The sequence below is a fragment of the Cryptomeria japonica genome, chromosome 5 (assembly GCF_030272615.1).
Source record: "Cryptomeria japonica chromosome 5, Sugi_1.0, whole genome shotgun sequence".
NCBI classification, from domain to species: Eukaryota; Viridiplantae; Streptophyta; class Pinopsida; order Cupressales; family Cupressaceae; genus Cryptomeria; species Cryptomeria japonica.
In genome coordinates, this window is record NC_081409.1 from 106002427 (window position 1) to 106074515 (window position 72089).

At 34.2% G+C, this 72089-nt stretch overlaps 1 protein-coding gene and 1 non-coding gene across 3 annotated transcripts; one reads left to right on the top strand and one right to left on the bottom strand.

Moving 5' to 3' along the window:
• Window positions 1-15120: 15120 nt before the first annotated feature.
• TRNAN-GUU (transfer RNA asparagine (anticodon GUU)) lies at window positions 15121-15194 on the bottom strand. Its single transcript has one exon. It is a non-coding gene; the product is annotated as a tRNA-Asn (tRNA).
• A 13748-nt stretch (window positions 15195-28942) lies between these two features.
• On the top strand, window positions 28943-39913 carry LOC131067369 (BTB/POZ domain-containing protein At1g30440). Of its 2 annotated transcripts, none has more exons than XM_058002339.1 (4): window positions 28943-29606; window positions 31570-31639; window positions 32054-33259; window positions 38717-39913. In XM_058002339.1, the coding sequence occupies exons 1-4, from the start codon at window positions 29548-29550 to the stop codon at window positions 39290-39292; spliced, it is 1911 nt and encodes a 636-aa protein (XP_057858322.1). In that variant the 5' UTR covers window positions 28943-29547; the 3' UTR covers window positions 39293-39913. The 2 variants fall into 2 exon arrangements, with proteins under 2 accessions (XP_057858322.1, XP_059077258.1); XM_059221275.1 differs by lacking the exon at window positions 28943-29606 and adding an exon at window positions 30293-30314.
• Window positions 39914-72089: the final 32176 nt, after the last annotated feature.

The window sequence follows — 72089 nt, forward strand, 5'->3', positions numbered from 1 at the left end:
GAAGATACCTAAGGAAACCTAGGAGGAGAGAACTTGCATATTCTACAATAAGGGTGTGGTGGAGATGGAATGACACTTTGTTATGGAATGTGCGGCCTATGAGAACACTTTAAAGGTTGACAACATGCACCATATTTTTGATGAAGATAAGATTGATCAAATTGCTAGCTTCCTAGTCAAGATCCATAACAGAAGATCCAACATGGAAAGGAGTATGAAGATGATTTATCATTTTTTATTCCTTGGTCCCTTGTTCAGTCTCGTGGAAGTCATATAATTCATTCATTCACATTGACTTTGGGCCAGAAGACGTCTCTATCATCCTTGTGCTAAATGTATTCAAGCTCTATTTAGCCTCCATAGCTATGTCCAATTTGGTTTAAAGTGGGTGAGGATATTTTAAAATACTTCATAGGCCTCCTAACTATAAAATTAGATTGATTACTTCAACCAATAGGACTATATTATTCAAGTTCTAATTCAGATCATACCTCCCCAATTCTGAGACTTTTGGCCCTTTAATCTTAAAAGACTTAAGTTAGGAGACAAGTCTTCCAGTATCTTTGGGATACCACTTGGCTTTGTTGGCCCCTCAATCTAGCTTGCCATTGTCATGCCCTCATCTTTTCGTCTCTTTACCTTGCCTTGGAAGACATTTTTTCAATTGTTCTTGGGTATTAGGTTTGAGGTGTTTAATATAAGTCAACAACTAATTTGTAATTTCTTCATTGTATAGCAATCAAAGATAAAAATCTTGTAAATTCTTGACATTCAACTTTAGCAATTATTTCATCTAAAGAGGTTGGTTTAGTTGTCATTTTCTCCATAATACTTGAAGGAACTATATATTTTTTTGATACATATGATGAAATTATTTCTCGACATGTCATATGATTTGATTAATTACATTCTTAATAATGGCATAAAATTTCTTGCTCATATTCATGATATATTTTATTAGGATTGTGAATCTATCACAATATTAAATTTCTGGGTGACAAAATTAACTAGCAAGTACTCCATTTGCATAATAAGTGCATCCATCTTGATATTAAATGGTTGATAAAAATAAGATAATAAGAACATTGACACAACACAAAATTTTAATTGCTTCAATATTGCAAGGTCTGACCTACAATAAAATGGTAAGTCTTGTATGAATTTTTGGTTGTGTCTTGTCTTGTACATATGTTTGTGTCTTTGAAGTGTCAATCCCATTTTGGTTCCTTGTCTTTTTGGTTTTCTCAAATATCTAAATTCTTGTTGCACTACAAGAGACACACATCCCCAACTAGAGCCAATGTTGACACCTCAAATATTTTATGTGTCTTGGCCTTTTTGTATCGTTCTCTATAATTTTATTTACCTTTCCCCTATTGGTGCTTCATTAATCTATTTAAGGAATCTTATATTTAACCCCTTGAATATGTTTTGCCATCCTCCATGTCTTGGTCAAGTTTTCCCTATTACAAAATTTCTAAAAATTTGACCAAGTTTTTCATGGTCCGTCAGGCTTCTCATGTCCTATTTTCTCTCCATTCTATAGGCAAACAATATGGTGCATGCTTTATTGGCATCCGGTCATCACAAGCCTAAGATGAGTCATTGCTTTCATGTGGAGCTTAGTCTTCATGTGCCTAGGTTTCTTTTCCACCATTAATGCTCAACCACCTCCTAAACGACCAAACTTAAAATCCAAAGTTTCATTTGTATCTATCAAAGGAGAGGGAAATGCATAATAGATGAGAGAGCAGTTGTAGAACCAAGAGAGAAAGAACTACTCACAAGAAGCCTTCTGATGTTGTAACAATCTAGGCATATCCCAAATGCGTAATAGACTTTTATAACCATTGTAGTATGATTGATTAATGGCATAATCAAACTTAGTTGAATGTCTCTATGAATTTGTAGTTGTATTTTTTTTTATGTAAATTGTTGAATTTATCAACTAAATATTTTTAAAATCCATGTAATGATTTTGTATAGTAGCTTTCCAACACAATAAGTAAGTCTAGTTGAATATTCAAGGATTACTAAGTAGATCCACTTAATATTCTACAACTAATTATTGTTTATTGTTTTCCTAAATGTGTATGTAGAGCGTAGCTTGCTTGTATGGTAAAAAAATAGTCTTACCTGATTTCTTGATTAAGGTATCACCTTGATTTCAACTATTACATAGATAGTAGAGATTTACACCGAGTTGGAGAAATTGGCTTGGAAATGAAGGTAGCTGGGTATTTCTAGATTCAAGGTAACTTAATGTTGTGGAAGAGAAGGAAAAAGAACTATTTATTTGCAACCATAATGAAAAGTTATCACTTGCATTTGGTTTGTTAAACATGATCCCTAGAACAACTACTAGAGTTGTTAAGAACCTTCAAGTATGATTGTTACATTTTAACACACAAACAATTTTTTTGTGGAGATTTCTAGTGATGCTAAGTTTGGTTTTGATGTTCATGTCGGTCCTTTGACCCTCCAATTAGAGACATGATGATTATAACACAAAAAAGTATATGGGTGTTATTGATAACATTGACAAGGTATTTCACAAAAGGTGTGCAGTGTGATAGTTGTGGAATGAAATCTATGTGTATTTCATGATGCAAAATGTGATTAAAGATAACTATGATCTATGCCATTCCCATTTCTATGAAGGTGGTAATGAATATGAGCACACAAGAATTGATCATACGTCATGTACAAAATTTTATGTTATTCAAAATAATGTTTTATTCATGAAAATGAAGGACACACAATAAATACAGCTGGATTAATTGTCCTTGAGGGCCATTTTTTTAGAACATATGATTGATAGAATGGAAGAAGATATAGTACCCACTACAATCAAATTGATAAATTATTTCTTATTCCAAAAAATAAAAGTTTTCAAATTGCCTATCTGTAGTAGTGACTTATGTCACTTATTGTAACTAAAGTTAGAAAATGGATATTATTTCTAGAAAAAAAAGTGATGTAAATCTTAACTAAATGAGATTATCCCATTTCAAGAAGATAGTTAAGAGGTAGTTAGAATGTGGCTATAGGGCATTTATCGAAGGAGGCCTATAAATATAGGCTATTCTGTATTGTAAGGGAGACTCTTACATAGGGGGAAACTTTGGAGAAATTTTTCAAGAGACTTTTGGTGAATTTTGTATTTACACTTTGTATAGAAAGGGTTTCTGAGATTGTATAATCTCATAAAAATAATAAAAAATATGTTTGGTTTGTATGTCTTAGATGTGTTTTTGAATTATTATTGTTGATTCTTCGTATGTCAAATTGGTAACCCTTTTTGTCTTTTTGAAGATCATTTGTTATCTATTGAAATGCTTATTAATCATACTGTTGATGTAATGAGCATAGTCATACCTTGGTATCTTGGTTTGAATGTGTTATGGTAACTTTTTTCTTCATATGGTGAAATTTGTTTTCCTTCTTTCATCATTATTGCATATCAAAAAACATTTTATGAAATCCCTTTTTATTTTTATTAGTTGTGAAATCTCAATTGGTATTCATATGTTTACCATTGGGGTTTTTGTTATTCATTTTTTTAGTTTTTCATGTTCACCTTTCTATACTTTCAAGTTAAAAGTACACAAAAAACCCCAAACCCCCATCATACAAGGGAGATGCCCCTCTCAAACGTAGAGGAAGATTGAAATCTCATAGCAATCTCCCCAATTGGAAATTTTTTCATTGCTTGTTAGGTGAGTCACTTTGAAATTTACAATGACAAATTTGTTTACCAACAAGAGAAATATGTGAAGTATGAAATTAGATGCATGGTTGTATAGCTAGCAATTATGCTTTGACACATGGAAGATGAATTGGCGTAGCTTGATGTTTTAAAAGTATTCATGGAGAGTTTGTAAGTGTATTGCAGGTAATACTTCATTGTTGAATACTACATAAATGTGGATGCTTTTGGACGCTAATTTTTTTTTGTCATTGAGGGTTTTCCTAGGGTATATATTGTGTCTTGATTAAATAAAGTAGTAAAACAAGGGTGATGGCCCTTTTTACAATAAATTGTAGGCGAAAAAAGAAAGGCAACAAAACAAAGTCGAACAGGCCAAAAACAACAAACTAGAAGTTCATTGTAGAAGCCTGCCAAACCAGCAACAACTTGAAACCCAACTCAAGAGTGGGGAGACTCACCCTAAAACATAGGGGTTTAGGGGGGGGGGGGGATCACCCCTTATGCATACAAAAAAAAAAACAATCCAATTAATACTACTATTAGGGAAATCAAAAGAAGAATCAAGCGGGGAGGTCCTCACAAGATACCTGACCGCAACAACAGCAGGCTGCTGCAAAACAACATCTAGAGCAAAATCACCAGTAGCAAAGCGATGTTGCAGAATAGGAGAAGGAAGAGTAGGAGCCTCAGGGACAAAGGAGGCCACATTAGTAGTAGCAAGTGGATCAACGTAAGCTTCAACAACAGTAAGAGGCACAACCTCATCCTAAGAGGATTCATCAGAATCAACAACATTGACAGTCAAGTGATCAACAATATTGTCTTTTCACCAAGTAGCAACACCTCTGTGGTGAGAGAGAGAACAACTCGAAGCTAAGTGACCCATTGAGAAACATATTCGACAGTGAAAGGGGAGGCCCTCATAATCCAATGATTGAGTCCATGACCTATCTCCCTCCATAAGAACCACATCCCTAGGGAGAGATGTAGAGATGTCAATATCAATCAAAATGCGAGCAAAGGTAGAATGAACCATGGAAGACATGGAATCATCAACCTTCAAAAAATGGCCAATAGAGTTACCAATGACCTTATAACAAGAGTGCTCCTAGAAGTGAAGAGGAAGATTAGGATGGTGAACCTATACCAGATGCACATTAAGTGGTTCAGTAAGGGGGTTGAAGGAGCTTGTCCGAGGTTTGATAGAGAGAGAGAGAGAGAGTGAACACCCCAAGTCCACAACTTGCTGAGTACCAAATCATGATCATGAGAAGACGCAAAGGAAGCAATGAAAAAACCTTTAGCACAAGGGAAAATTTCAATGCTACGAGTAACTAAGGGCTTCCAGGAATCACTCACCTAGCTATGGAGGTCCAGGAGAGAAGGCCAAAACCTAGAAAATCTGCAAACTAACACACAACGTTGGTAGAAATCCACATTTTCCACAACCTCTTGGCCACAAACCACCACAAGGGAAGAGTTTGCACAAGGCATAGGGCGAATCCCCTCTAGGGGATGAGAAACAAATTTGGTCACGCGAGCAAACCTTCACGCACCAGCAAAAGGAGGAGGTTTGGGAGGGACCTTAGCACCCACAATAGGATCACCATCGAGGGTCGAGGCAACAGCACTAGAAGAAGCAACAACACCTGCACCAACTGCATCACTACCAACACAAGGAAGTGCACCCATGGGAGGGGGGGGGCTTGATCCTCCCACAATAGCCAACATGGCAGCAAAAGACTCAACAACGACAATAGGCATAGTGCATTGAGCAACATCCTTGTTAGAAGCAGCAGTAGGAGCATTCAAACATGTTCGAGTGAGAGAGTTGTTAAGAGCGAAAGAGCGAGCCATTCAAACTTTTACAGTCCCCTTATAGGATATATCTTGTGTCATCTTGGTGGTATTTTTGCCTATTCTTTTTTATGGTGGTTCTTGAATATATGTCTACATGTTTTACTCTCGTGAGGTTATGTGAAAATATTTTTATTACTAGAATTCTTTTTCCTTTCACTAAGTTGATGTATGAAAAGTTACATCAATACTTTGTAAAGTGAGTTGACGAAAGATATACTACCCATTCTTCTCAACATCTATTGTCGATTTATATACACGTACATTAACCTTTAAGATGCTTCATAAAAATTTAAAACTCTTCTCTACTATAATACCAACACAAGTATATATCATCTATATTTTGACCTTAATAAATTATATATAAATTAATTATAATTTTTTTATATTTATTTGATAAAATCAAAAGAATGAAATTTTCCTCATGCGTGAAAAATTAAACCATACATTATATTACTTTTCAAGTATAATCTATCTTTATAATTTAAAAACCAAATACATTCCCCTTCACTATGGAAATGCTAGCTTTTATGGGGTCACATTCTTTTCATCACTAACCCCGTTAAGTTTAATTATATTCTTCATTATAGTAAATATATTTAAAACAACAAAGAGACAATAATATTCTTTGTTCTTCCTTTTTCATATATGAGCACTTCCATCAGACATAAAAAGTGCTTTAAGTCAAGTCACTTATAATTTGTTATATATTAATATGATATAATCATTATTTTAAGAGAAAAACAACATTTATCATTATTCAGTTTTCCACACTTACATTTGAAAATTCAAATTATTATTTTGGTTGTATTGACAGTCAAGTGATCAAAAGTATTGTCTTTCCACCAAGTAGCAACACCTCTGTGGCGAGAGAGAGAACAATTCAAAGCTAAGTGACCCATTGAGAAGCATATTCGACAGTGAAAGGGGAGGCCCTCATAATCCAATGATTGAGTCCATGACCTATCTCCCACCATAAGAACCACATCCCTAGGGAGAGACGTAGAGATGCCAATATCAATCAAAATGCGAGCAAAGGTAGAATGAACCATGAAAGATGTGGAATCATCAACCTTCAAAAAATGGCCAATAGAGTTACCAATGGCCTCATAACAAGAGTGCTCCTAGAAGTGAAGAGGAAGATTAGTATGGCGAACCCATACCAGATGCACATTAAGTGGTTCAATAAGGGGGTTGAAGGAGGTTGTCCGGGGTTTGATAGAGAGAGAGAGAGAGAACACCCCAAACCCACAACTTGGCCAGTACCAAATCATGATCATGAGAAGATGCAAAGGAAGCAATGAACAAACCTTTAGCACAAGGGAAAATTTTAATGCTACGAGTAACTAAGGGCTTCGAGGAATCACTCACCCAACTATGGAGGTCTAGGAGAGAAGGCCAAAACCTAGAAAATCTGCAAACTAACACACAACGTTGGTAGAAATCCACATTTTCCACAACCTCTTGGCCATAAACCATGACAAGGGAGGATTTGGCACAAGGCAGAGGGTGAATCCCCTTGGGGGGATGGGAAACAAATTTGGTCATGCGAGCAAAGCTTCATGCACCAACAAAATGAGGAGGTTTGGGAGGGACCTTAGCACCCACAATAGGATCACCATCGAGAGTCGAGGCAACAACACTAGAAGGAGAAACAACACCTGCACCAACTGCATCATTACCAACATGAGGAAGTGCACCCATGGGAGGGGGGGCTTGATCCTCCCACAACAACCAACATGGCAGCAAGAGACTCAACAACGACAACAAGCATAGTGCACTGAGCAACATCCTTGTTAGAAGCAACAGTAGGAGCATTCAAACATGTTCGGGTGAGAGAGTTGTTAGGAGCGACAGAGCGAGCCATTCGAACTTTTACAGTCCCCTTATAGGGTATATCTTGTCTCATTCTGGTGGTATTTTTGCCTATTCTTTTTTATGGTGTTTTTTGAATATATATCTACTGTTTTACTCTCGTGAGGTTATGTGCAAATATTTTTATTACTAGAATTCTTTTTCCTTTCACTAAGTTGATGTATGAAAAGCTACATCAATACTTTGTAAAGTGAGTTGACGAAAGATATACTACCCATTCTTCTCAACATCTATTGTCAATTTATATACACATACATTAAACTTTGAGATGCTTCACAAAATTTTAAAACTCTTCTCTATTAGTTACCAACACAAGTATATATCATCTATATTTTGACCTTAATAAATTCTATATAAATTAATTATAATTTTTTTATATTTATTTAATAAAGTCAAAAGAAACAACTTGTCCCCATCCGTGAAAAATTAAACAATACATTATATTACTTTTAAAACCAAATACATTCCCATTCCCCTTCACTTTAGAAATGCTAGTTTTTTATGGGGTCACATTATTTTCATCACTAGCCACGTTAACTTTAATTATATTCTTCATTATAGTAAATATATTTAAAACAGCAAAGAGACAATAATCTTCTTTGTTCTTCCTTTTTCATATATGAGCACTTCCATGACATAAAAAGTGCTTTAAGTCAAGTCACTTATAATTTGTTATATATTAATATGATTTTATCATTATTCTAAGAGAACAAAAAAACATTTATCATAATTCTTTTTTCCACACTTACATTTGAAAATTCAAATTATTAATTTGGTTGTATTCCACAATCCCAAAACATGTGGGGGACTCCATTATGATGGCATTGACTCTCAGGGTAATGATCAATAACCCTTTTAAAACATGGACAACTCCAAATTATGTAAAAAATATTCTATTTAATTTTAATTTATTTTTAAAATAATATAATAAAAGTGTTAATATAAAGTATTAAAATATAATAAAATAAATATTCTAATGACTGAGTTTTGTTCAATTTAATTTGATCATTTATCGTATTGATGATAATGACAATTTAACAATAAATATTGATATATTTGTATTATTTGTGAAAAAATAAATAAAATAATAAAAATATTTATAAAAATAAATAGAATGAATCATTATAAATTATTCTCTATCACAATTTTTTTTTTAAATGAAATTGTTTGTAAAATGCATCTTTTCTTTTATAAAGGATGGCAAAAAAAGTGGATTGATATAATAATATAAAATGACTTCATAATAAAATAATAATGAATTGTATTCTTATGTCAACTACATATCTATGAACATAAAATTCACTAATGAGCTAAAAAATGAAGAATCCCTACAATTTATGAATGTATTGTAAACAAGATAAAGTGACGATTCACCTCCTTGATAAAGATCTCACATATATATGTATCTATGTGTTTGATTACATCATTATTTATCACTTATATAAGAGAAGTATTCTTTATATATTCACCACTATAGTTTTTTTTGGAGAGCTTGTTATCACCATATCAACTTGAAAACAAGTAAATGTCTATATGATGAAGTAGATTGCATAAACATTCATAAATATTGAGAATGAGTAGAGTTAGAACAACTTAAATCCATACCTCAAAGAAAAAATGGTGGCATCATACAATTGACAAAAGAGTGACTATATCCAAAGTTAAGCAATTGGGTTTACTACATTGAGTAGTTATGCAGTTGTTTTTATATTGACAAAATAAGATGAATTTTCTAATATAAATAATAAAAATTATTAGTCAAACATTAATTATGATAACAATCAGAACTAAAGCAATAGAAAATTCACATCATTTCACATATAAAATTTATATTCTGGTGACAATAATTTTAATAAAAGACCATTTTGAGATGAAAAAATTAAGGGAAGTTATAAAAATTGGAATGCATCTTAAAGAAGTAAATACACTTAAGAGATCAAAACTAAGTGATCTGTTGAAGCCTAGCATTTACAAATTTATAAAATAATACATCATAAATCATAACTAATGCTTTGTGAATCACTACTCCTTTATATCATTTTTAATAGTTTTTTACCTCATGATGTATTGGAGTTGTCTATATAAATAATCTCAATTTTTAATTTTATTATTTATGCCAATAATAAAACATGAAATATGATTTGTAATGTTGATTCATTTATGATTTTTATGCATTTGTTTTCAAACCTTAATTTTTAAAATAATATCATATCTAAGTGATCACTTTTAATTTTTAATGATTTTTATTATTAGCAAGCCAATGTTTAATGGGAAGGATAGAGCTTACAAAACAAATGGAACATACAAGGCTTATATATATGATAGGTTTCTTCACCATTGAACCACTCACTTTGGACCTTTTTTTCTTTTTTCAATATAGGACTTTCACTATTTTTTGTAAACAATTATTAATTTTTTTATAACTATTTTATTTATAGAAATATTTCATTATAGTTGTATATGTATTATTTATGGGCACAAATCATAAATTGTAAATTTGGATTTTGAACAACTACTAAAAATAAGGGCTTTCATAAGATAACATGTGTAGGTAACTTTTTTGTAATGCGGTGAAAAAGGGACATGGAGAAGTCAAGAGGAAAGCTTTTCTCTCCTCAAAGAAAGGAGTGAAAGTTTCACAAAATATTCTCTTCAACCTCTCACACACATTAAATTTGGGCGAAAGTTGTCGAGACAGTGTTGAAAGTGCACACGGTCCTCTGAAAAATCCATGCGTCGAAAATGGTTTTTCTGCCTCTAAGAATGGAGTCCGAATATGCAAATATAGCTGCGCATTTGCAACCTACACACAGAAAAAAGAGGAAATGTTGTTGGGATTGGTGGTTTGCCTTCAGGTCAAACCCCGGTTTTGGAATTAACCAAATGATGAAAAGTACTTGCAAGTAATGAAAGTAAATGACTGAAATAGAATTGACCTCAAGAGAGGATACAATTGAAATGTTGATAGAGTTGTTTGAAGGATATGTAGAATTGAATGTCAAAAGGGATCTCCACTTCAATGGTTGAATCCTTAACTTGAATGCAACACCTAGCCTTCAAAGGAGACTTGAGAATGCTCAATGCTTGAAAGGAATGCTTGAATGCTTGAATGTGCTTAGGATCACAATTTCCACTTCATGTACATATGTTCTCTTATTATTTCTTATGCAAATAGGAAGGAGAATGTGTCTTATATATTCATCAATTAGGGTTAATTGACTGATTTTTCATTATAGGCCGACATAGGGAAACTTTTCCCGCTTTCCAAATGCAAATCCCAATGAAGGATAAATGCAGAGGGGGCCCAAAATAGGGCAAGGAAAGGGGTGTGTCCTAGGGGGGAGAGGGGCGCCACGCCCCTATCCTAGCCTAATTCAGGACAGGAAGCAACAACAAGGAGTGAGGGGTGCGAGGAAATGCAAGCTTCGGCCAGTGTGAGCATGTCTCGGGTCTCCAATCAGGCTTAGGGATTTGTTTCACCAATCTGAAGACCCAAATGTGATTGAAAATTGCAAGGTCACAATTTTATGACGCTACACTTTTATGATGAAGAATTATGATTTTGGGGTACAACATCCTCCTTAGTGCTAAATTACTAGCCTAACACTTGTATTAGCAATTATTTGTTATAAGTTAAACCTTCATAATTTAGTACAACCATGTTAACATACCACCTTAATATTGAAATGATGATCTTGGGAGGACCGACTTGGGAATTTTAAGTGGGTTTGGACAATAGTCACAACCCAAGAGTGAGGGCTTAAAAAATCATTTGTTCATCTTTCACTATAGGGAGAATTTAGGTGTAATGAGTCAAAGGAGATATTAAATTCTTCATTACAAATTTTTCACGCATTTTTTTTATAAATTGAGTGAGGTTGATGCTATATGTTATCTAAATAGGCTTATCTAGTTCATTATTTTAATCTTGAATGATGGGGGCATCATGAACCCTAAGAGAGTAGAGAGTCCATATATTTTGAGGGGTGATAAGAACCACCAAAAAATGAAAGGCAAGGAGCTAGAGAAAAACATAAAAAATTGAAAGAAAGACAAACAAGAAGATAAAGCCTTTCATGTTAGATTTATTAAATATTTGCACACATTACTTCTCAAGGTCATCTCGAGTCAAGACACTAAGTGGATGATGTGTAGGTATTTATTATTGTTGTGGATGTAAAAGTTAAATGGTTCATTGTTTGCATTGAACTTGGAAGATATTAGAGATAATTTTCATTCTACAAAGTGGAGTTTTGTTAAGTGGGATTTCATTTGTAGGTCAATTTAGGATGGAGGTCTTGGTTTGCATCTTGAGGGCATGAATGGTCATGTTTTGGCTACTAAGCTCTTTTGGGGATGGTGCATAATCAAGATCAGGTCTGGGCCAAAAATTCTTAATATAAATTATTTAGGGGGAGTGGATAGCAGGGATGTTCCCCAGTTCAATAAATTGTTGGTAAAGGTTCTATGATTTGGAACACTTTAAGGAAGGGAGCACAGTTAGTTAAGAAAAGGATTTTTTGAATATGCAATAAAGGTGTTGAAGCTCTATTCTAGCATGATTCTTGGGATGGTCACCCTCCTATTATATCACAATTTCCACATTTGCAATCTTTATGTGATAGTTTTCAAGTAGGTTGGCGTAAGGTTGAGGATTTTAAAGAGTTACCTTGTATTTGGGACAAGGGGAAGTGACTGGATGGAAAGAGACATATGAATGGCCTCCTATTGGATTAGTAGATTCTCAAGAGGAACTTGCTATAATGTTGGTTGGAAGAATGTTTAATTCACTAAAAGGAAAGGATGTTCTTGATGGGGGCCCAGATTTGAAGGGTCAATTTTTAGTGGCTTTAGTATACATAGAGTTTGATAGATTTACATATGGGAAGGCAAATATTTCTTGGTGGAAGTTGGTCTGGAATAGGTTTGCAAGGCCCATGTGTAATTTTTTCTTGTGGCTAGTTGTGCAAAATAGGTCTCTCACTTGGGAGTATCTTCGAAAAACAAGGATTTTAAGGGGCCTTTTGTATATAAACAAGAATGAGGAGAGTACATTTCTTATTTTATTTTAGTGTTCTTTCACTAAGAAAATTTAGAATTTTTGGTGGGAGAGCTTGGAAGTATGCTTGTGTTCATGCTAGTTCTCTGATTAAGTTCTGGAATAGTCTTTAAAGACCCCCAACTAAGACTTATTTTTTCAGTATAGTTTGGGATATTGGCTCCTCTTTTATTATATGGCAGTTGTGGTTAGAAAGAAATTGTAGTACACCTTAATTTTTTGGATTTAAAAAAAAAATGGTTAGAAAGGTAATTTAGAGCTATAAATCATCGTGGTTTTAAATTACCATAAAAATGTGCAAATGTAATGGAGAGCACACTCAACATTTAGTTATTTTTTATATTTTGAAGAAAACATGTCTTTGGATGTTGACATGCAAGCCGAACCCTTTGGATTGGTTGCCCAAGACAAATTCAACCCTAATAGTTGGTCTGATTTCCAAAGAAAAATGACGTGAGTATGTTATAACATGCTCGCATTATAATGGACTTAGACGACCCATTTATTTTGCTTTTATGACTCAAAATACAAGCGCATTATAGTGCACTCACGTTATATGCTATTTAGACCCAAAAAAAGTTTGGCCCTTTTTTGACCTCCCATCTTTGTGCACACCCCCCCTTTAGTTAAATCAAACTTAACTCAATCTAAACTAATTTAACATTCCACAAAATAATAATATTATATTATTTTTAAATATTAATTTTTGTTTACCTTATATGAGATGTACAATCATAACAACCCTAAGTTTAAGTATGCAACTACAACTTTAGTATATAAAAAATATTATAAGAAACTAATCCTAAATCAACTAACACAAAACTAACATTGCTTAGTTAGTAAGGTGACTTCATTAAAAAAAGAGAGCTTACTTTCTAACATCCCCTCCTAATATTTATATTACAAAAAATTAAACAAACAACAAAACATATTGACCAAAAACTCGTACATATTCTTTAGAAGCTTCCTTTGAAAATAGTTCTTGGACCAAGTTAGAATTCCATTAAGTTGCCTTGTAAGTCGCATAAAAGTATAGCTCTTGAGTTAAATTCCCAGGCCCCTAGATTTTGCTCTCAAACTTCCAAATTATAAGACAACCCTTCATGTTGAGTTACAACTTCATTAAGTTGTCTTGTGACCCTCAAAGGGATAAAATTCTCAAGATTATAGACTCCTAAACTATTTGAATAAAAATCAATGATGAGTTTCATCTAAACTAATTATCTTCTTGTCTTCAAGAAATAAGCTTCTTAATATATGAATTCTTCATCATTGTCACTAAGTGATAAAATATATAAATGAAAAAGATTGGTGCTTCCCATATAAGATACCATCTTTGAGCAAGAAGCTAGCTTGAGATGAAAAAATTTCCCTAGCCTCCAATGCCTCTAGCCTCCTCTTTTCCATCTTTACGCTATTGTACAAAATATAACATGCGAGTCTTAAAAGATCTTATCATAAATAACAAGAATACAAACACTATATATATTCATATTTAAATATACAAAAAAATAACAGTAAATATTGATTACAACTAATAATACACCTATTTACAAAATAATAAAAAATAAACTAACCTTATTACTTCAAACAATCTTAGAGACTTTGATTACATAGGAAAAAAACTTATAAGAATTACCCACATGACATTTTAACATCTTATTTGAATGCTTATATTATTTTCTTCGAAGTTTTTTTGAACAATCGTGTTTTCTTGCTATCTGCCTAATGATGGATCATAGAGTTTGATAGGAAACTTTGTCAACCAAAATCTACATGATCTAACCTAGAAGAAAATATTCAAAAAATAAATCTCCCAACTAACATTAATTTATTTAAATTAACATATTATTTAAAATTAAATATAAATATTTCAACCAACATCAATTTATTTAAATTAATATACTAGTTTAAATTAAATATAATCTTTCAACCACTATCAATTTATTTGCATATATATAATTTAAAATATAAATATAAATCTTTCAACCAATATAAATTCATTTAAATTAATACATAATTTAAAATTTGAAAATAAATCTTCCAACCAACACCTATTCATTTAAACTTATATCTTCAACCAACCCCAATTCTTTTAAGCTTATTTATGTACAATTTGAAATTTTAAAAAGAATCTTCTAACAAACTAATATATAATTTGAAGTTTGAAAATAAATCTTCCAACCTACATCAATTCATTTAAACTAATATACAATTTATATTTTAAAAATAAATCTTCTAATAAACAATACTTCATTTAAACCATTTATAATTAAAAAATAAAATTTCTAACAAACATTAACTCATTTAAACTACAATTTATAATCTTAAAATAAAATAAAAATAAAAATATCTTACATCTAATAATCATTATTACACCAACATCAATTTATTTAAACCAATATACAATTTTAAAATTTAAGACACATCTTACAAGCAACACCAATTCATTTAAAGTAATATACAATTTAAAATTTAAAAATAAATTTTCTAATAAACATTAATTCATTAAATTACAATTTATAATTAAAAATTAATTTTTAAACAGACATCAACTCATTTAAATATTTATTTATAATTTTAAAATACAAAATATTTAAAACATATTCATCGTCATCGCTAGAAGGAGGGCTTGAACCTCCGACCTTGTGGTTAACAGCCACACGCTCTAACCAACTGAGCTATTCCAGCTTTGACGTTGATATGCGTTAATAGATTTTAGATGGTATTTCAAAGGTTTCAAGTTTATATGGAATTTAAATGACTGAGGTTTCATTCCCCGGATTTTCAATAATATTAATTGAAATTCCTTAGGCCACCCATATAAAACTACTTAGAGTTGAGCCTAATCCAAAGTCAATTTGTTTTAAAATAAAATGCCATATATTATAGTAAATGTAGTGATACTAAATAAATTATTTTACTTCAAGAATTAATGTTTAAAAAAAATCTCTTAGGAGATTATTAAGATAGGATTAAAAAATATTGAATCTATAATGAAAGAAAAATTCAAGTTTAAGGATGATATCTTTTTATTGAAGGAGGAGAAGATAGTCATTGGAGGAGAAATCAATGCATTACCAAAGATAAATGGGTCCTTTGTGAGTTGTATGGAATATAAGGGAACAATTTCACATCATAAGATTTGGGAAAAAGATATGTCTTATAATATCCAAGATGTTTTCTGTGTTGACTTAGATATAAAAAATGGATCATCGCCTAAATACTTTAATTGGTAACACTCATATGAGATCTCAAAAACTATTTCCAACAAAAGATATACAAAAGGAAGGATAAGAGTCAAATGTTTCTACATTAGTAAATCTACAAGTAGTTAAATGTGAACTTAGTAGTTGTTGGGGATTTGCTACCAAGATTTCTTCCAAAAGTAGATCATGATCATGTCATTCAACTTGTAATAGGGCACTACCCACCATCCACCACCTCTTCCTTGAGGGTGCACCCAAAGATTATAGAAGTAGAGGAATGGGAAATACTAAAATGAGTGCTAGGAGAGTGTGAAATTGGACGCACTAATAAAGATGTACAATTTATGACACTTCAAGTAGAAGAATGAATTCAACGCTAGCAAAATGTATCATTTAGACTCAAGGGGAACAAGGAAAATATACATAATAGAAAGAGGAGACAAGTGGATTAGCATAAAATATTAACACAATTAGAGCTACCCAAGCTAGACGTTAAGGGAAGACCCCATCTCAGAACCTACGTTAATTTTATAAACGTGCATGAAGAAGCTTAGAATTGTGACAATCACAGATTACCTCATTTGGAAGTATTTTTCTATTAAAGTTACCAAATGGGAAGATGGAAATTTATACAAAAGCATGTGCAATTGGTCAACATTGAGGATAATGCTTGTGTAAGGAGGGGGCATTTTATGCCCTTAATCCTATCCTATGCGTAAGGTTATGAGTAATCAATTTATGACCAACTAATCTCTTAACTAAATTAATAACAACCAATATAGTCTTATATAGGTAGTTAAGTAAATCATGGTTGCATCCAATGCATGCTTGATATAAATATAAGGTAATAATCATGTTGAGCATTTTGTTCTTATTAAAGACTATTAAAGTTATTTGCTCAAAGCGGTTTAGGAGGTTTCCCCCTTGAAGTGACATATTATTGTCAATTATTTGTATCATATTTCCTATTGTATTCTTATATTATACATGTTGTTTTATTACCTAGTAGTATTAGGATGAGTAGACTTCCATAAAAGTCCGATGCTTCACCTTTATAAGCATTACCTAGATGCAGTGAGTGATAATTTTTCATGAAGCGAACCACTACTCATGAAATATGGATTGATGAGTTTGGTTAAAATTGTATGTAATTGAATCTTGATAAAAATATCAAAATTGATACATTGTACAAAATGCCTCCTACTTATCAATGAATGAGCTACAGGGGATCTATAACAAATGGTTCACAAGGAAAAGCACTTATTGAAGGATTTACAAATAAGATATAAAGTTGGGTGGTCTTGATCTTTAAGGAAATTCCATGGTTAACAAACTTGAGGACCAGAGTACTACTAGGATGGGTGAACTCTCAAGAAGTCTCAATACATTAATGAGCATCACCCAAATGAAATGAGTGCTAATCAAACCATTCATTCTCATGAGAGATGGATTCATGTGAAACAATAATAAAAATGGGTCAATGAGTTTTAATAAACTATGCAATTGGATAGTGATATAAAGATTATAATAAGGAAAGTGTAAATGTAGATCCTAGGCATAATATGTAATACTAAAAAGTGAGCCTTTTATTTTGGAGTTTGTTTGTCTTGACTACATTGACTATTTGTTGAGTGCGCCTAGTTAGGGGATAAAAATTGGACAAATCAATTATTTCAAGAAAAATGTGATCACATTATGTTATATACACATAAAAAGAGTGGGCAATATAACATGGTTGAATGTTATATAATATGCACATATTATATAACACGAGCATGCTATATAATGTGCATATGTTATATAATGTGAGTGCACTACATAACAATATTGTGTTATATAACATGCACTTTATTTATAATTGAACACATTATTATGCTGAGATGCATCTACAATGACATCAAAAAGTCCGTAAACAAAAAAATCAATTTTAAAATAATTTGACATGCAAATGACGGGTAAATGCATGAAATATACCACCGTTTGGTTTTTGTGGAGGTGTTATTTTATTACTCCAAACAAAATAGAACCCTCACCACTTGTCTCCAACTATATGAAACCGTTACATTCAAATGATAGTGGAAGAGTGCCATAATATTTAAATGAGAACAATCAATAAAATCAAGTAGCATTGAGAGGTTAGTGGAGGAGTGGGCTTGGCATTGTGAGTATCTAACGATTCTAAATTCCATGTTCATGCTGTTGTCTTAGATTACGCCGGTACATACTTAAGCAACTCTATTATTATCCATATTTTTTAGACTTTTGTATACTACAAATATTGTTGCAATCGTCAGATTCCTTCTATTATAAGATATCTCTCAGATAATTTACCTATATTTTTTAAATATAGATATACTAGTATGACATGAGTTACAAACCAAAAAAAAGGGCTCAACCAAGGAAAGAGTCACAACTGAGTTCATCAAATTGAATAAAACTAGAGCGTATTTTGGATATTTGATAACATATACAAACCTTGCTCCATTTTTTTCCAATGTGTCATAGAAGAGGTAAGTAGACAATATTTTAATTTTTTAATCAAATCTTGTTTGTATTTTCATATATTTTAATATTTTAGAATACATTTCTTATTTGTTGCATTTTACAAGTTCCTCTAAACCCTAACCCGAAACCTAATTTCGATAAATAAATACCTAAGGGAGCACAACATCAATCGAATCTCCTCTAATATTTTTTTGCAAACGCTAGATAAAGTTAAAGGGATTTACTAATTTATTTACAACAAAATAAATTTTAATGTACAAAATTAATTTTAACATTGAATGCATCCATAGGAAACCCCCACCAGCCTCTTTTGCTTCATCATTTAAAGCAATGATGAAGTTGACTCAATGATGAGTCTAATCCATCAATAAAAAACTCATAGAGACTCATATCACTAATTTTAGACAATAAAGTTATCCTACAATAAAGTGAAACAAAAAGAGATAAGAAAAAGTCAAATTTATGCTCTTTTTATCGATCCCAATACAAATATACTCATTGTTATGAATTCAAAGAGATTCCTTATTCATTTGTATAACCATAATGATACTAAAAATAATTTTTGCAATACGCTATTGATGGTCTTTGACCAACCTCCTTGTAACAACTATGAATTAGGTCACTATGATTTTTGAGAAAAATTTATTGTGAGATTATCATTCACAAAATTTTCAATTACTTTGATATGAGAGAGATAGGGTAGAGATGGATGCTTTGTCTAAGATTCTAGAGTGGACATTTTTACATAAAAAAATTTCCAAATTTTTAGCCCGCCTAATGTCATAGGGTGGTATAGTATTCCATCGATAAGTTTTATGGTCCCATATGTGTAGAAGTAAATTTCTAATATATTGCAATAAATTTATGGTCCCATATGTTTATAATTTATAATATAAATAATTTTAATTTTAAAATTCTAAAATAATTGCAAAATTTATATGTCCATGTCATGAGAAAAATTATCATCAAATCACATGTTTAAAATCCCCTTCAAATTTATTAAATCTAATCATTATCAAAAAATTGACGTCTTTGGAATTTTTGGAAATTCGACATGTCGATAATTTCACCTTGTGTGTATGAAAGTGTGCGCAAATGCAAATGATTGAAAATCTAAATTAAACAATCTAAGCTAACATGGAATTCATTCCAACACCTCAAGATCGAGAATGTTGTTAAAAAGGAAATTGGAAACATCAAATAACCACAAGTAAACGCAAACCAATGTCCCTTTGATTTGATTGTTCTCCGATCGGATGTGTGCTCGATGACATTGCGAATGTTCGATTATGCTCCATGATGTGGGATTATGCAAGATGGATTTAAGATATGAGTGTGGGATGATGAGATGTGAGTATGAAAATAGACATGATTGTGCAAATGGTTGGATGAAATTTTGAAGGGGTCATGGACATCGAAGCAAGAAGGAGTTAAAACTATTATACACGGCCAACCAACTATTATCACCATTTAGAGACTCCTTAGTTTATAAGGCAGTTACCTTCTCATTAATTTGCTATGTTTGTTAAAAGAGTAGATATAGGAGAAGGATTTAGATGAAATAATGCAGAAACAAAGTCCTACTCTATGTCAGCCTATAACTAAATTCTAGTTATTTCATATTTTCAATAAAAGCCCTCCTCCTAAATGTTAGGAGTGGAGCGGTTGTTGTAGTTAGAAAGTTAAGTCTTTGTTTTCTATAAATTCTCCCAGTCTCTCTTAAAGAACTGGTTAGAGAAATCATGTAATTTTTTACTTGTTGTTCAAGCATTTGAATAAAGATACAATTTAGATCTCTTTGTTATCAACATGAAGGGTGATATGATTATGTGAGTGTAGTATTTGAGATTATAATTAACAGTTAAGAGGACTCATCCAAGGGGGCCCACTTGGTGAGGATTCTGTGTATTTTCTTTCTGTACATTTACTTTCCAGTTACTTTCATTTTGTTTCTGATAGTTTTAGTAGTTGATTGTTCGCGCGGTCACATAAGTGTAGCTTTATGACTATTCTTGTAGGTGAAGCAGAGCAACATAGTTGTTCTTGTTAGTTAAAAGGATTATTATTTCAAAACCAGTTTTAGTTGGAGTAGAATACAGTCAATAAACATTAGGAGTACTTTCCTTGCAATGTTCATTTCAACACTTTAGTTGTTTAAAGTTAGGATAGCATAATTCCTTAAAGCTCTTAGTGCACAAATAGTTTTGTCCCATTTCAACTCATACATCTCTAGGTTTGATAAGATAAATGAGCTTTAGTGATGAAATCTGATGGCTACTCGTTAAGGATACCATATCTCCGAGTTGAGGTGTCATGCCCAGCTATTTGTTCATTGTTCAAGGCCAACAATATTAGTAATATTCTTAGGAGTCATTTCATTTCACATTAGGACTAAAGTACACTATTTTTTATTATTATATCAACTATATTTATGCTCAAAGTAAACATAGTCACACATTTTCATTTTATAAAATAACTTAATTATTTTTCCATTTATATGCAAGTATGATATATAACAATATACAAATAGAAAGATCATTATCTCAATATACAGGGTATTATGAGTAATAAGGTCGTGACATTTTAAGCTACCATGTGGAGGGAGAACATCATTCAAGTTCTTTATCTCCATCCATAGATCGACAAATCATTGCACACTTTTCAACTAGAAGTGGCCCTACTCTTTATGAGTGTACTAGATAAAGAGATCTATGAATGTACCATTTTAATCGATAATTGAGTGTGATGTATCAAACATTTTTCTTACAACCTATCACACAACCATAGATATCTTATACCTAAGTATGATATCTATTTATCATGCAACTTATTAGGTGTCGTGGATTGGCATGCACACAACTTATGCATCATTTTGGCCAAAGAACTTTATAGCATAAACACTTCCTTAAATAAACATATGGGTCATATATCCATGAGTCGTATCTTGACTTGCCATAATCAAGATAACACTATTTAATTCACACAAAAGCTTAGTAACTTGAGTGATAATGAAAAATGGAAGCAAAAGATAATCCATAAATTGAGAATAAGCCACATTTTAAAGACCAAACATATTTCAACTTAGTTAATTTTAAGTCTTTTCTGTAAACATGCTGATTGTTTTATACTTCATAAAGTTACACAAAATAAATATTCATATTATATATAAATATAGGTGTGTACCTAATGTCCAATCAATACACACATATGTATTTATATTTATAACTAAAATAATTCACATTAAATTAATTAGTGGTGTAAGCTATATCTAGTTGTTGTTTTTAAGTTCTCTTCAAGGAAAGGTTTTATATAAATAACAGCATCTCATATTGACTTACATAAAGTTATCTATATCAACATATAGAAGTTCTACCCTCTATTATCTAAAAAATAGACCTACTAACTTGTAAATTCTTTGAGAATTTGCTAGATATTCAACTCATTCGTACTTATGAATATGAATTCCATTATTAGTTAATCTATTGTTGCTTAAGCATTTGATAAAGTACAAACAATGGTTTAGTTTTATTTTCCAACCTGTATTTTCCACCTAATTTTTGCATAAGAATTTAATAATTCAAGTGTTGTCTCTCTGTAATATGATACAATGGTTATTTATCAAATTCTCATTTGAAGTATATATACTAATGATGATCATTGTGAAATAGATTTTGATAATATTTTTGTTTGTGTTTGTAGGTGCTATAAAACTAGGGTACATTATTAGCTATAAAAAGTAATTTAAATCTTATTAAACATGTTACTACTATTCATTTTATATGGCGATTAGGGATTCATTCTTGACTACTATTTTAAAGAGTTATTATAGTCAACCACTTAATGATCCAAGTTGACCAATGTCATATTCTATTTAGATGCAATAAAAAACTCTCTATTCAACCTCATTAGTATCGACCCAATACTCATTGTATACACAACAATATCATATTTTTATATGGCCAAGTTTGTATTGACTCGATACTCATTTCATTACACAATAGTATCACATATTATATGAATACATCTATATAAGCCTAACATTTCTAATATAGCTATAAATTATCGCTAATAAATGTATTTCCAATGCAACCATACATTGCTACTAACAAGGGTATTAATATTGTCTAATTTTTTTTTCAAGAATTATATGAAATACAATTTTTATACATATACATGCATATATACAAATTCAATATACATATATAGATATATGTATAAAAAAAGTTCCTTAAAAAAAGACTTTTTAACCTGAAAATTTTAAGGAAAAAAATCTAGTATAATTCTAAGAACCTCTACGAGTAAAAAAGTTTCTTATTGAAAGAAAATGTTTGAAGGGGCATTATGGTTTTTGTATTTTAAACACATGAATATATTTTCAAACACATGATGAATTAAGTAGTTATTATCACAAAGTTTCTAAAGAAGAATAAGGATTTTAATTTTATTTATTGACTTATAACATTCTCCTATTATTTCATTCCTCTTATCGACTCATCTTCTATGCTACTCATGCCCCTTCTCCTACCAAACAAATAAAAATTAAAGGTCTTGTCTCTCCCCCTACACTCTTCTTTTCTTATTAGTTCCACACCCTCTTCCTTTTCTCTTCCTTTGCCACAACTCCACATGTAAATTGACTCCCATTTCCACCCACTCCAACTCATTAGAGTGGCCAAAGATATTAAGGGAGAGTGGTGGTAGTTTTGAGCCACTACACTATAATTTAACTCCCCTTTCCACTAGAATTAAAATCTTCCTATTTTCTCATGGCACCTCTTTTATTATTTTATTATTTTTTTTATCAAAGGATGTATTTTTGTTTTTGTTTCATTATTTTTTATATATTTTAAAATAAAAAATTATATTTTTTTTGGAACCAATTTTTTTTAGTTAGTCAATTTCATAACAAAACATAAGACTTCTAAACATATGATAGATATATTTTAATATTTATTCGATACTAAGTAATTGAAAAATAAGATTAATATTTGGTCAAATCTATTTGTCATTGAGGTGACAACAATAATTTTTCCATCTATGTAACTCTAGACCAATACACTTATATAAGGCGACATGATTAGAACATATTTGAATTAATGTTATACATGACTAACCAAAGGATGTAATATTTAGATGTGGAAAACTCAATAAGGGAAAAAACACAAAGAGGGTTAACTCTCAAGATAATATAACTAATTATATAAGGTTACAAAAAAAGCTCACTGCTCGTAGAGCTTACCGCTCAGATACAATCGACTTACTGCAAAAAGGAGTGAACTGTGAAAATCTCATCTACACATGCATGAAATTAGTTCCAGTTAAAGCTCTGATAATATACTAACTGCTTGCAACGGATTTGGTTAAAAACCTCTGGAAAACTCTTCAACTCACTGCAATACACTGACTCTTTGCAACAGATCTAGTTAAGAACCTCTGCAAAACACTTCACCAACTTACTGCACCAATCTTCTCATACCAAACTAACACTTTACCTCTGTTGCTTACCACTTCTATTCTTCGTTCATGCTCATTTACTTCTTCACAACATACTCAATCTTATTCTTTCACACATATGCACATACACACATCCTAAATAAATCTTGTGTGTGTGTGTGTGTGTGTGTGTGTGTGTGTGTGTGTGTGCGTGTCACTTTTGGAAATATACATCAAGTCAGCCTCTGAGATACTTTACAAAAGAATATTTTAGCGATTATGATACACACTACAATCACCAGAGCAAAATACCAATACAAGTCTTCAAAGTCCGCCAATCCAAAAAATAACACATCCTCGAGGTACCAAAAACAACACACTACCAAAATGCCACAATTACTGGAACAACCAGATCATAGCTAAGATAAAAAATTATGGGGTACAATAATCACAATCCAAGTCAGCATTACACGATTCAAGACGTGAAAAATGAACCACCAAATGAATGTTACCAGAAATCAAAGAAACTAGAGGACGCCAGAGCATAAGAATCCACTCATCATAGCATATCCTAATATACAACTGAAGCATGACATCCAGAGAACAGCTTCCAGAGCACAAGACCAAATGACACAACCAACACTAAAAATTCTCACATCCATACACTCATGTCCTCATGATTCTGGAGCAACAGAAATAGCAACAACAACAACAACAACAAGGATCTGCAATTTGTAGTACTCATACCTATCTGCAACTCAGCATATAAAACATCTCACACATCAATTCAAACCAATCCGAATCACCAAATTTGACATCAATGACAACTTACATAAGTAAATTTCAACATTATCAACACATGGTACATAGCACTAACTCCGTTCAATTTTCTATCCTCTCCTCGACGATGCTCTCCCTCCTTGATCAAGAGGAACAACTGTACTTTACCTCATGTTCACCTTATTACAACATTAAGGTATATATTCCAATCAAATATAAACACATTTATATATCAAATAGATGGCCATATTTTATAAATCAACAACATCGTTATATAAAACATGCGGTCTCATTATCCATTTAAATTAATTCATGTGTCATTTATCTATCCATTATTTTTTAATAATAATATTCAATGTTTAAATTTTGCATTCAAATGAGTGCATGGATGAACAATCATCACCTTACAGTCATTTATAAATTTGAAACATATAAAATAAAATTATGTCATTTCATAACATTATCTAATTACCATCATTAAAATAATTGAAATATGTCTTCAATAATTATTCAAAAAATGAGCTATAATATTTGGTAGTGCCATTATTTGGATGAGTAAGCAATAGGCTGTGAGCTCACTTTGCCAACTATAAAAGTAGAGTATATGTATATCACTCATGCTTGTAAAGAATGCATTTGGCTTAAGATATTATGTGCTGATTTTGTGCTAGATGTAGGGACTATTTTAGTTCAATGCGATTGATGCCACATGTCTAGCAAAGAACCTAACTTTCTATGTTAGCCAAAAAAATATATTGATTTCTCATACCATTTGGTTTGTGACATGGTAGAGGATGGGAGGGGGATGCTATATAAAGTTGAAACTTTGATGAATGTTGGCGATTCTTTGACAAATAATGTGAACACAAAAAAAGTTAAAGTGATGTAGTGAGTCTATAGGCCTCTTAGTCACTAATAGTTAGATTTAGTTTTGGTTGGTTTCCATTCACTCTTGCAAAATCTTTGATAAGTGGGAGGATGTTGGGAAAGGTGTCTCAACCTTGCATTCCTAATGTCTAGTTTTAATATGTTATTATGCATTTGTTATTTTGTCTTCTCCAAGTGATTTTATCTTCTTGTGGGAGTTTTGGTGTCCTATTTGGAGGATGATTAAATTTTCTTTAGTGGTATTTTGGCCTCACATGAGGAGGTAGGCATCCCACTTTGAAATGACATGGTTTATTCACGAGTTAGCATCTTGTGGTATGTGTGAGGTCATCATGAAGGGAATTACATATAACAAATTCTTTGACACACAAGATCATGTAAGAGAGAGCTTAGATTAGAATCTTGACTAGCATTATGGCATGTGTGGACACTTGTCATGGAGGATCTTTTGAATGTTCGAATGAGGAAAAATTGGTGTGCCCAAGTTTGGGTGGTTGAATATGATAGATAATGCCAAAAATAATTTGGAAGAGCAAGATCAAGGAGGGGTGTTATGTGATTTGAACCCATACATTTGTGTGCCATACCTCTTATGAGTTTGCAAGTAGTTTTTTTTCTAACCATTCATGGTTTCTAGTTTATACTTGTGGAAACCCCTAATTCACTTACTAATTTATCATAATTAGCCATTCTCCATCCACTAATTATTTTCCTTTTATTCTCCCAAGGTTAATTAAGAATCAAATTACTCAATTAACCTTAGCTTCCATCCCTTCCTACTAATCAATTAATTAATACTTTATTAATTAATTGATTAGGCTAATTCATTCCCTAACATTTTCCTCCAATTTAATATTTTGCACCTTTTAGTAAAATAATCTTTTTATTCCTCCAGTAATCAATCAATTAGTATTTTCTTAATTAATTGATTAGGCTAACTATCTTTTCTTTAACATTTGTAATTTTTAATTAATCGCTAATGAACAAAACTCTTTGACTATTTTATTCCCACCATCCCATTTAAAATTAAATTAAATCCTCACCCTCCAATCTTTCACACATGTGAGAGGAGACACATGTCTCCTCTCTTATTCCCTATGAACACTTTTTCTCACCTCATTTTACCTTGCACCTCCTTTTGGACACTTGTCCAAAGGATAAACACTTGATCATGCAATCGATCTTAGCCCTTAATCCATCTTCTAATATTAGCCTTCCCTTCCACTCATGGAGAGTTTATTTAAGAGCGGTTTGCCCCTCTCATTTCACCATCTAATCTCAAACAATCTTTATGTTACAATTTTGAGAGTCAATTATCTATATGCTACCTACATGCTATCAAAATAGGTAGCTAATAAACAAATATCATCCACATACCAACACCATTTTGCATCATTGGAGCAATCCACACAACAATAGAAGTACATTGCTTTAAGTTTATTTTTTGCACACTTTCTTATCTCCAACGTTGCTTTATTTGAGTGTTGCTTTTTATTTTAGTCTTTGGGTTTGTTCATTGCATCTAATCCATTGTTGCAACTCAATTAGGGGGTCCATAGTGCTTCATCTATCTATTGGTACTTGGAGTTGTGATTTGTATGGTTCATTTGCAAGTACCATTATGTTGCTGGACTTATTTTGGATTTGTATGTTGTTGATACTCCTACAAAGGCTTGCTCTACAAGTGTATATCCATTGCTTTACTCCATAATATATTTGGTTACTTTAGAGTGTGGAGTTTTTCTCTCAAAAGAGATTTTTCACATTCACCTTATGGTATATTATTTATTTTATGTTCATATGTGTTTATACTTTATGGAATTTTGTAAAGATCAAAGAATGATATCGCTATCAGGATTCAACCATGTAGTTTTTGAGTCAAACTCATTGACCCATGCTTCACGAGTAGTGGTTCACAAGAATCCATCTCTCATGAAAATGATTGGTCCACTTAGCACTCACTACATCTAGGTGATACTCACAAAGGTGAATAATTGGACCTTCCTTAAAGGTCACCCATCCCAATACTACTCCAACTCGAGCATGCTTAACCACATAGTTTCCTCTAAGATTAAACCCACTTAGCTTGCAACACCATTTGCAAGCTAAGTGGGTTTAATCTTGGAAGATATTTCGTGGTTAAGCGTGCTTGAGTTGGAGTAGTACTAGGATGGGTGACCTCTTTGGAAGGCCCAATTCTTCACCTCTATGAGTGTCACTTAGATGCAATGAGTGCTAAGTGGACCATTCATTCTCATGAGAGATGAGTTCTTGTGAACCACTAGTCGTGAAGCATGGGTCGATGAGTTTGACTCAAAAACTACATGGTTGAATCCTAATAGCAATATCATAATTTGACTTGCTGTGGAAAAAATCTCCTACTTATCAAGATCAAAGAATTTGCACAATACTTTCCTCATTAGAATGGTGTAAGAAGTGTTTCCATGTACCTTGATTCCTTTTAAAATAATCTTAAGGGCATTTTAGTCTCTAAATGGTTTACATTTTTTCTGATAAAAGTGTAGAATCCTTGTTTCAAGATAGACCGGCGTATAGATGCTTGGTGACAATCAAATACAATTTCTTTTATGCATAAGGTATGGTTTGTTTCAAGGTCAATTTTATCATTTAGTTTTAGTAATCTCAAAAGTCACACCTTAAAGAACAACCCCTTGGTCTAGTAGATCCTGAAGGAGTTTTTCATCCTTATCCTTTGATCCATTCATGCTCTTGTTTGATCATAAGCCTTGCTTATCACCTTTGTTGACATACCCCTATCCCTAGGTCATAACACACGTTTGTAGGATCTATAGAGTTATATGTTTAAAAACCAACACATAGCTTTAACAATGGTGTGCTATTCACCAAATAGTAAAAGATGAATGAAATGGTTATCATCTAAAAAACTCATAGTAGAACCCTACATAAAACATTAAAAAATCATTCTTATGTTGAACAAATGATATGGCATGTACAATGCGTATCACTTAAGCTTCCTTGTGGTGCCATGGTATCTATAAGGATGAATGATGAATGCAAGTTGTGATTGTACCTTGTAATTTTGTTCAAAATACATTGACATTATTTGAATTTCAGCTATTAGAAAAGTGATAGACGATCACATTTTCAAATGCTACCAACTACATGACCTATCTTTTTTTATAATTTTTTTAAAACTCACTTTCACTAATAAATGCTATATGTTATAGTCCTCTATAATAGATGGTATATGTTATATAAAGCATATAATTTTCATGATACTATAAATATATTAGATGATAGAAATTGTATGGAACTTAGCTTTCACCAGCTAAAGCCATCCATCAAATAATCCCTTATGAAAAGCTTGAGTACCTATCAGGTGTTGGTACAAACTAAAAGTTAAAAGAATGGCTGCTAACCATGCCAAAAATGCTTTCTTGAAACATACGTACATAACAGCAAATATCCACCTTTGGGCCACCCTACGATTTGACTGTTAAGCATCCATTAATCCTGCCCACAATCTCGGGCAAAGTAATCAGTATGATTAATGCCCATCATAAAGTTTGAAAGCTATCACTTACTGGTTCTTTTTTTTTTCACTTTTCCTCAACCTATTTTCCGTTTCACTTGATTTATTTTTAAACTGGAAAGCAATCTATTGTAACGGACCAGCTATATAGGTACCATGTTTTTCCCACTCAGCACGGCTTGCACTTATGCAATCCATTACACAACAGTCATTGATTTCTTCTACTTGAAAATCCCACCATACCGACATTTGAAAATACGAACTTTAAAGCGCAGAGAAAGATATACATGTGCTTGCCATTGCAATGAAAGCAAAGCTGAAATCATTGCATTGCACATATATTTTTTCTGCAGAGGCCATCAGAACTCTTTCTTTGAGGTGGGACAACTGCTTTGTCTGCCTTTATCCAAACAAGAAGTTTTAGCCATGCCCACATAGCCCATTCATCCATTCTGCTTAAGAAGTGAGGATTGCTTGGAATCAAAGGCAGCATTTTGGTCTCTCTGTATGTCTGCCCTGAAAGCTCAGCACACCACTTTTCTCTCATTCCAGATGTCTTCCTCCTCTTAATCTGTGCCCCTCCTCCATATAGATTCTTCCTCCGTGTTGTTCTGGTCCTCATTTCTTTCAGGTCTTCAAGGGGAAGTAATTTACGACTGTTATGTGTAGAACATCATCATATGTTTTATTCTGACGGCTTCTTTCATCATCAGTAATGGACTGTGAGAAGTTGGGTTCCAAGCCAGATGGCTTTGAAAGAAGAGGGCAAGCATGGTACGTTCTCTTCATCTTTTCCCGCTCTTGTACTTGTGGTCAATGTAGCCTTGCTGAAAGCATTTCTTTTTCGTATTGATTTTATAGTCCACTCAGATCAATCAGCCTATGCAACATCAATGCAAGTTGGAGCTTTTGAACAGAATATGCACGTGATCAAGAATATGTTTTATTGTGGCATGCTTGATTTGAGTAGCAATAGAATTTGCAATGCCCCCTCTTAAAACTATTTTCTCAGTGTGCATTGTAGCGAATCTCCAGTGCAATGCATTCGGATTGTAGTTTGATACTTAGTACCCACATACATAAGTGCAAGTTTTTTCGCACAGTGTTTCCACTGAATGGTTATTGAAGAATGTCTGACATCATACATTTCAAGGGTTGAACCATACGATGCATTATACAAACCTCCACAATGGGTACCCAATTCATCATACATAAGTGCAAGTTTTTAACTCACAATGTTTCTCCTGAATAGCTAATGAATACTGTCTGACATCATCCATTTCGAGGGTTCAATCGCGAGATCCGTGATATAAACCTCCACAATTGGTGATCAATTCATCAAATGAAAAGCATTTGTATGCATCACACTGAAAAAGTTGAATGAAATGAGATCTTATTTAATAGATAGCTCTCCCAAATATATGTATCCTATCGGAAAGATTGAAGGAAATGATACTTTCTTAATAGGCCACTCTACCTATGGTAAATGTGGCAGGACTAGGAAGCGTCAATATCTTTTTCCCTTTCTGAATAGAGTTTATTGTTTTATCCAAATCAGATCAGTCTATGGAACAGCAATACAAATAAGTTTTATTTGCAAAATATACACAAATATTCTTCGTTACTTGGGTTAGCAGGATATGTATAAAATAACAAAATTGAATTGCTAAGTCTTGGATCAGCCTGATATGTGTAAAAATATGAGTTGCTAAGTTTTCATGGGAATTCCTTGCTTTCAAATCTGAAAGCAATATTAAACTTGCAAGATCTGTTTCTGGGGCTGGTTATGCAGAAAATCGTTTGCCAAAAAATGATTTCTGTTTATAGCAAGTCTTTAAATCATCATAGGACTTACTCTCCCTATGGTGAACGAGGCAGGATTAGGAAGCATCAATGTCTTTTTTCCTTTTTGAATAGATTCTATGGTATATCCAGATCAGATCAGTCTATGGAACAGCGATACAAATAAACTGTTTTTCTCAGAATATACACAAATATTCTTCATTACTTGGGTTACTCGGATATTTATAAAATATATAAAATGAATTGCTATGTCTTGGATTAGCCTGATATTTGTAAATATGTGAGTTGCTCTGTTTTCATGGTAATTCCTTACTCTCGAATCTGAAAGCAATATTTGTCCGCATGTAAAATTCCTACTTGCAAGATCTGTTTCCAGGGCTGCTTATGTAGAAAACCCTTTGCTTATGTAAAATTGATTTCTGGTCGTCACATGTTTTTAAATCACCATAGAACTTACATACAAACCCATTATTAGTAAATACATCTACAATAAGCTAATTTCAGTCTAGAAACATCTTCATATGCATTGTTGGGAATTCCCACTGCAGTGCAAGCAGATTATATCAGATACTTGCATACATGGATACTATGCTAATTCTCTCTCTCTTTCAGTCTACCTTGAATAGCTAGCAACCTTAGGAATTCCTTGCAATATCCAAGGAAAATTTCAAGAGATAAATAAAAAATTAACTGACACAAATTGCACAATGGGTAGGGCATTTTATCAAATGGCAAGTGTATGGACCCATTTCTTTATTAATGATGATTCACAAATGTAGGAAAGGATGTTCTGTAAGAGTCCATACCGACTTGTGTGAATATATGATGGTTAGTATTTAATGCAAAAGTTGAGCTCTGTATGTGGTGGATTTAGTTTGTAAGAAATTTTTTCAATAGCTCATCACACATTCATGCAATTTATTTGTTTTGACAGGTTTTGTACAACTGGATTGCCCAGTGATATTGTCATTGAGGTGGAAGAAATGTCTTTCCATTTACACAAGGTTTGCTTGATTTTCTTTCATCATCAAGAGTTTTTGAAGGAAAATTTCCTTCCATTTTATACAAAATTAGATCATGTTTTTGGACACAAAATGAATTTTAGGGCATAAATACTGGAACAATTTATCTCCATCTCCACACAGGTTTATTTCAAAAAGTTCTAGTTATTAGGCTTTGTGCTCCAGTTTGCAGTACTTTTTAGCCATGTTGTGAGTAAATGCTTTTCAGAGCAGTAAACTTCCCTTTGTGTCATGTTTGATTCATTTCAATGTTTACTGACCATTTTAAACAATGTTCTGCGGGTCTGAGATATCTATCTATTCAAGGATGCCTGTTTTATAATTTATCATGTTCTTGCATCCAACCTTATTAAATATCTGTGAAATTTGGCTTGTGAATTATATTGGTACTTCCAGTTCCCTTTGATGTCGCGGAGTGGGAAGCTTACAAGGCTTATCACAGAGCTAAACGAAGAGGAAATCTGCTGCCTATCTTTATCAGATGTTCCTGGAGGTCCTGAGGCATTTGAACTTGCAGCAAAATTTTGCTATGGCATGAAGCTGGAGATCACACCCCTCAATGTAGGTGCCTTGCACTGCATTGCAGATTACTTGGAAATGACAGAGGAATTTGGAGAAGGAAATCTTCTAACAAAATCTGAAGGATTTCTCATCCAAGTAGTGCTTAGGAGCTGGAAGGATTCTGTGTTAACTTTGCAGAGCTGTGAAAGATTCATTCCACAGGCAGAAAGGCTGCAAATAGTGAAGAAATGTGTGGATTCTATTGCAATGAAGGCCTGTACTGATCCTGGTCTTGTTGGATGGCCTCGGCAAGAACATGAGGGGCTCCAGAGTCCAGGAGGAAGCATTCTCTGGAATGGCATTAGCACGGGGGCAAGACACGTACAACCTCAACCAGATTGGTGGTATGAAGACATTGCAGCCCTTAGCCTGCCATTGTACAAGCTTGTAATCTCTGCAATGGAGGATAAGGACATTAGAGCAGAAATAATTGCTGGTGCTGTTGTACATTATTCCAAGAAATCAATCCCAGGGCTCACAAAGAGACAGGCAGGAAGTGCAATCGGAGGCCTGTCCTTGGGATCTGCTTCCTATGAAGCTACTCAGAGAGAGATTCTAGAGACTGTTGAAAGCCTTCTTCCGGTGCAGAAGAATGTTGTTTCTTCGAAATTTCTTTTTGGGCTCCTCAGAACTGCCATCATCCTCAATGCTTCAGAACCATGTCGTAGCAACCTTGAGAGGAGAATTGGAATGCAGCTTGAACATGTCACTTTGGATGATCTCCTGATTCCTAGCTACTCCTATAATGTGGAAACCCTATATGATATTGAATGTGTCCAACGGATTGTACAACATTGCATATTCTTTGATCAGCAAGCTCCTGAATCTGTCCACCAGGGGTTTGAGGAGGGGGCTTTTATTGGTTCACCCTCTCTCACTCCCTTAACTAAAGTTGGTAAACTAGTAGATGCCTTTCTTGCAGAGGTGGCTCCAGATGTGAATCTCAAGCCTGATAAATTTCAGTCACTAGCAGAAGCGCTGCCAAATTATGCACGACTTTATGATGATGGTTTATACAGAGCCATAGATGTGTTCTTGAAGGTATGTACTGAATTCTTCCCTGATCACTGACCTAAACATATGCAAATATGTTCTAGAATTATCTACCTTTCTTTTGGCTGAGTATTCTGTTTGTTATCACTCTATTTTGCTTCCATTTACTACAATATTGGGCTACCTTGTTATTACTTGTGTTTTTCTAGTTGAAGTGATAACATATATCATTTACAAGATAATATAAATGTAAGACTTACTCATATTTCTTGTAGTAAGGGTTACAACTTACAACCACGGATGGTATCATCTACAAGTGAAAATGCACTATATGGAATGGCAAAAAATTGCAAATGTACTCCCCACATGTTTCAAGTAAATCTGCACCACTCCATGCAGTGGCTTTTTCCCTAGATATTCTCAGATAGAAACTTAGTTGCATTGCATACTGTTCAAGTTCTATTGATTTCCACTTTTCATCCTTGGAACATTTTGAAAGAACCATTGATTGCAAATGACGAGTATTAATAATCATTGTATCCTTTGTATTAATAGACAAAGGATGCTATGCAGTGAGCTCAAATAACATATCTACTCAGATCAATCATTGTATCATTGTATTAATAAACAAAGGATGCTATGCAGTGAGCTTAAATAACAAATCTACTTAATGCCTGAAGCTTCCTGGATTTGACCAAATCATCCAAGACTCATGTCCTTGATTAATGGAATTCCCTTTTTTGTATTTTGATTTTATCTTCTGTTTGGCTATAGATATCAAAACAAGTATAATCTTTAGGCTGGGCCACAAAGTCAAATTGAACCCTTTTGTACATTACCAAATTCTAGGAATCATCAAAGTATAGAAACCATCTTGATTTATTTGACACTAGATTCAGAAGAAAACCAAGGCAAGGAGGCTGCCAATCCTTGGTCAACTATTTGCAGATGACTTCTCAATGATAACCTCCATGCACTCCAAATTTAACTTATTCTCAACCTTGATGAAAAGTTGAGAACCCAATTCATTCTCACTTGTCTTCCTCTGAGGTCGTGACATATTTCACCAGAATTTATTATGTTTTCAATTTTGCATATAATTGATCTAATTAGGTATAACATTCATGATTCCATTCAAATAAGGCAAAAGTTATTTTATGATTGATAACATTGTAACTTGGGGTTTTCCACGTATAAAATTTTCTTAATACATATCATGACACAGATCATTTAATTTTCCCAAGCTAGACATCTCACATAACTAATGCATCATCTGCAAGATGAGAATATCTACAACTTTTCATAACACCTTTCGTGCTTCAACCAGAAATTCAAGAGCATTGTTGTTATGACGAGGGAACATGAAAGCAGGCATTAATGGTGTACAAATATTTGAAAATTAGAACATGCTCAAAAGTGTACATTTGGCTAAAACTTTAATCAAAGCTTGTTGGAAGAGTATCCTGAGTCGTCTTATATATACACTTTGTACCAAATCCCAGCCATGATAACATATAAAATGAAATTTTTGCACATACCTCACAAAATTCCAGTGGATGCAATCGTAGTCTATCAAAATATTCTTAACCATTACACCTTTCTAAGGTACCTTGAGAAACACACTTTTTTTTTTTTCTTACAATGCTACTAGATATTGGTTGGATTCTTGCAAATGTCACCCTGGCTATAATCTGCAACCTTTAGTTTCTTAAAATTGCCCATGCCCCTACCATTGGATGCACGATGATCATGATGTTATAGTGGTCTTCCTTTATGATTATGTGATCAATGGAATGAATAGGATAGGAGAGCCATTGTTTTTTATATGTATAAGCTGCAGCTGGTTCATCTTATAATGATGATTACACAATGCATTATGGTTATGACTGATTAAATGATTGAATAAAATGGAGATGTCAAAGGATTTGTATTTAAATGGTCCACGTTTGTCATGTAGGTCTTCCTTAGGGGGTGTCAATGTGGCCAAGAATACCTTTGGTAGCCCCTGCATATTACAAACACATATAAATATGTGCATGGTTATATGCATAATCGAATATCTGGACATGTATGTAGATTTTATCTTGATTGAGAGGTATGAGGAGAATAATGAAAGTAGAACTCAATGAAACAATTCTAGCTAAGGGGTTAGAGAATAGCCTATGCAATTGTGGATCCTAGAGGCAAGGGAACTTGGAAGAATTAAGGATAAGCACTGTGTACCTGTGATGTATGTAGTGTATGTGTCCACTAGCAAGCTATTGACAATTCAGTGGGCAAGATACTAAGTTTTATTGGGAGCATCTAATGTTTATTTGCATCTAAATGCATGTTTTTAGTTTTATTGGCTTTCTATGAGTCACCAGCCTGTCAAGGTTAATAGCTAAGTTTTCCTTGGAAGACATATAAGCATTTATCCATAATTTAGCAAAATCATGAAAAACAATGCCATGCACGGAGTTAAAGATGTAAAGATATATTTATCCAAAGAGTCTTCAATTAAAAAGAATGTTTTAAACATTAAAGAGATTTCTAGGTCAAGCATGTATTAAAATTTTCAACTAAGTCAGTGATTACATTAACTCTAGTAAGTAACAGAGGTGGGAGAAGAACTGCCTAAAAAAAGTCACAAGACTTGAGACTCACTAATTGAGAGTAATAAAGGAAGAAAACTATTACATTATCTTGAAATAAATTTTATTTGCCCACATTTGAAAATTTACATGTTATCAGTAACACATCATTAGTGTTCAATAGCTGCAGGTTGGATTTCTTATCCACACAAAGAATATGTTTGAGAGATTAACAGGGTGAAGTTGTGATATGTCTCAAATATGTGAATTGTCATTATTCGCAAAAGGTGTCATCTAAATGTTGGAAGCAAACCACTAACTATAAAAGGGGAGAAAATTTCTATTTACGGTGTGGTTTATTGAATGGAGTCATAAGTCAGTTGAACTGTGTATAAAAGTTTTGATGGAAAGGTGCAGACCATAGCAACTCTCTTCAGACAAGCTTCTATGAAGGTTACTCTGAGTAGAATTCATTTTGATTGGAAAAATTGTTCATCAGATAAGATTTTCCCCGAGCACCTTACCTATTCAATTGCAGCAGATGCTCTTGGGTGTGAGGCAGTTAGAGCACATGGGAAAAATAAGTACTCTTACCTCAATGCATGTTTTGTTGGTGATGCAGTTTTAGCTCCTAAAGCATTTTGACCATCAGTTGAGTCCTATGCTTTGCTTGGACATGTTTGCTGATCTTCTGAGGCAGTTATGAATGAGGAGAAAAATGAATGTCTTGCGTGGACATGGTTGCCAAGATGAACTTCCTTGTTCGTTAATCCTTTTGGTATTCAGCTCTCTATAGCTGACCAATGACAATGTACAATATTGAAATTTGGAAAAAAGCTCCATCTTGGAATATTAGTAATCTCCTACTAAGCTGGGAAAGTCATGATTGTGGCTACATCGTAGCAGAAGGGCATATCTATTATTCTTCTTGCCTTTGCTCTTTCCAATAATAAAAGACGAGATTGTGTTTAGAAGCTTTATAGTGAGCAAGTGGGGTGAAAGATCCCATTGATAGGGTGGTCCTCTTGCATTCTTCCATGTTATCAAATCGATAAATATATCCCAGATATTGGAGACCAAAAAAGCATGGTCCTTGCTAGAAAATGGATGGTAAATGTAATGGTTGGGGATGCTCCTTTACAAATCTTACATTCCACAAAATTCTAATTTCCAAAAGGATGTCATATACAAGAGAATTTAGCTCCCTAGCAATCCATAATTGACCATCTTTGCCAACTTTATGAGGGATCACCACTGTAAAGGATTTAGCAATCATTCCTGTATAGAGATTCCTCCCCATGTTGCCAGCCTGGCTTTGTACCTTTTGTTGTCATTAAAAGATTGGCAAGGTAAATGGTTGTTTTGTTGGGTTAAATTTTGAATCAAAAGTTGCAACAATGGCACTTGTGGTGAGAATTAAATTAAGGTCAAAAGCAAGCAGTGCAGACAAATCAACATTCTAGGATATTTATAAAAGAATTTTTGAATGATGTCTTTTCAAGTTGCAAGTTCTAGGGTCAAGTCCTTATTGTAGGGAGTTGAATTGCAGTAACAAGAACTATTTGGACCACTATGATACCAAAGACTTTTATTATTGAGTGAGACATGTCTCTGCTATTGCTCCATGTTTGGCCAAACAATGGGGGTTGCATGATCCTGAACTGTGCTGGTAAAAGGCTTGCCAGTATATTTGGAAATTAAGTATTTCATTCATATGCGAAGGATTGGATTGATTATTATTTCATCAATGATTGGTGGTCAAATCGAGACTCAATAAGGTTGATATTTCAAATTCTGTATTTTTTCTGTGGCAGAGATGATTCATGGGTCTTGATTTATGGAAATGTAGATTCCTCAGGAGATTTTGACAAACATAGGCCTAATTCAACAATTTATTTGTTTCCCCTCTTTACTACAGAGATCCTCTTTTAGTGGGTACTTCAATGATTACAGATAGTTGAGAAAGTTGTGGCATGTAACATGGTTTTTTCATATTGTCTTCCTCTGGAAAGTTGAAGATACAAAGTAACCTTTTGTGAAATCAAATCTTCACTCAACTTAGGAGAGTTGAATGTTTTTGAACTAGATCTGGAAACGTATGATAAAATCATAATTGCATGCATTTGTAGAGATGTAGACCCCCTGTTTCTTGAGAAAAGGTACGTGCTAGCTTCTTTCAGCTTTTACATGACAACGTTTTCCAAGAAAAACTGTTTCTCAGGTAGTGGATGATGACATTTTCTAAGTAACACTGTGCTCATGTAGTATGGCTTCTTTGTTCTATGGATTAATATAAGATGCATACACAATTGAACAGAAGAAAACACAAAAAACAAGTGTAATTATAGCAATTGATAATAAACATAAGAAAATCACTTCAGTTGAGAGTCATAGCTCAAAATATTATCTTATCTCTTCACCAATGACAGATTATCAGTGTTAAAAATCACAACAGTGGAATGCTGGAGTTCATTTCCCCAAAACTTTCAAAGGCAGTTCTATGGAATGCAACCTATTAAGGCAAGGCATTGTGTTTGAAGTTGATAGAATCTTCTGCATTGTGTTTTATCTCAAATGAATAAGTTAGGGCTGATGGATTTAAGGCAATGAAAGTGTCTCTAACTTTGCCAGTGAGATAGCAGCCTTTGAGGTGTAACGTTTAGATGTACCCCTCATTTATGTTAACATGAATTGGAATCTCTTAGGTGAGGTGCCGTTTTTGTAATCCAAGTTTTGTGATGATCTGAACAAGAAATAACTCTATCTCTATCTCTCTAAGTATGGAAAACCACTCCTTAACAAGCCATGTTTGATCCTTGCAATCTTGTTTCTCATAAATTCTATTTCTATGTTCATCATGCCTTATTGCCTTGATGTGCTGTTTTTTTCCGAATGACGGATCTAATAACCAATGTCCTTTTCATGGTTTCAGGCACATCCTTGGCTTACAGAGTCTGAGCGAGAGAGGCTTTGCACAAGCCTGGACTGTCAGAAACTTACTCTTGAAGCTTGTACTCATGCAGCTCAGAATGAGCGTTTGCCCTTGAGGGTGGTTGTACAAGTTCTATTCTTTGAACAGCTGCAACTGAGGAATGCCATTGCAGGATCATATATTGCAGCAGATACTGCTGATCCAGCACGCACCTCCAGATTCAACCCACCATCGGATTTTGGAATCTTGGGCCCTGCTATGCTAGGTGGAGAAGGATGGAATGGAGTTCTCAGAGAGAATCAGGTTCTCAGGATGGATATGAACACAATCAAGTCAAAAGTGACCAACCTGGAAAGAGAGTGTTTCACTATAAGACAAGCAATACATAAGATTGAAAAACCCAAGATAGCAGTAAGTAGCAAAGCCCGTAATATCATATCAAAGTTTGGGTGCAAATTCAGGACACAAGTTTGTGATTCTCAAGAAAGGACTGTTATCACTGTTCAGAACCTAGATGGTGGAAGTGTAGAGACTCCAAGGAGGTCTAGACATCGGCGGAGCACCTCAGTTTCTTGAGCTCCCTTTTATCAGAAGCAGCAGTTTCATGTGCCAAGTCCTAGATATTCCTTGTAAAACACTGTTCTTTCAAGTAATATATATATATATTTATATATATATATAACCTACATATGAACTTGGCTGGGCTTGCAAGGTTTTTTTGGAAGTCTTTAGGAGCTATCTTTCTTCATTGTTGTCTTTACCCATTGTGCTGCAGGTCCCCAAGTTTTAAATCATTGATCATATCTGCATAGCTTCATTCCTGCCAAGCCAGGAGTTGTACTAAAGATTATCATACTAAACTTGTGCTTCTTAACACCATAAATCCTCTGGAAGCTTCTTTATCATGCAAACAATGGAGTTCAAATTCAGCATTGCACCTGCTAAATGAGGAGGGACTAGAGACTTGCGAATTCAGAAGCCTTGGGTGATTTTGGGTATGTTTAATATTCCTTTCCAAAGAGCTTTGTACTTGAAGTTGAGAGCTTTAGAGTAGCCCAGTTTTAGAGTTTCCCTCTGAAGAGATTGTCCTTGGATTGCAATCATGATTGTATTTTTTGATGCAACTCACAATTCTTTGAAAATTTGTACCAGAAACACTTGATTCATTTACATTTCATTTAATTATTTCTTCCTGCATCTATTTTTGCTGTACTGCTTAACATCAATATTGTTTAATTAATTCAAGTTTAGCTTTCATCCCTGGCAAACCTTTTTTTTTTAACTTTTTCTTATTCACAATATTAGTACTATAATATGTACACACATTCATACACATTGCTAGGTAAAGTATTTGTGAATTTAATCTTACAGTTTGATTATTGTTTGAATTGTCCAGCACAATATCCTTGAACTAGATTTTTTTCTTTAGACAAAGCTAGAAGAATATCAGTCAGGCCTTGAAATAGCAAGAAACTATATATCAGAAACAACTATTGTGTGAAAATATGTTATATCAGGGGTTGTGGGTTATTTATAAAAATATGTTCCACTTCAATTCCTTTCACAATAATAAGACCATCCATATCTCTTTTAGACATATGGCCAGGTGTAATGTAATAATCACAGGTACCAGAGAATGTAGTTTACCATACCTTTATCTAAATCAGAACATAATAATATAATGTTTTAAAAAAATCACTAATTCAATGGAAGATGACATGTTATACTTGGTTTTACTTTCTTGATTAGAAAAATACTTTTTAAGTTGAAGGTAGGGTTTTACACTTCATAAAATAGAATAAATATGAAGGAAGTAGGGTTCTATAATTTATAGAATTTAGATGTAAAGGGGTGAAAGTTTTATAGTTTATTAAAAAATATATATTAAAAATAAAATGAAAGATAAAAATTATATGAATTAATTTATTACAATATTAATTTCTTTAATGTTACTTAAATAGTCAATTTAAATTAGTTATATAAAAAATATCTCATGTGATTTAATAAGAAAATATTTTTTAAAATTAAAGCAACTCTACACAATGTTGAAGTTAATAATCTCAAATTCAATATATTAAAGGAAAATGACCTTTTCCAAGCTTAATCTATGTTAAGTAAGTGAAATGCATAACTCAAAACAACCTAGATTAATTTTTGTAACAATTAGGACTAGATAATTGAACAATTGAATGTTAAGTTACGAAATTAAATGTGATGGGTAATGATATAATTTCTAGGAATGATGGAGACGGATAACTTTGATGTAGATGGTGAAATTTTGATGGTTGTGCAGAAGAGTGCATTTTGGGTCAAATTTGTGGATTTGAATTATTTTTTTGGGTGTAGATTGATCTTGCTGGTTGTGCACTTTTGTTAATTGATTTGTTTGATTCTTTGGTTCTTCTTGGTTATCAAGGATTGACGGTATATAAAAATAGCTTTAGGAGTTTTTTAGATCAAGGGACAAGTTTTCCTAGGTCAACCCCTATGAGAGACCGACATTATAACAATTCTAAAGATTGATAGGCAACAAATAAACATGCAAATGTCCTAGAATGATTATGTAGAATGCTAATTCCTTTTAATGCACCAATCAAAATGTTCTTCAAAATGCTCATTGAATGGCAATGGATATTCAATGCAAACGTTATGTCCTTGATGTCTAAAATGAATCTAACTGAATGCCTTAAGTTCAAGTACATAACAATAATGTGAAATGTGTACCAAGTCAACTCAAGGTAGCACAAAAATTGGTGAGAGTTGGCCAAAATTGGAATTTGAACTTTTGAATTTTAAAGGTCTGATCTATGGGTATGGGATTGGATTCACTTGTACAAGATTGACTCGGGATAAGCGAGATGCAATGTCTATATATGGGGAATGAATGCATAGACATGAAGGATGCAATAAATGTGAAATGTATGAGAAAGTGTGTAAGAATGAACGAGGTAAGGTCAAATGCATGAAATGAGTAGAGGTGGAGATATATAAAGGATTAATGAATGAGCCCAACTTCGCACAAGATTGTGTAATTGAATCAAAACATTCTCTCAAAATGGATCTTAAACTAAATGGGAATTGGCACGGGTATGTGAATTTCACTATTGCATTTTTCTCTCACTTGCAAGTGCATGCGAATCCTAAAATGATTGTGCATCTCAAAGTATACGAGCACTCACATACATGCATGGAAGCATGAAAGTATATACTTAGACATAAAAAGGATACCAAGTCCTAGTAAATAAGTGGACCTTGCAAGATATCTTCTCATGTTCATCATCCTTACCATGCATGCTCCATGGAAGCTTGCAAATTTGAGAAAAGACGTGCAATGAGCAATGTTTATTTTACAAATAAAATAGGGAGATAATAGAAACTTGGTTAACTATTTGGGAAATTGAAAAGTAAGAAATGAAAAGGAGTATGGTTAGGAAATTCTATCTATATGTAAAGTGGTATAGTGATACTCCATCATGTGCAATCCCAACCCTTCAACACCTACTACATGTAACCTTGATAATTGTTCTCTTTGGTAAGGCATAGACTAGATAAGAAGTCGTATAGAATTTCTTTGAAAGTTAGACATTTGAAGAATCACTGACTATAATGGATGAAGCAATAAATTCCTCCCCAAATAATATCTTAGAAATGAAGTAATACATCCATGGTTGAAGTTCTCTAACTAGCTCCTAACTTGTAGCTCAACTCAATAGTGTGGTGTAGTTATTCAATTCTAATTTACTAGGTCTAGACACTTAGTTGTATGACCATTGTAGTAAGTTTGTGCAAACTCCATAAAAATCTTTTTATAATCCTTTTAGTAGGTAGAGAAAAATCTCTTCAATTTATTGTTTTTGGATTAAAAGCATTGTGTTGCCACTAGCATCTTTGATTTTTCTATTGTTTGATTCATAGTGTTGAACACACAACAAAACCAAGTAAATTAACTATGTTGCCACTAGGAAGCCTACTGCTTTTGGACTTCTTAGACATGGTGTTCTATATACTAGTATGAAATTCTTTTAGGCCCATATGTCCTAGGTCTATGTTGGTTATAATTTCCAAGTTGGTGAATAATTTTGAAGGTGGAATGACTTTGTAAAATGTGTACTTCATATTGGTAGAGGATGTCATTTACTATAGCACAATACTTGGAAAATTTTACTGTTACTATTACATTTCTTGCCATTTTCTAAAATGTTTATATTCTAATTTATTAAATTGTTTACGTGATTAATTATATTCAATGTTTCACTTGTAAAAATTGGTGTTTAAAATTCTTAAAAATTTCAATCTTGAGAGTTAAAATATTCAAATTGATTATTATAGTGTTTTATTGCATTTCAGATGTGGGATTTGATTTACAAGTTCCATTCACATTTAGAAACTCAATTAACTTTTGCAAAAAATTGTAAAACACAAAGATGTTTTATATTTCCAAACTACAATTAGAGCTCAAACACTAATTGTAGATTGTAAAAGTAATTGTAGCTAGAAATTTGAGCCATCTTAGTTCTTAAAATTGCAAAATGTAAGTTATATATAAAAAAGGTAAAAAATATAGACACTTCCAAGTTTATCCAATCTAACAATCATCATTAATGATTCTTCCAGGGCTACAAAAGTTCCAAGGTGAAAAATGTTATGTTTTTTTTGTTTTTTTTAAAAGAAAAATAAAAATGATAAAGCCCCAAAACTTGGGCATAAGTTTAAAAAAATAATTTGAACACCTAAGATTAAATCTTTATTAAATTTAAATCTAAAATGACTTTTAAATATTAAGAATTAAAATGATGAATGGGGTTTGCCAAAAACAAAAATGGAAATAAATAAATGAAATTAAGAAGAAACTAGTGGCTGCAAGAAAATGTTATTAAATTTTTTAGGATTACTATAAGAATTAGAACACCAAAAAAATGGAAGTAAAATTATATTCCAAGAAACGTGAAATGGTAAAGATTTTGGAGAATAAAGGAAGTTGTAAAAGGGTTCTATGGAATTTAAAAGTTTTTCACCTTGTAAATTAAAACTTATAAAATTTACAAAAGTCAAAATAAACCAACCCCCATGTCAATCAAACACTTATAGCTTTGAAAAATTGATTTTAGACAAATAGATTAAATAAAACTAGACATAAAGAAAGTATTCTACTATCTTTGCAAAATGCCAATCTCCTAAAACATTGCTAACCCAAAAAAATTAAATTTTAAGGGTGTGTTATGACTGGTCACAATAAATTCCCTACGTCCTCATCAAATATGAAATAAAAATTTAAAAAAATAATTGAAAAATATTAAATAAGAACTACAATAAGTACATCCCTCATCAACTTCATAGCTATTATGATTTGTGCAACTTCATTATTAATTATAATAACATTTGATCAATTGCACACAAAGTATTTCAATGCTTACAAATGTATACAATAACATTCACATAAAAATTGCAATGAATTTTTTTACAATAATATAAACATATCTTCATAAGTATGATTAATTCTCTTTTATTGATTTGTATGGATTGGTTAAGATGTTTGACATATCAAGTCTTTGTAACTTATATATTTATGTAGGCAATGGTCATCTTTAGATACAAAAAGTGTATATCATAAGACATGCCTTTATTGATTACTTAGATATAGCTCCACTAACAACTAGAAATCTACAATCCCAATGAAGATACATTTGGTCTTATTCAAGCATAACTTTAAGACTCCATAACTTAGGGTTACCTAAGTCACCTAGAATGAATAAAATGTTAAAGTTTATTTTCTTACTTTTAAGTTATTTTCATTCAGTTATTTTTCATCATCTCACAAACATGAAGTTCACTTATGGATTTGAATCCATTATGATAATTAATTCTTTTATAACATGAAAATTTTAAATTTCATTTCATAGGTCAACCATGGTGGCTTTACCAAATAGAATTTAAGAATAAATTAATATTTGTAAAGTGAGGGATGAAATATTCATGAGATATATTTCTAAAATTTATCCATACCTTCTTATGTATGAAGATTAATCTACACATCCAAAGAAAGATTTGGAAAATTTGTATCTTAAGAATTATTCTATTATGAACGTATAAGAAAAAGATCGCTTGTAATCATATCTAAGAAGTGTCTCCTCGCCTTTGACATGTCTTCATGACTAGTCAATTAATAAAGAATAAAAATCTAAAATCAATTGACAAAGCTTAGGTGGAATCAAGATACAAGATCACAAGACAAAACAAAACGAATTAAAACACAAAAACAAAACAAAACAAAATGAAAAAACAAAAAAATGAAAGAAAGCCAAAATTTCCTAAATTACTTGTCCATTAGAAGTTTCAAGGTTTAAGAATTGGAAGAGGGTAGTTTCTATGTCTCCCCTTTTAACATTATCACATAATAAATGATGTAGGAGTATCCAACAATGGAAGAAAACTCCATTCTCTATTAATAAGACAATTAATTGTCAAAACCATTTGGTCTTTAGATCACCCAATCATAAAAGTCTTCAAGAAATATGTGAGAATGTATAAGAAAAAGATAGCCTGTAATTGTATCTAAGAAGTGCCTCCTCGCCCTTGACACATCTTCATGACTAGTCAATTAATAAAGAATAAAAATCTAAAACCAATTGACAAAGCTTAGGTGTAAGCAAGATACAAGATCACAAGACCAAAAAAAAATTAAAAAAAAGGGAAATAAAAAAATGAAAAGACACTAAAATGAAGGAAAGCCAAAATTTCTTAAAATACCAATCCATTAGAAGTTTCAAGGTTCAAGGATTTGAATGGAGTAGTTTCCATGTCTTCCCTTTTAACGGTATCAGATACAAGAGAACTCCATTCTCTAGTAATAAGAAAATTAATTGTTAAAACCATTTGGTTTTTGGATCACCTAATCGATGTCCAAGGAGGCCAACAGTTGAATGGCATGGAATGAGAGAGAAACACTACGCAAGGAATTAGAAAAGTCTTAAGGAAATATGTGGAAAAAAATACAAGAGTAAAGAAGTGAAACAATTTTTTTAGCTATTTGATATGGGAGCACGAGAACCTCTTTGGCTAAGAGTCAAGGATTGAAGGGCACAATCCCTACTTCATCCCTTTTTGATGTCGAAGCCTTGCACTCAACAAGACTTGATTCTTGTGGGCTCATTAAAAACCTTTTAACTTGATCAATAGACCAAGGACCCCATTGATAGCAAAATAGTTTTCATAATGTCTTGTTTTGAAAAATAAAATGACACATTTTGGAAGTAGATTTGTATCTTGAAAAGCCACCTAAAACCGAAAAAACAAGAAAAATTTATTAACTTTACCAACACACTAAACAAAGACGAGTTAGATGGTTAATGTGAACCCTTTAATTTGTCCCATTTTCCCTTTCCACTTACCCTTGGCTGTGAATCCCGCTCAAATTTCAATTTTTTGAACCGATTTCTCCCGCCTGTATTATCTCCATACGCATCAAACAGTTTTTATGCATACTCCCGGCCTCAGTAAAAATGGGAGCTCTGGAACAGGCTATGGACGTCCATCATTGCTGCTGGACATGCATGCGAAATGTGTAAGCATAGACAACGCACCTCAATTGTTTTACAGAATACTTCAAAGAAATATGGCTTCGTTAAATGCTACAGTTGCAGGACACGCACAAAATGCGTCTGTTGATAAGGATTTATAAACTTTCGATGAATGTAATCGGCTGGTGTAAAGCGAGACAGCAATTTTTGCCAGCATTCTCCCTGCCTGTGCCAAAATGGGAGCTTTGGAATGAGGTATAGACATCCGCTACATAAAAGAATTTTGTCGGATATTGTAGCTGCAACTGCTCTGGTAGACATGTATGCAAAATGTGAAAGCATAGGCAACGAACCTGAACTGTTTCAAAGGGTATCCATAGAAATGTGGTCTCATGAGATGCCATGATTGCAGGATATACGCAAAAGATATTCGTTGAAAAGGCTTCAGAAATTTTCCACCAAATGCAATTAGAAGGTCTAAAACCAGAGGCTGCAATCTTAATGGACAGAGGGATTTGGAAGGGGGATTTTTGTCAAAAATTATCGTTGGAAATGCTCTAGTAGACAGATATGGAAAATGCAGAAGCATGAACAAGGCACGCAAACTATTTGACAAAATGCTTCAAAGAAATGTGGAAGCATAAACGAGGCACGTAAACTGTTTGACAAAATGCCTCAAAGAAATGTGGAAGCATAAACAAGGCACGTAAACTGTTCGACAAAATGCCTCAAAGAAATGCGGTCTCAGGGAATGCAATGTTTGTGGGATATGCACAAAATGAATTTTTCAAGGATGTTCTCGAGATATTTGAATTAATGAAGCACTTTGGAACATTTTCTGAAATTGTAAACTATGTTGGTGTTATATGTGCAAAGTCTTCCACCTTATAGCCCTTGCTATTTTCACTTTAGCATTGGAGACACCACATTAAATTCCTAATCCATTTCCATTCATCTAATGTATGAACAAAAATAAATAAAATATGGAAGATAATAAAAATTAAGAAAAACTAAGGAGGAATTAGTAAAATATTATGGATAGTGATTTAAAAGTGTGGTTAGAAAGATAGAAGAAAACTTGACATAAAAGAAATAAATCGACTGTTTTATTTTAGGGTTAACCTTTCACATTATAGCAGAAGTAAATGAGACGATGTAATCTTTGTATAAGAATGTAGTGGTAAGGGATGATGATTTAGCATGCAATTGATAATTTTAATTAGAGTTCAAAAACGTAATGTTGAAGTAATAAATTATATCTGGTAGTAAGTTTTGGTTTAAAAATTATAGTAGAGAAGAATATCTAAGGAATTGATGTTTGATAATCAAAGGCATGAAGAGGGCTACCACACTATAGTCGACATAAAATGTGTAGTGTTATATTTAATAATATTTGTTATCTGCCAATGTATTAATTATTTGTATTAAGTGGGTTGTCACTCTTAGGTAGTTATGTGTTTGTTGGTTGATGGTTGTGTTCCTCTCAACAACCGTTGGGTCCTTTAAATATATTGTGTTCCGCTAAGGAAGGTAGCATGATATAGTTGGATGAATTGGAATCTTTGGCCGACCATCTCTGGTCTTCTTCTCTGTAATAATTTCATGTGCAAATAAAGATATATTTTACTGTTGTGTTTGGTATGCGTTGTCATGTATATTATTATTTCTTGTACTTGATTTATCTCATATAGCAGTAAACACACACTAAGAGGAGAACTTGAGAAATTCCCTAGAAAGATAGCAAGTATGTAGTGTAAAGTATAGAGTGGGACAAAGATGACACAAATAAGTGTCCAATGTTACTTCATGTAGAAGAAGATTATGAACCAACAATTCATGGATTGACTCTTTAAGGTTTGATCTCACAATAGCAGGATACACTTTTTGGCCAAACTTGACATTGAAATCAACATTTTGAGCTAAATCTCCACTTTTTGACACCTATAGCAACTAAACCCCTTGGAATTTGAAGATGGTGTGAACCAGTGATTTGTGAGATTTTGTTTGTAGATTCTAAATGTACATTTAAAAAAAATAAAATTGGAATTAAATTGTAATGTTTTTTTGCGTCTCCTTTGATAACTAGTTTTTAATAGTAAACAACATTTTTAAAAAGTGATGTGTATGATGTCGCATATAATTTTTTTTTTACGAAGGATAAAATTTCGATTATTTTGAATTTAGATTGTTAACATCAATATCTAGTCATTGCATTTGGTTTCATAACGTTTTGTTGAAAATATAGATTTTATTAAGTTTGAGGTCAAATCAATTATAAACATAACTTGTTTTGTATGTATCAAAATTCAACTTTTTTTTTGTTGGAACAAGGACATCAATACCTAGTGCATAGATATTTTTCATAATTTTTTTCACTAATTTACTATTTTTCTACGTGTGGAATAGAGAACTTGATGTTTAGTGAAAAGCCTAAGCTTAGTAAAACTAAAAGATAAACTCATAATAAAACCAAAATATAATAAAATTATACTTGTTGGAAAGCTCGTTTCGAGGACTACAATCTTGCAACTTTGTTTGTCAAGTTGAATGCATTTGGACCTTCAATTGGAGCTTTGAAAGTTAAAAAATTGTAGAAAATTGCGAGGGGAGGGTGGAAAGTGAAAATTTAGGGCCTTTGCTTGAAGACTCTTTTGTTCGGAGGTGTCTTCAAATGAAGGATCCCCCCTTTGGTCGAAGGCTCCCTCAAACGAAGGGGTCTTCAAGTGAAGACCCAAACATGATGCATACATTATTGCTAATGACCACCTTTGAATGAAGGTTTTCCCAATTATTATTATTATTATTTTTAACAATTGACCTTCAGTCAAAGGCCTACACGACCTTTATTTATTTATTTCCTAGTGCATACAAATAGGTAATTGTTTTTTCATTTTTTAAAATCAATATAGCAAGATGAATTCACATATTTGTTCTACAAGGTAGACTTTGGAAGAGAAAATTTTTGACAGAGGAATTGCCAAGTTATATTTTAAAAATAAGTAGATGGGAAATAGAAGGACAAGAAAAAATAAGAGTGCACGAAAGTGTTCGACAAAAAAGGCACAAATATTACGTAGAAAAAAAATGCAAAGATATTATAGACCAAAACAAGGCATGCATCTTTTCTTTTCTATTTGATATTGTTATGAAAATGTAAATTTTTAGTGGAAACAAAATTGTCATATAATTTAGGTCACTTGATTTATGCTTAGATATATTTATGTACATTGATTTCATGTAGTAGGATGTCATTTGTTTAAGTCATTCCTCATTTTTGGCATAGTAATCCCCACCCCTCTACCTAGAGCTCACTACCCCTCTTCGTCTCTCTCTCACCCAGTCTCTTTACCTCTACCTCTCCCTCCCTTCATCCTCCCTCCTACCTATCTCTCTCCCTCTTTCTATCCCCCCTCTCTCTAACCTTCTCTCTTGAGCTATCTTGAGCTCTCCTTCCTTTTCTACTCTTTTTCTCATCTCTATCTCTTTCTCTCTCTCTCCATCCAATTCCCTCTCTTGCTTTCTATCTCTCACCAAACCCTCTCTATCGCTCCTACTTCTCTCTCCCTCTTGAGCTCCCTCTCTAACTATATCTTTACCTCTCCATCTCTCTTAATACGTATCTCTCCCTCTATCTAGATCTCTACCTCTCTATCTCTCTTAACATATCTCTCTCCCTATATCTAGATCTCTATCTCTCTCTAGAAGGTCTAATTATGACTACCTAAGTCTCTCATTCCCCCTCTATAGCCTCTCTCTCTCTCCCTCTTTCTCCCATTCTCTAAGTTAAACATTTCTATCCCTCTATAGGTCCTCCCTCCTTCCTTCTCTACTCTTAAATTCTCACCTCTCTAGATCACTACTTGCCTCTCCCTCTCTCTCCACCTAACTCTCAAGTCTGCTCTCTTGACCTCAACCTCTCTCTCCCTCTCTCCCTCCCTCCCTTCCTAACTATCTCTAGATCCTTCTCTCTCCTTCCTTTTTTGTATCTCTCTCTAGTCCTCCCTCCCTCCCTCCCTACCTATCTCTCTCCCTCATTCTCCTTCCTTATCTACTCTTTTTTGAGCACCTCTATCTTTCTCTCTCTCCACCTAACTCTCTCTTGCTCTCTTACAAACCCCTAGATCTATCCCTCTCTAGGTCCTCCATTTCTCCCTACCTACCTTTCTCTCCCCCTCTCTCTCAAGTTCCTTTTCTACTATTTTTCGAGCACCTCTATATTTGTCTCTGTCTCTCTCTCCATCTTTTACCAAGGTCCCTCTCTATATCCAACTCTGGGTCCTTCCTCCTTCCTAATTCCCTCCTTACCTATCTTTCTCCTTCTCTCTCCTTCCTTTTCTACTCTTTTTCAAGCACCTCTATCTTTGTATCTCTCTCCACCTAACTCTCATTATCTCTTACCAACCCCTAGATCTATCCCTCTCTAGGTCCTCCCTTCCTCCATCCCTACCTATATCTCTACCTCTCTCTCAGGTTCCTTTTCTACTATTTTTTGAGAACCTCTATCTTTGTCTCTCTCCCCACCTATATCTCTCTCTCTCTCTCTCTCCCTCTCTAGCTCTTACCAAGTCCCCTCTCTATATCCCTCTCTAGGTCCTTCCTCCCTCCCTACCCATCTCTCTCCCTCTATGTTATAATAGTATATTTTCACTAGATTATTAAGCGAGCAAAAGGGTAGCAAACATGTCCCTTTTGGTGGTTAACCCAGACCCTCCCCCTATTGCTTAAGTAAAATCGATCTCCTCTTTGAGTTTAGCTATAGCTAAACCTTCTCCAAATATTCCCATTTCTTCGTCTCATAAGGAAATGGTTTTGGGTTTGTGTACGCTTAAAAATATAATATCAATGACTCATGGTATTAAGAAAGTACCTGTTAAGAGAAGTTCTACTAAAAATCCCAAAAAACCCAAAGCTGAGAAGGACAAAATAACTTTTTCCAAACGTCAAGGAGGAAGACACATTAGATGGGGAGGAGGGGTTTATCCCTAAAGAGAAAATGTCAAGCATACGAAGATCAAATTGTATTATTGATTTCCCAACTGCCAATCTCAAGGATGGGAAGGCCTTCACCGACTCTATGTAGGATGAGGAAAAAGATAACGAGGAAGAGGAAAATAATGAGAGCCCAAAACTTGTGGGTGTAGTCTATTTGAAGAGACGAATGGCTTGCTTTTTGACTCAAAAGATGCTAAATCCAATTCACTCTTTTGAACTTACCCATAAAGGTTCCCTCAAGTGTGACCAAATAGTTGTTGAGGTTGTTGAACTCAAGACCAAACTGGATATCTTAGATGTAAAGAAGAAGTTATTATCTAAACTCAATTGCAAATTTATGCATAGGTTAGCAACTGCATTGTGTATCATAAATGACACGGAGCTCAAGCATCATGGATTTCTCTTAGTTTTTGTGGTTTTATCTCTACTATATTTATGTTTTGTATTAAGATTTTGAATTGTTATACATTATTTTTATTAAGTTTATAAACTTTTAAGTGTTGTTTTTGTGTTGTCAATGGCCTATTGGTGGCATTTTTTCTCAGTCCTCTAGGATTTCTATTATGGGTTAAACAAGCTATTTTATTCTTATCTAATCAAAAACAACATTTTTAAGCACAATAAAGTCAAAAGAGAAAACTATCCATTGAAGGTTTGCACATATTTTAGAGTTTCATTTCTATTATATCGTGTTTTCTATTTCTTTTATATGCTCTAGATTCTTTATTACACTAAGATAAACTCCATTTACCTAACACTTATCATTACCATTGCCCACTATTGGGATATTCATCAAATGAGAATGGAGAGTTCCTTTCTTCATGAGAATCTCTAGGAGTATATTTACATGAAACAAGAATGATTACTTGTTTAGAATTCCTCGAGGGTTTATAGACTTTAAAATTCTATCTATGGTATCAAACAAGCCCCTCAAACTTGGAATGTCAATATGGACTATTACCTTTGGACACTACTATTCTCTTGATGTTGTTCTAATCTAAATATCTGTATTTTATATATGATTATTTATTCTTGATCATAGAGTTGTATGTTGATAATTTGATCATCAGAGATAGTTCATCATACACTAAATTATCATAGTGAAATATGCTCTATAGGAGATATTATCTACGACTATCATATTTTTATTGCAATACTTTCTTAGGTATGCACTTGATTTTGTATTATGATTCCATATGGCTAATTGTGAACCTATTGGTAACCTCATCTACTTGACCTAGATTCATCTAGATATTTAATACTTGATTAGCATTGTATCCTGATTTATGCAAATCCATATTAGCTTCATTAAAAAGATTCTAAATAGATACTTTGTGATTTTTAAGGCACTCATATCTATGAGATTCACTATATTATAGGAATGCATATAAAATTAATTTTATATATATATATATATATATATATATATATATATATATATATATTCTAATTGTGTAGGTGATTCTAATGATCACATGCTTTATTTGATCACAACTTCTATCTTGGTTTCGGTCCTCTTTTTTCAGTTACGAAAACGTAGTATAGAGTTGCTTTATATTCTATTATGGTTGAGTATTAGGTAAATATGAATGCCATCACAAATGCCATATAACTTCAACACATTCATATCAAGTTTGGCATTCTCTTTCAATGACCTATCAATTGTTGTGATAAATATAGTGCAATATAGATCTTGAGGAACATATTCCACCATTAGTAGAGAATTTTTTTTGAGATCCATATGTATTTCATAAAAAATTTCATCCTAGGGAATATCATTTATCTTTAATATAATTCTAATTCAAATCAGATTATAAATGTATTCACAATAGATTTACACACTAACTAGGGTTTGGGATGCTATCCCTTCGAGATAACCTAGTCCTCTCTATCACCTCTGTCTTTTTGAGGGATTTTATCTCTTTGTAAGGATGTTTTATACATGGGTGCTACCATGGTTACATTCTTTTTTACCAATATACACCCACCTAAGTTACACTTATTGGGGGCAGGTGTTGGTGTAGGATATTTTCATTTTGTTTTCTTTATCATTTATTTATCTCTACCTAGTTTAACTTGATTTAGTAAGTCAAACGATGATTTTTGGGGTGTAACATGTCATTCTCTTCCATAGGAATTACTCTTTCCATTTTTGGGATATTTGGGAGATACACTTCCTATTTGAAGTTGTATCCACCTCCTCCCCTTTTCACTTCCCCCTTGTGCTTCTTATAAATCCACTCATCCTAGTTATAAATATTATGAAAAACTCATTAGTATACTACCTATTTAATTCTCATAGTCTCTGTGTTGTAATAGTGATGTACTTAATTTCTAATTATTAGTTGTGTTTTTTTAAAGCATTTTCTTGTTGCAAAATCTAACAAATTAATGTGATTTATATGGAGTCCCAAAACCCAAGGATTGTAATTATGATTCAATTAGTTTTAATTTTGGAAATCATTAATAAGCACCACAACTTCCAAAAATTTAATTCATTAGTATATGTAAATCAAATATATATTAATATTCATAAGCATCATTACACATTATTTTACATAGATATTAATCATGTCCATATGCATTTGATTTATCATGGAATACTAATAAAAGAGAGTAGAATTGTTCAACACAACCAGATGTTGAGAAGGGGGGGGGAGGGTGAATCAACATATACTAAAAACTTGATCAGATTTAACTTCTTACTTTATCATGCATGAAATAAAATAACTGAAACCACTAAACCAAACACACATGAACACCAAATTTTTTATGTGGAAAACCCAAACTAGGAAAAACCATGGCGAGAATCAAACTCACAATATATAAAACTGATTACAAAGTTTAGGACAAAATCTAGGGAGCTCATTTCTCTGGAAGATGTCTTGCAAGCTAAGGCACACAACCTTAGGGAAAGGCGTATTAATTATTTTCATGCATTGAAGATAACTTCTTCAAGGAAAGAAACAATTCTTCTAATACAATGATACCAACAAGATTGCGCTGTAGAAAAAGAATCTTCTAGAATGTTGATAATAGTTCACAGTTTAGCACATATCATAAACTATCTTCATTGTTATTTTGTTGTACATCCAAACCTTTTCATCACATCACAATGACTTTGCACAACACACTACTTATATATCCATCTACACAATAAATCTAACCTTTATATGCTATCCACAACCTTACTAACATCCATTAGGTCAGCCTATTAAGTTGTAACATGTTCATACATAACCATCAACCCAAACACTCTCCAATACAAATGTGGAAGGAGAATGAAACATGTGAAGGGTCACACCATGTCGACACATCTTCTAGATACTCTCAATATATCTCTCATGTACCCTCATGCTACCGCATGGACCTAAAAAAATGTAACTTGATGATAAAATAATAAATTCATGTCATTATAACAAACTCAACCTTCAATCCAGACCACCAACAAGACTTGCAGATGACCATAGAAGCAACATAAAACATCAAGGAACCTGAATAAACCATCCACAACACTTCACCAATTGTAAGCTAAAGAATGCAATACATTCCTCCACACCATTGTACTGCAATTGTATCAACTTAAGCTCAAACTTAATTAACTCCAACTGTAGATCGACTATCCTTTTGGAAATTGAGATGTAATGAGAATGTACATCCACAACACTAATATTAAACTGCATAACTATCTGATGCATATCCACCACATACTAGACCATATTGCATGACAGATTGTTCACTGAAATTGTAAGAACCCACCTTGATTAACCCAACAAAATTGACCATTCTTTTTTTTTTTGTTTAATTTAATCATTGTGTTTGATTCAATTGCATACTCTGGGCATCCATACATTTGGATTAGGCATTCATCCATCCAGGATGAGCATCTAACCATACGGGTTAGGCATCTGTCCATACGGGACATAAGATTTCATCTATCCAATACGGGACAGGCATCTACCCATACGGGGTAGGCATCTATCCAATCAGGATAGGAGGTGCTCTGGCCAGAGACTTAGACTCATCGGGACCATTCGGGTCTTGAGCCACTCACTAAGTACTATACTCTTCTAATAGGAGTGCACCGAGGTCCCTGTCCTTAGGAGTAATTAAATAACATAATACAAGCTTCAATTTTGCCTCAGAATTTGGCTTAAAGCCTTGGGAAGTCAAACAAATCCATACGGGATTCCTTTCGAGTATGCATTGAATTACTTTTTCCTTTTTATTATACTTATCTTTCAATTTAGGATTCTACTCAATCCTTCTTCTTACCAACCTAGACCCCACCCACGAATGCCTGAGTACTAGGGACAACTCTGTCCCAAGACTGCCTACATACCCGTTTCGGCACGGGACCAAGGCGTAAAGTATGTAGTTCTATTTTCTACTTTATGGTTTGATGTAAACTGATTTGTGGGTACGCAACCCTTTCTAGGGTCAATGTCCCAGACAGTTTCTCTGTGGTTGCTACCCACGGTGGTAGCACTTAAGCAAAGGCTCGAGATGGTCTGTTGCTTGTGGCCTAAAATAACTAGCTCCTAATACCTATCATAAGCGTCACCCTTGACCAATTGTCAATTGACAACAATTCTTCAAGATTAAATCAATTTCATAAAAGCATTTCACTCAAACAACCTTAAGGGGGTTTACTATGGTTTAACTCAGCGGATGAAAAATCATTTAAGGATTATCTTATTAGATTATCGATCCAAGGGGGATTACCCGCCCCTTGGATTTTAACTTCCAAGTGTCCCTTATTACTCCCCAACGATTTATAGGGACGATGCCACAAACGTCGTTGATGGAGCTTTATTAGGTGTTAAGTGTAGTAGTTCAACACGACGACATTTCCCATAAGCGTGACCTAGAGGCACTATAAATACCGAACGCTGCTAGGTTTTGGTTTCCATCTTCCTTTATTTAGTTTTCTAACTAAGAGCTATGAAAAACATCATACTTGAAAACAATTACGAATTGAATGTGTATAATTTAATTAATTGAGATAACTACTTGATGAACCACGTAGAATAAAAACCATAACTAAATTATTCAAAACTTGAAATATAACTTGCGTAAAAATGGCAATTATGAAACCTTCATATTAATAATTAAATGTGTAACTTGCATGGAGATGAAAACGCCAATAAATGTAATTAATGTGTAAGTAATTTGCATGATACGAGAATAGTGTAACTTGCGTGCAAGATTAAGCAATGCATGATTCCTATCACGAGAATAATTAATTATGGTCATAGGTTCCAAAAATAGCAATTAGTTTAGATATTTGATTCAAATCATATTAATATACAATAATTGCTTTTAATGAGTCCAAATACCAACTAAGTAACCCAACGAATTTTAAGTAGTTTTAAAAAAAAAATTCCAATTATAAAATTTAATACAATTTAATTTGAAAATTGCTAAAAAGAAATTAATTATTATAAATTTTACTAAGGACAATTATACAATTTAATTTACAATTGGAAAATTTCTAAAAATAAATACATTTCGAAATTACCTAAGTTAAATTTTTATTAAACTAAAATTTGGATTTTTTTTTGAAAAGTTTATCAATGTCCAAATTTATAGTGGCATGTTTTTGAAAAAAAAAAGGGGAGCAAGTGGGAGTGGGACCCACGGGTCCCATCACCACTACGGGTCTATGGAAGCAGGCCCGCAGTGATGAGGGGACCCCGTGGTCCCCTCCACTACCCTGCGGCCATTGTCGTGACAATGACTGCAGGGGAAGTGGAGGGTACCATTTCCCCGACGGTTACAATAACCGCCTCCACTACCCTGCACGCCGCCCGATACCCAAAATAAATTTCGAAGGACATAATTTAAAGGTATATAAAAAAGAGTATTTATGAAAATAAGAACAAGAATAGAATAGATAATCAAGATATCACAGGGGTAGATAATTGTTTTAAATTGATTTTACAGTAAACAGGAGATTAATATTCATAGAGAGAGAGAGTTTATTCCTGCATTCACAGGGAGAGAGTTTATTTCTACATTCACAGGGAGAGAGTTTATTTTTGCATTCACAGAGAGGGATTAAGAATGAGATTTTCTTTCAGATTTCCATTCGAAGAGGCAGAGAATAGAATTCGAGAGAAGAATAATAAAGGTTAAGATTCATATCATTTAATCACACAGAGAAGAGTTTTAATCTTAGAAGAAAAAAAAAAAATTTAAATAAGGAGAATATGATTTTTTTTTTTGTTGCACGGATAAAAGAAAGAAATCTTTTGGAAAAGCAAAAGCAAGATCTGATATCTATTTTCTAAAGAGAAATAAATAATAAAGTTATCTTTTGCATGCAATATATGAAAATATTTTTATCAATATTTATCCTTAAATAAGAAGAAAAAGATTTACAATCTAATAACTTTTTTCTTTTATAAAAGAAGATCTAAAAGCTATTTTTTTTGATAATATAAATTTCTCATATGTAAATGAGAGATGACAAAGAAGAGAACCTGGCTTATTGAAGCTTGATGTTGAATCCTCTAGCTATCCTTTTTGATCCTTACTTGCAACTTGAGAAAAATCTTCAAGAACAACTTAGCAAACCTACAACGAAAATGAGTCTACCAAAGAAGATCCTACTACTAACAACAAGGAAACTTGGAAAATTTTCTTCAACACATAATCAACTCCCTTCTTTGAAACTTGCATACAATTTTATAAGAAAAATCTCTTAATTCCACTATCTAGAGAAATTAATTAAGAGTGAGATTCTTTTCCAATATTGGACTCATGCAAATTGATTAAAAAACCTAGTGGGGGGAGTTACATGCAAGGTATTGAAGATTCCTCTAGAAGCTTCTAATTCCTCCTACAACATGTGCCATAATTGGGAATAAAAATAAAAATAAATAAAGCCTTTTGAATTATATTCTCCAAGTGTGTGTGTGTGTCCATTTTTATTCTTTTATATTATTTATTCAATCATTTCCAATAGCTCAACCAAAAATTATATAATAGAATTGTATCAAATCAAAAGTGATAAAGGAGGGTTGTGACATCCTCCCCCCCTTAATTTGTGCATCGTCCCGATGCACTTTTTGAATGTATCCAAAAGAGTCTATAGTTCATGATTAGTTAAAACAAAAAAGGAAACAACTGTTGCATCTTCCTAGTATCTTCCCATGTGGCATTCTTTTCATCATACTGGTTCCATTGTACTTTGCATTGATCAACCTCTCTGTTGCGCAATTGGCACTGGCGCCTCTCCAAGATTTTGAATGGCTCTATCATTATTCCTCCCATTTCCTGGACCTGTAAAGCATCCCAATTCAAAATGTGTTTCTCATCAGGTACATACTTTTTAAGAAGAGATGCATGGAAGACATCATGGATTCGGCTCGACTGGGGAGGTAAGGCTAACTGGTATGCAACTGGATTAATCCTTTCCAATATTTCAAAGGGTCCAACATAATGAGGTGCAAGCTTGGTCTTTTTCCCAAACCTTATGGAGCTCTTGTGTGGCCTAACCCTTAGGAAGACTTTCTTTCCCACCTCAAACTCCCTTGGTGTCCTGTTCTTGTCTGCATAACTTTTCTGCCTATCTGAGGCTTCCTTCAATCTCTTCCTAATTTCCTTAGTTTTCCTTTCCATCTCCTTCAACATATCTGGCCCAACAATTACTCTATCTTCAAGACTATCCCAACTCAAAGGTGTTCGACATGGTCTACCATACAATGCTTCGAAAGGTGCCATTCCCAAGGATGTTTGATATGTATTATTGTAAGCAAACTCTACCAGAGGTAGGTACTCTTCCCATTTCTTCTGTTGGTCCATGCAATACATGCGAAGTAGGTCTTCCAAAATCTGATTTGTCCTTTCTGTTTGACTGTTGGTTTCAGGATGGTAAGCAGTGCTAAAATTTAGCTCAGTTCCTAGAGCTGATTGAAGAGTTGTCCAAAACCTTGAAGTGAATCTAGCATCTCTATCTGATATGATTTTCTCTGGCATTCCATGCAACCTAAATATTTCCTTAACAAAGTTCCTAGCCAAGGTAGGTGTGTCATCCATTAGATTCCCTGGTATAAAGTGTGCCACCTTAGTGAGTTTGTCAATTACCACCATTATTGTATCATGCCTAGAAGGTGACATGGGAAACCCTTGCACAAAATCCATGCTAATGACTTGCCACTTGTGTTGAGGTACATCATGTAATTGTAACAATCCAGCTGGATGTCTATGTCCTGCCTTTACTCTTTGACACTCCAAACATTTAGCCACATACTTGACTATGTCATTCTTCATCCCTTGCCAAAAGTATAACTTCTTTAAATCTGGATAAAGTTTGTTAACTTCCAGGTGCCCTGAATAAGGGGCCTAATGAGCCTCCGACAAGACTGCTTCCCTTAAGTCTCCTGAATTAGGAATATAGATTCTATTATTGTATCCGAGCAACCCATCTTCATCTAATGTATACCCTTCAACCTTATGATCAGTTGGATCGTATTCTAAAGTCAATTTGATTTGCTCATACCATGGGTCGTGTCCCTGCTCATCCATCACTTGCCTTTTGAAAGAAGTTTTGAATGTTGCTATAGTCATCAAGTGTCTCCTCCTACTTAAAGCATCTGCCACCCTATTTTCGTTCCCCTTAATATATTCAATTTCAAAATCATATTCACCTAGAAACTCTAACCACCTTCTTTGTCTAGCATTTAAGTGGGGTTGGGTAAAGATGTACTTTAGTCCTTGGTTATCTGACTTTAACTCAAAGGGCTTCCCTAGTAAGAAGTGCATCCATTTTTGTAGGGCATGCACAATTTCTGCTAACTCCAAGTCGTGGGGTGCATAATTAACTTCATGAGTCTTTAGCTTCCTGGATTCGTAAGCTACTACCCCTTCATCTTGGACAAGTACTCCTAAACCTTCAATGGAAGCGTCACTTATGACTGTGAAGTGTCCATTCAGATCTGGTACTTTCAGAATGGGTGCTGAAGTTAGTTTCCCTTTCAAAATTTGGAATGCCTTATCACTTTGTTCTATCCACACAAACCTTTTACCCTTCCTCTGTAATGAGGTGATGGGGTTTGCTATCTTAGAGAATCCTTCCACAAACCTCCTATAGTAACCTGCTAGCCCCATAAAGCTTCTTACCTCTGAAACATTTTTAGGGATCGACCATTCTACTATTGCCTTTATCTTATCTGGATCAACTGCTATTCGTTCCTTTGATATTATATGCCCAAGGTAGTGAATCTTTTCCTCGAAGAAGGCACATTTCAACAGTTTCCCATATAACTTATGTTCTCTCAACCTTTGCAAAACAATTTGTAGGTGTACTAAATGTTCCTCCTCATTCCTAGAGTAAATCAATATGTCATCCAGAAATAGCAAAACAAATTTGTCCAAGTAGTCATGGAGTACACTATTCATTAGGTTCATAAATGTAGCTAGGGCATTGGTTACACCAAAAGGAACTACTGTGAATTCATAATGCCCATATCTAGTCCTAAAAGCTGTCTTTAGAATGTCCTCCTCCTTAATTCTGAGTTGATGGTATCCTAGCTGGAGGTCTATCTTTGAGAAAATTGCCGCTCCTTTCATTTGGTCAAAAAGATCCTCTATGCGAAGTAAGGGATACCTATTCTTTATTGTGACCTTGTTCAACATCCTATAGTTGATGCATAGTCTTAAGGTTCCATCCTTCTTCTTAATGAATAAGACTGGCGCTCCCCATGGTGATACACTTGGCCTTATTAATCCCTTAGCTAAGAGTTCCTCTAATTGCATCTTGAGCTCTTGTAATTCAGTTGTGTTCATTCGGTAAGGTGCCCTTGATACTGGTTCAGCTCTCGGTAGTACGTCGATAGAAAAGTCAAACTTCCTTTTAGGAGGTAAGCCGGGTAATTCTTCTGGAAATACATCCTTGAATTATTTTAAGAAAGGGGTTGTATATGGTGAAAATGGATAACAATAATAACAATATTGAAAGGCTAAATGAATTCAACCACAAAACCCTAGCCTAACAATCAACAAAGATCCACCATAACATATGAAGATTACCTAAGACAATGCAAATCACATGAAATCACAAAGATTATACCATCACATGTCCAATAGGGTTTTGATCTCCATTCTTCCTATCTCCATTGATCTTGCTTGATATATTTGCTCTCAGATTTTATGTGCACAAGAGCTCAACAAAGAACGGAATGTGGTTGCAAGTAGGATCGTAGTGTAGTCAATTGCATAAAAGATGATTAACATGAATGATTAGGCTGAGTGATTAGGGTTTGATAATGAAGGAAGCATCTCCTTATATAGAAGACACTATATGAAATGGAGGGATAAGATTGAGAGGTGTAAAAGGAGGTCGGCTATGATTAGAGGGTAGGTAAAAGAAATAATAAAATAATGAAAGGGGTAGGTAGTGTATGAATTAAGAGATGAATGACATGTGTCATGGGTAGAAAAGGCTAATGAATTAATTAAATAAATAAAGATTTATTTAATTAATAGAAGAAGTGGGATCAATTAAATAAATAAGATATTTATTTAATTTAGGAAAATGATAATTTAAATAAATAAATGTATTTATTTAAATGAGAAATAAGACTAGAAGAGGATAAATGAATTAATTAAATAAATAAAGATTTATTTAATTAATAGAAGAATTAGGCTTAGATAATTAAATAAATAAAATATTTATTTAATTAGACATGACAATTTTAGGTGTCTACATTTTGCCCCTCTTTGAGACAATGCGACTTGTCGCGTTGTTTCAAAGAAGATAAGATGAACTGATACAGAGTTGCCCCAGAATGGGAATGATATGCCCCCTCGAGAGATTGGATGAAAATGTCTGAAAAGATTGCAGACAATCTCTCGATAAGAAAGACAAGATAGAATGGATTGACCGGATAAAGTGACAAAGTCACGGGATAACGAAGACTGACTTGGGAAATGAATGCGAGGGCTAGGGTAGGCTATAAGATAGACCACGGGGGAAAATACATCCTCATTGTCATCTACACATTCACAAGAGCATATTGCAGAGCGAAAATAGAGCAGGAGCAGTCAGCAGCGATGGCTTTCGCTCACAGATTCGACCGTGTTCACCGATTTCAGAGGCCAGCAGAGGCAGGAGAGCCGGTAAGTACCACCAAACTTCCTCGTACTTTGACGCATTTAATTTTGTCATTAATGCATGCTAGATAGGGTAATAAAAGCACTTAGACTAGGGTCCAAAAAGTGTCAAAAAAATGTCCAGACACGTCTGTGAAGAGCATAGGCACGTATGTGTCAAGAAGGCGCATCTGTGTTTTTCAGGCGCGTCTATGCAGTCTTTGAGCGCGTTTATGTCATGTAAGCGCGTTTGCGTTTGAAAAGTATGAATTTGCATCTTCTAGGTCAAATTGGCAGTTCTGTGATGAACATATACTGTCGATTGGATAAGCTGCTGAGGGGATACACTCAAGCAGGTCCTCTAGGAAGACTAGGATAGATCAAGACACTTTGTGATGAACAGTGAATACCAAGATAGAGTACTTTGTGATGAACAGGGAGTACTGAAATATGAGCAACACTTTGTGATGAACAGGGAGTGCAAATGTGAGTAAGACTTTGTGATGAACAGGGAGTGTCACACACGTAGTACTTTGTGATGAATAGTGAGTACCACTAGGATAAATAGCAACACTTTGTGATGAACAGTGAGTGTCACTAGGGTAGATAGCCATATGCATTTAGATAGCGAGTAGCATTTTGTGATAAACAGTGAATGCCACTATAACTGACATGATTGAGTTGTTTGACTGCAGGAGTATTTGCCGATGCTAGAGTCACGGGAGAGAATCCCGTCGACGCAGAGGTTGCGACCTGAGTTGTCGCTCAAGGACAGAGCTGCCATCGAGGAGATGGGTTTGAGACATGTGCTATATGTGCCTGAGTTTCAGGCAAACATGGGTTTGCTGACTGCGTTGGCTGAGAGATGGCACTCTAAAACGTGCACGTTTCATTTGCCGATGGGTGAGATGACAGTCACGCTGGAGGATGTATATAGGATTATGTGGATACCGATTGATGGGGAGCTGATTCCGTACGATCGAGACGGAGACAGGGATGCCCTTAGACGAGTGTTCTAGGATCCAAGACTGGAGATGAGGGTGGGAGACGTGGCATGGGATACCATGACATGGATAGGATTAGCACTACCAATAGTGTTGGCAGGAGTGATCAGTGAGTTCCTCTGTATCAGTTTTGTACCATTTTGTATAATGATGTAGACACCTGCGGGTGATTGTAGCCATATGATTTTGACATCATTGTATCATGACACTTTATATATATATATGAGATGATGCATCTTTGCGGCAGCTATATGCATGTGTACCTATGTGATGAGATGTTCTTATGTGATGCTTATGATATGGATGCAAATATGTATATGATGCAATGCAATATTTTTCTTTTTTGTTCGTTTATGTTTTATATGTGTATGCATGATGCAAATGTGAATGTAAGTAATGTAGATGAATATGATAATGCAAATGTAAATTGTGCTAACAGGTGTTGTGTGCAGGATGTGATGCAGTTGTGATATCTATATGTATGTATGAAATGCTTATATGTGGTAATGTAGGTGCAACTACATGAAATGCAAATGTTTTTGGTGTGTCATTATACTCAGTCATGTGATAGCAGGCTATGCGGGCTCGAGAAGGACGATGGAAGTCAATCAAGAAAGGGGGATGGAAGACAGAAGATATGAAAGTGAAAGAGCTTCTTGTGCGTTATCATCATTGAGCTTTATTATGGCAAGTAGGTTATGACAATTGAGACATATGTTCGACCCAGAGAGTCATTGTACCTGTTTGCATGGAGATAAGACAGTCACAAACAAGGAATGCCCCAGTTCACACTAGACTCACAGTGTCCTCATATCCTTGGACAAGTCATAGCATTACTGAGAGACAATCCACAGACAACAAAAGAAAATAGGTGACGATACCCCATCCTCGCCTTTCTAGTCAAAGACATCCTGGAGATAAAATCTCTAGTCAAAGACATTCCGGAAAAGCTAAAAGACATGTCACCAAAAAAGATGAAATCAAAAGAAAACCAAGACTCGACACCAACATCCACTGTAGTCCTCAAGTTTAGTGTCTCTTGTCACTTGTATAAGTCTTATTTGATTGTGGTCACAATGTTTACTTTCACAGAAAGGATAGATAGCACTGAACCATAATGTTGTCTAAGTCTGTTGAAAGATTTGATTTGTTGAAGCCCATTGTTGCTGATGTGTCTCATCTGAAACTGATTGAATCCATGAAACTGATACTTTATTGCGGAGAAGATGAAACTTTATTGTGGATCTGTGATGCAAATGTTGCTTTATTGCGGATTGTGTGCAAATAGACTGAAGGAAGCTGGAAGAAACTGTACTCCTCGAAACATGTGATGTTCTGAGTTCCACACCCATCACTAGACGTAGGATTTGCCTTAACCATAGATAGGATCTGATTTATTATGGATGGAAAGGGAGGTGAAAAGGGAGGTTTATTATGAATGGCTAACCAATCTTGGGTAGATCAATAACAACCCATGATGGGAATGGGTAAGTTTATTATGGATGAATTGGTCGTGAGTGTGTGCAAAGTGAAAGGATGAAAGTGAATCCTGAAGGAGGGAGGAGCAATGTCTCTACACATGGCGCTGGTAACCCAGTTTTCACCATGGTACTTGCCTAGGGCGCCACCGAAGTGGTTTTCAACGTTGGACGAAATTATTTCTCTTTACTTTTTTCGATTTTTCAATGTTTTTTGTGTCACAAGGCGCATGTTTTCCAGGTTTTCACCAAGTAACGATTTTTTTGTTTTATAAATTTTTTTGTATTTTTGAAATTTTTTTAATTTTTTTTTTGTATTTTTGAATTTTTTGAATTAGGATACTCTGAAGAGCTATGTGTAGAACCTGCGAAGGTGCATGCTGTTGATAGGATCCTCCAAAGGTTCACCTTCTGTAGTTGAGAGCTGATATGCACCAGATCCATATGCTACTGTAATAATGTAAGGACCAAGCCAGTTTGGTTCGAACTTGCCCTTCTTCTCTCTGTCTTGTTGATTTTTAGGATTTTCTCTGAGAACCAAGTCACCTACCTCAAATGTGCGAGGCTTGACCTTGTGATTGTAGCTGCATTGTTCCTTGATTGAATGATGTGTAGCTCGAGTGACTGTCTTCCTTGATTAAGGAATTGAGATAGAATTACTAGTGTGTGGACTACACAGGCCCGTATGCGTGTCACCTAAAGAAGTTTGGGCATCCTTGATAACAAAGTCCTGCGAGGAAGCTCCATTAAAGGTCCTTGATGTATCGCCAGAAGGGAAAGGATGTGTGAAATAAGTGGATGAGTGATGAAGGCTTATGATTGCAAAAAGAAGTGAAAGTAGGATAGCATGATGGAGACTTAGGATCAACAAGTAATCTTTTTGACTTGCAATTGTAGAATTTTTGCCCCCAGTTATTTTGATATTAGGGGAGATCAACTCTTTCTCTTTTTGCTTCATAGGATTTTTATCCTTGACTTTGATTTTTGTGGAGTCCAGTAGCTTTTGATTTTGATTTGGACTGAAGGACTTTTCTTTATTTTTGAAACTTAAATTTTTTTGTTCATAGCTTGGTTTTTGATCCCCAATTAGGAAGGGCTTTTGTGATTCTTGTTGATCCAAGTCTGGAAGTGGAGTGGAAATGGAATGAGTGGATGAAATGGTAAAGCTATGTGAGTTCTCAAGAGGGTTGGCAATATGCTCAATAGATTCTTCGTTGGAACCACTCTTAGGACTATTGATATCAAAAGTTGCTTGCACCACTAGAGGAGATTTGCATTCAGACTTAGTAGCCACAACACTAGGTGGTTCACACCCAATTCCTTGGCATTGCAAATTGTTTGTAGGATGTTCCTATTGACTGAATACCTTAGAAGATAGTGGGAGTTGATCAACATGAAAAATATACTCACCACATCCCATGTCTTTAATCTTGATTTTTTCTTTCGGCTCTGATTGTTTGGATGTAGAAGCTTTCAATGATTCTGGATCCACATATGCTGATGAAGGAATAGCTTCTCGATTGACTGGAATTATTATTTCTAATCTAGGTCGCAGATTGTTGCAATATATGAATGGATTTGGGTCAGCTTTGACGGTCACTTCAACTCCATTGTGAGGAAATTTAATGCATTGGTGGTATGTGGAGGGTACTGCCCTCATTTCATGAATCCAAGGACGTCCTAGCAATATGTTATAAGTGAGATTTAAATCCAGGACTTGACAAACCACATCCTTTGTAACTGACCCAACTCTGAGAGGTAAAATGACTGTGCCTTTAGATGAACGCTCTTCATCATCATATGCTTTGATAGTAATTTTGTTTGTAGAATTCACAGCTTTGTTGGAATATCCCAATTGTTTAATAGTGCTTAATGTACAAATGTTTAGACCTGCTCCTCCATCTATCAGGACTCGTTTGATTCTATGTTTGTGTATGAAGGCTTCAATGTGTAAAGGTGCATTATGTGGTTGGCTCATGGAGGCATCATCGACTTCTGTGAATGTAAGGGAGTGTGGAATGGAAAGGTATCCCACCATGGCTTGAAACTGGTCCACGTTCAGATCAGTGGGAACAACGGTGTCTCTCAAGATTTTGTCAAAAATAGCTTTATGAGCGAGGGATATGCGTAAGAGCTCAAGAATGGAGATGAGTGTGGGTGTCTTCCCTAACTGTTCTACAAGGTCATACTCAGGTTTGGTTGATGAAGAAGCGGTGTTTTTAGTTGGAGCACCTTGCAAAGTTATTTTACCTCGGCGGGTTGTAACATGACATTCAGAGGTAGGTTCAGAAGAAGATCCAACACCTTTTAGGACAATCTTGGGTCTCTGGGTAGAATTCTCAGATGCTTTGTCCTTGATGATAATAGTAGAGACGTAATTGTCCATCGAGATGTGATTGATAGTTGAATCATAGTTATAGGATGCTCTGGTATAGTTGGTTTGATCCTCTGTGGCTTTAGCTTTTCCTTTGCCATGTTTTGGGAATGGTTCCTTAAACATCTCATGTTCTTGATTAGACGAATGTCCCTCAATCTCAATATCACCTCTATCAATGAGATCTTGTATGATGTTCTTCAATCGATGACAATTTCTTGTCTTATGACCCTTGCTCTTATGAAATTCACAATACTCATCATCATTCCACCAATTTGGTTTGACCTTTGGTTCATATGGCGGGAAATCTGGAATTGTGATCACCTTGTTTGCCACTAACTTCTTGAAAACTGACTCAAGTGGTTCTCCCAATGGGGTGTACTTCCTTCGTGATCTAGAAGTTGTTTGAGTATTCACTTGATTGTTTGTAGAACTTGATCCAAAAAAAATGAATTTGGGTCGCACTGTGTTGGCATCAACAACACCATCATTGACTGTGTTCTTGTTTTTATTCCAAAATCTTGGCTTGTCTTTTCCTTTAAAGTCATCTTTGTTTTCCTTGAATATTTTAATGACTCCTTGTTCAATTAGGACCTTTTCTGTCACTAAGCCTTTTTCAATGACGTCCTTGAAGGTGGACAAACAAGCTTTCCTTAAGTCATAACCAATCTCTTTGTTAACATTTTGGGTGAACATTTCTACCATTTGATTTTGTGGAATTTCACAAGAGCATCTGCTGGCTAGATTTCTCCATCTTTGTAAAAATGATGCAAAAGATTCTCCCTCTTTTTGCTTAGTATTGCACAAAGTAGTGACTGATATGTCTGTCTCTATGTTGTAGGAGAAATGTTGAATAAATGCCTCTGCTAAGTCACCCCATGACTTAATTCCAGGTGGAAGTTGGGAGAACCATTCCATAGCTTGATCACCTAAGCTTTGTGGGAATAATCTCATCAAATATGTCTCTTCTGCTGCTACCTCAATGCAAGCTGTGAAAAATTGTCTTATGTGTGCCTTAGGATCCCCTTTTCCTCTATACTTATCAAATTTAGGGGTCACAAAATGTGCAGGAAATGGAGGCATTGGAATGCTCTTGTCAAATGGATAAGGACACATGTCTCTCATTGTGTATGTTGGCTTCGGTGTATTTATGTCCTCCATTTTCTTTTGTAAGTCCCTGATTTGTTGCTCCAAATTGCTCTTAGGTGGAGATCGACTTCTTGGACCATACCCCATGCTTGAGGCACCAATTGGAGGAGGAGCATGTTGCATATATGGATGATATTGATCATACACATGCTCATATGGAGGAGGTCTATAGCGATGTTGCGTATATGGACCACTTGGTATAGATTCATGTTGAGGAACACCATATCTATTTTGTGCATGTATACCATACTCTACAGGCATGTCATGTTCTAATGTGTTGCCCCCAAATTTGACATGAGGTTTCCTTGTGTCCAAATTTTGAGCATGCCTTTGAATATCCAATTGCTTTGGTGGTTGATCCTTAGCATTGGTATGTGATTGAGCATATCTGTCTGCATAAGACTTCCATAATGGTCTGCGAAGGTGGGTATCATATGTTTGACCATGTGTATGTGGGACCTCTGGTTTTTCAAGCAAAGCTGATGGTGATTCAGGTACCATATGTGGTCCTCTATTTCCTCCACTATTAGGTCTCCTTTGATCCATATTGGGGTGAGGTTGTTGCAAAGGTCGATTTTCCATTATTTGAGACATGTCAAAATCATGAGGTATCTTGGCTCCACTTTGTGCCATCATTTGTAAGAAATATTGTCTATCCCTCCTCATTATTTCCTCAACCAATCGATTGAAATGGGGATTCATAATGGATTCTTCCACATCTGCTGAATGTACTGAAAAGTTGTCCACATTGTCATTTTGTGTAGCATTGTTGTTTATAGTGTCCATGTTCTCAACATTTGGAATGTTTCTATAGGCATCCATGTCAGGTAATGTAGTATGATCAGAATTGAAAAAGATATCATTGTCATACTCATAAGAACTCATGTTTGCAGACTCTTGAGCCTCTTTAGTTTCTCTCCTAGATTTTTGAAGGCGGGTTTCAACCATGAACTAGGTATTGACCAAGATGTGAGAGACTAGATGAAAAATGGAAAGAGTATGGTGTTGAAATGTGGCGACTGATAAGAAAAGTACTGTACACTCAACACGTATCCTCGCCGGGGTCCGGAGCCGGGCCGGGCCCCGGGCAGGGGTTCGGGGGCGGCACCCCCCGAGAATTTTTTTTTTTTTGCCGTTTTTGTTGATGAAAATCGACATTGTAATAAAACCCTAAAAAAGGCCGACTTTGTTTGTTGCCCTAAAAACACATGTTATAAGCGGCTGGGATGCTTAAGGCATTGTAAGGTTGATGTACTGTTTTTGCTGGATAATAAGAAAGATTGGACGGCTGTGTATGGTGGACGTAACCCATTCTGGGTGAACCACGTTAAATCTCTGTGTTATCTGTGTCCTATTTTATTTCTTTATCTTTTGTATTTAAATCTGCATATAATTGTTAGTTCATATTTGCTTCAGATCTGCTTGAAACCCCAACAATTGGTATCAAAGTGAGGTTTTCTGTAAATTGGCAGGACTTTCAGATTTGAGTGGGAGCAATGGAGGATTCCAAATTCAAGGTCGAAAAGTTTAACGGTCAGAATTATCAGTTATGGAAAATGTAGATGGAGGATTACCTGTATCAAAAGGATTTATGGCGGCCATTGGAAGGAAAGGCAAAGAAACCGACCACAATATCAGATGAAGAGTGGGACATTTTAGATAGAAAGGCACTGAGATCCATTCGATTGTGCCTTGCGGCGTCTGTAGCATTCAATATAACAGAAGCAAAAACGACTGTAGATTTGATGGCAACATTGGCTAAGCTGTATGAGAAACCCTTGGCTTCGAATAAGGTATTTCTTATGAAGCGTTTGTTTAATTTGAAAATGAGTGAGGGAGGATCTGTAGCGGAGCACTTAAATGAATTTAATACAATTACCAGTCAATTGTCTTCGGTAAAAATTACCTTTGCAGAAGAGGTTAGGGCTCTCTTGATTTTATGTTCTTTGCTAGAAAGCTGGAATAGCTTGGTTATGGCTGTAAGTAACTTTGTCTCTGGTAAAAATACTTTGGTATTTGATGATATTGTTGGTGTTATCCTAGGCGAGGAAATGCGAAGGAAAAGCACAGGTGAGACTCCAACATCATTGGGTAGTGTTTTGAATGTGGAGAACAGAGGAAGATCAAAGGAAAGAGGAAAAGGCCCTGGGAATGAGAAGTCACGAGGGAAGTCAAAGAAAGGATGCTCTCAATCTAGAGGAAAGAAAGATTGCTGGTACTGCGGAAAGCCTGGTCATCTAAAGAAAGACTGTTGGTCTCGGAAAAACAAAGAAAGAGACAAAAATGAAAATGACAGTAAGGAAGCTAATATTGCAAGTAATACTTTACAAGATGCTTTAATCTTATGTTTGGATAATGTTAATGATTCCTGGGTAATAGATTCTGGGGCTTCATTTCATGCAACACCCCATAGAAAATATTTTCTAGATTATGTTCAAGGAGATTTTGGACAGGTATATTTGGGCGATGATGAGCCCTGTCAAATTGTTGGAAAAGGAAAGATAAAGATCAAGTTGCAGAATGGTAATGACTGGTTTCTGCAGGAGGTAAGACATGTTCCTAATTTAAGAAGAAATTTAATTTCTGCAGGGCAACTAGGTAGTGAAGGTTGCATAGTTACCTTCTCAGATAGTATGTGGAAGGTCACTAAAGGATCATTAGTAGTAGCTAAAGGTGCAAAGGTAGGCACATTATATCTGTGTACTGGTAACACTTACTCTACCTTAGCTGCTACAGATAAAGTTACTGTAGGGACAACAACAATAAATGTTGCAAGAACAGATTCGATAATGTGGCACCATAGGCTTGGGCACATGAGTGAGAAAGGGATGAAAATCCTTCACTCCAAAAATATATTGCCAGGACTAAAGAAGATTGATTTAGAGTTATGTGAAAACTGTGTTTATGGTAAACAGAAAAGAGTCAGATTTCTCAAGGTTGGGAAAGAGAAGAAGAGTGAGAAGTTAGAGCTTGTACATTCAGATGTATGGGGACCGGCTCAGGTATCATCTCTTGGTGGCTCTTGTTATTATATTATTTTTATTGATGACTCAACCAGAAAAACATGGGTATATTTCCTAAAACAAAAATCAGATGTTTTTGAAACTTTTAAGAAATGGAAAGCTTTGGTTGAGAATGAGACAGGAAAAAAGTTGAAGTGTCTCAGATCGGATAATGGAGGTGAGTATTGCAGCAAAGCATTTGAAGATTACTGTTCCTTAAATGGGATTCGAAAGCAGAAGATAGTTCCAGGAACTCCACAGGAAAATGGTGTGTCAGAGAGAATGAATAGGACCATCATGGAACGTGCGAGGAGCATGAGATTGCATGCTGGATTGCCCTTACATTTTTGGGTAGATGCTGTACATATTACTGTCTATTTGATAAATAGAGGACCTTCAACCCCTTTGGATGGTGGTATTCCAGAGGAGGCATGGACTGGTAAAAAGGTAAATTATTCTTTTCTAAAAACTTTTGGTTGCGAAGCTTTTGTCCATGTTGATAAAGAAAACAGATCCAAGCTTGATGCTAAATCTCAGAAATGTACCTTCATTGGATATGGGATAGATGAATATGGCTATCGGTTATGGGATTTTGAAAATAAGAAAATAATTAGAAGTAGAGATGTTATATTCAATGAGAAGGTTATGTATAAAGAACAGATGCAGGAAAAGAAGCATGAACAAGACAAACAAGAATATGTGGTGTTGGATGAGATTCTTGAAAATGAAATGCCACAGGTACCTGATGCTCAGCAACAAT

What these genes read in the sequence shown, in the direction of transcription:
- LOC131067369 (XM_058002339.1), top strand. Translation starts at nt 29,548, where the DNA reads ATGGACTGTGAGAAGTTGGGTTCCAAGCCAGATGGCTTTGAAAGAAGA. An exon ending in GAAAGAAGAGGGCAAGCATG is followed by an intron (nt 29,607 to 31,569) that starts GTACGTTCTCTT and finishes TTGTTTTGACAG; the next exon opens with GTTTTGTACAACTGGATTGC. An exon ending in CCATAGATGTGTTCTTGAAG is followed by an intron (nt 33,260 to 38,716) that starts GTATGTACTGAA and finishes TCATGGTTTCAG; the next exon opens with GCACATCCTTGGCTTACAGA.